The sequence below is a fragment of the Alosa pseudoharengus genome, unplaced genomic scaffold, assembly GCF_046254945.1.
Source record: "Alosa pseudoharengus isolate Yale_2024_CS ecotype anadromous, Long Island Sound unplaced genomic scaffold, YU_APseudo_1.1 YU_APseudo_1.1_scf_16, whole genome shotgun sequence".
Classification (NCBI taxonomy): Eukaryota; Metazoa; Chordata; class Actinopteri; order Clupeiformes; family Clupeidae; genus Alosa; species Alosa pseudoharengus.
In genome coordinates, this window is record NW_027468630.1 from 7,330,247 (window position 1) to 7,391,194 (window position 60,948).

The 60,948-nt window shown below is 46.2% G+C and overlaps 1 protein-coding gene across 1 annotated transcript; it reads left to right on the forward strand.

Annotated features, from left to right (window-relative positions):
- The first annotated feature begins 26,888 nt into the window (after positions 1 to 26,888).
- Positions 26,889 to 60,390, forward strand: nkd1 (NKD inhibitor of WNT signaling pathway 1). The gene is made up of 10 exons (XM_076286925.1): positions 26,889 to 27,026; positions 27,147 to 27,179; positions 27,395 to 27,531; positions 50,624 to 50,681; positions 55,735 to 55,835; positions 56,215 to 56,310; positions 57,558 to 57,705; positions 58,624 to 58,705; positions 58,948 to 59,075; positions 59,508 to 60,390. Exons 1-10 carry the CDS (start codon positions 27,002 to 27,004, stop codon positions 60,137 to 60,139), a joined length of 1,440 nt encoding a protein of 479 aa, XP_076143040.1. The 5' UTR covers positions 26,889 to 27,001; the 3' UTR covers positions 60,140 to 60,390.
- Positions 60,391 to 60,948: the final 558 nt, after the last annotated feature.

Consider the following 60,948-nt stretch of genomic DNA (forward strand, 5'->3'; position numbering starts at 1 on the left):
TTCCGCTAATGAGCAGTCTCTGTGGTGAGACATCACAAATTCTGCTTTTTGTTCAAATGAAGGTTATGCTATTAATGCAGAACATGTTGGCAGCCTCATTCGATTCTCCCCAGAAACGATGTAATTGCCATAGTGGGCTTGTGTTAGGAATCAATTAATTTCCATTAAGGGGCTGCACACCAAAGTACAGAGAATCACACTGCAAACGATTTCATTAGCCACAAATGTGCAAATGCGACCCAGAGGAGAAAGTTAAATTCTTCTCAGATTTCTTGCATATTTGCATGGAAGTTGAAAGCACAGTGAGTGTGCACACAGACACACACACACGCACACACACACACACACTTGCTCCTCTGGAGAGGCTGGGAACATTCCTCTGTCTTAGAAGAGAGAGAACAAGAGAGAGAGAGAGAGAGAGAGAGAGAGAAAGTGGCCTGGTGGCTTGCTAAGGCACTGTGGGAAACAGACCCGCCAACTTCCCAGGCCCTCATTTTTCAAAATCTGGCAAGGCGACAGGGGCCAGTGAGCTCCGCGAGTGCTTACCAGCAGCTGCTGAAGGAATCAATTAACAGTCATTATTCAAGGGTGTGGGTGTGTTGATTTCAATGATGATTAATGTGTTCATTTGGCTAGATTTGGGAGTTTGGGGATATAGCCATCATGTGCCTGGAGGGACTGAGGTGAAGTTTACTCACCTTTTTTTCTTAAACTGATGAAAAAAAGTTGTTCTCATTCTCCTCTGAATTTGTTTGCGTGTTTACTGCTCTTATACGCTGATTGAGTGATTGTTTTTACTGTGATAGTAGTTATGAAAAATTCTGGCATTTGTTAGTGTGAGAGGCATTTAAAAATCAGTGGTCATTTAAGCTAATTTAATTATCTTACATCTTTCACCACCACAAAACTTTTATGCACAGCAGAGTTTGTGATCTTGGCTGATTGGCTGGATTGTGTTTGAGAATGACATGATCACTAATAGCTAACATGACCTCCCATGAAACAAAAAAAGGAATTGTTTCTCAACAGCTAACCTTAATATAGATAAATGAAGCAGGTTACCAGAAAATGTTTCCTAAAATTGTGTATGTGTCGAAGCAAGATTGACATATGAACAACCAGTCACCGTTGTTGGCTGGTAGTGGAGGGTAATGAGCTCGCTAACTTGTTAATGTTAGATAGTTGGCTCCGGCATCATTTCAGACGTGTTTTGGGGTACCATAAGGGCTTTTTAAGGGTGTATGATGTCTATTTCTTGTAAACTTTTTAAAAATCCAAGCATAAAATAGCCAAACAAATGACATTTATCTGCAAAAGAAAGCCATCTCGGACCATCTACTGAACCCGGAGCGCCATCTTGGTTGATATAGAGAGCCGAAGTCACGCCCCTTCCGTTAGCCACCATGGGACCTTTCTTTGGAAAAATTATGAACAATTATGTCAATGGCGAAAGATAAATTATTTTCTGGTCCCGATTGACTTGTGCCTTGATTGAATGATGTTTGTCAATTAAAGACATTTGCAGTTTGTTTCGTATCTTTTGAATTACAATACTGTGAAAGATTGTAATTCCAACGACTACAAACCCATCAGTCGCGCTAGTGACGTTAGCCCATTCACCAGATAGAACATACCAGCAACAGGTCTTACTTGGGCTTCCCTTGCCGATGAAAATACCATGTCCAGCCTCGTTACTCCTAATTCATTTCGGCTTGTTTTCATTCCGGCTTGTCGTCGTTCAAAAAAAAAAAACCTATCCAGATAAATCGCCCCATCCAGATAGAGAGAATTTGATTGTGGTTGGACGGGAAGTATATACCATTCTGACACCCTATTAGTTTGTATGCGATCCATCACACCACCTGCACATGACACAAATCACATCGCACTCCAACAAAGACATTGCAAACGTATGTAGCGAAGTAGCCTACAAAGATGTCTATGGCAGAGAAGAGAACTTGAGCGAAATGTCCCAACCAAACACTAGCGAAGAGGTTGGTAGCCAGGAAGACCAGCCAATCCTTGTACATCCCTAGAAAAGAACTTTTCGAAATGGTTGGATACAAAAACAACTCCTTTCGGATGCACTGCTGCAAGCTCTGCGCACCCAAGTACCACGAGCTAATGGCTTTCAAAGACTCGCCGTGAAAAAGCATATTGAGGTAAGCTGAGAGTTATTATCAGCCAATTACTGACAAAATATTGTGGTAACCTAGTAACACCACATGCAGAAGTTTTCTGATGATACTGCAATTGTGGGGTGTATCAGGAACGGGCAGGAGGAGGAGTACAGGAGCCTGGTGGAGGACTTTGTGCAATGGTGCAAACTCAATCACCTTCAACTCAACACTTCAAAGACCATGGAGATGGTGGTGGATTTCCGCAGGTCTAAGCCCACTCTGCTACCAGTCCACATTAATGGGGTCAATGTGGAGGTGGTTAGCACCTACAAGTATCTGGGTCTCCACCTGGACAATAAACTGGACTGGTCAGCCAACACTGATGCACTCTACAAGAAAGGGCAGAGCAGGCTGTACTTCCTGAGGAGGCTGCGGTCCTTCAATGTGTGCAGTAAGCTCCTCAGGATGTTCTACCAGTCTGTTGTTGCCAGCGTCCTCTTCTATGCAGTAGTATGTTGGGGAGGAAGCACAAAGAAGAAGGATGCGGGGCGAATTGACAGGCTGGTAAGGAAAGCTGGCTCTGTAGTGGGAGCTGAACTGGAGTGCATCACTTCACTATCTGACAAAAGGACCCTGAACAAACTGATCAACATCTTGGACAATGAGTGTCACCCACTCCACAGCACTATTGTTAAGCAGAAGAGCCTGATCAGCTGGAGACTTCGCTCACTGCCTTGCACAACAGACAGACTGAGAAAGTCATTTGTCCCCAGGGCCATTGAACTGTTCAATGCTTCACTTAAGGGAAGAGGAGAGATAGACTTCTCTGCATAGTCTGTCTGCCTCTTCACCCCCTCCATGTTTGGACACTGTCTGTCCACTAGCCACTTTTACCACTGTCTTCTGCCTCACTGTTCGCGTGCTACATTAGCACATATGCATAACCCCTCCCTCCATGCCACAGCCGAACTGTGGACACACTTATACCTTTCTTAAAATAAATAGTTAAATATATAGATATATAGACTTTACTTTACTTTATTTCTGCATTGTTGCACTTACTCATTTGCACTATCACCATGACCACTATCACCATTGCACTATCACCATGACACTCATTCACACAGAGCACCTTACCCTACCTTACCTTACTATGCACGAATCACAGAGAATCACAGGCTCAGTCCCTGCCTCAGTCATTGCAAGCGCCTCTGATTGATTAATCACCACTATGTGGATACTGTTTTTAGAATTGATTTAGATTAAGTGTTAGTTAGTATAATTTGTATTTTAGTATATTTAGCATATTCTTTATCTTCTACTGTCCTTATTGCTTAGTTGTGTTTTTATATTATAAACTTTAATTACTCTTTCTGCTGTTAAAGAATGTGTTTGTGTTGTCTGTATGCTGCTGAGACCTTGAATTTCCCCTGGGGATCTATCTATCTATCTATCTAACATACTAATAGCAGAAGTGTCAAAAGTATTCACATTCATTACTCAAGTAGATGTATTGATACTAGGGTTTAAAAATACTTTTGTAGAAGTTGAAGTATCAACCCAAGCTTTTTACTTAAGTAAAAGTGTAAAAAGAATTGGGTTTAAAACTACTTAAAGTATAAAAGTAAAAGTAATGTAAGGGGAAAAAATGCCATTAAGGACAAAAGCTTAGGCCACGCCAGGGCCTATAGTGCACTACCCCACCTCGCCAAAAAACATTTTCCTAAAGGCCATAATGACTATAATGTTATATTAAAATTTGGGATGCAGTAAATACCTGTTTCAGCCGCATATATATGCCCATTGAAAATGACCGAATTTTAGTACAATGCAAATACATTACAGAACCATATATGTGTAGTATTGAGCATTAACATGTGTTTCATGGAGCCGGAGATATGATGACTAGTTGCCGATAAAGTATTAATGGTGCAAAAAGTCAAACTTCAGAGGCATGTTATCAATAACCTTTATTGGAATGTAATGTACATCCAAGCTTAGATGCAGGAATCTGTGAGGGCAACGGATGTAAGATAACAAAACTGGACAAGACAATTGGTGTACCCACTATTTGACTAATAGTACATTTGCAATGTATGCTATGGCTAGGTACATGCCAAGACATGCCATGGTTGCTTGCTAGTTATCTGAGCTTATATTATTGCTATATGCAATATTTGTAAGTTAATTGTGCAAAGTTATATTCTACAGCTAGTTGATAAAGCATGTACTAAGGGCAGGCATGATCTTGTCTGTGTATGAGAGTGCGTGCGCCTGAGTGGGGCAGGCCCTATAGGTCCAGGTAATAGGCCCAACTACCAACTATCAGCCAAATGTTGTTTAAAATTAATTTAGTTGGATGATCTCATCAATAATGCTACTTTTCAGTCATGCCAGCAGCTGCTTGTGATTGTGGTCCTAAAACAGGTTTAAGTGGCAATATTCTGGTCTGCTCAACAAAACTGTATAGACCAGTGAAGCTCCCTAACTTGTAGTTTGACCTTCATTCATACTTCAAGAATGCTATTTAATACAGCGGAAGTCCTAGATAGTCTGAGCTTGTAGTTTGAGAGAAATAATATGAATCTCAATCTGTGCCTGTGCATTCATTTTCTCCACAGAAGAAATATCTGTCAGGGAATGCCAGATTGGACCCAAGTGCAAGACTCCTCCAGGCAGAATTTAGAAAAACTAGGGATGTGACGCTCGAAGCTGACGTTTCGAAACAGTGTCGAGCTTCCGAAACGCAAGTGTTTCGAACAGTGTTTCGAAGTGTGGTTCAAAACGCCCATGTCACGTGACCATGGCTTCGTGGTGTTTCAATTTGGTTTGGACCTTACCGCGCGAGCCAATTACCCGAGTAAACACCTGTTTGATCTAAATTACAAAGTCCCAGAATGCTTAAAAGTCATTCAAACACATCCTATCTTTGTGGGTTTTTTGTGAGGAGAGAGATTTTGAGAGATATAGCGACATAGAGACATATAGAGATATAGCGATTTATAGTGCATTCTTGTGATTGATAGGTTAGTGATATAGATTAGTTGACAGGCTAGAGACAGACAGTGAGCGATAGTTTAGATAGATATAGTCTAGTGACGTTAATATTTAGATAGTAGCAGAAGTAAAAAAATATATGACTGATGCCTTTATTTCAAGAACAGCTGACCCTTTGAAATACTGGTAGGAGAGGAGAGTGGTTTATCCAAACCTAACTGTGATGGCCAAAAAATATTTGTGCATGCCAGCAACAAGTGTGCCTTGTGAAAGAATTTTTTCCAAGGCTGGGGAGGTTTATTCAAAAACAAGAAACAGATTAAATGCCAAGACGGCAGAACAACTGTTATTCCTAAATAAAAATGTATGTTGACATACAAAAAATGTGTTGTTTATTTTTCCCATGTTGTACCTGTTTAGTCTAACGCATGTATCCTTTATTTCCCTACAACATGTTCCCAAAAAAAACCCTGGGCCATAAGCATAGCCTACATTTTAAAACCATTGTAGCATTTTCCTCTCCAGCATATTCCAAAGGATAATGTACTATGAAACTGAAATAACAAAACATCTAACTGGCAGATATAAAAATATTCTTGTTATTGAAGGCATATAGTCTGACATTTCTAAGCACCAGCAGGGAATCGAACACCGGACGCTCCGGCCGAATGCAAGTGTGTTAACCACTCAACCACGTAGCTGTGGACGAAATCGTGCGTTCCATGTTGGCTATTTATATTCTTCGTCTGAAGCAGTTGTGCTTCACGGTCAAAATGTGATGGTGACATCTAGTGGCTAGTTTTGCTAACATGGAGTTACGGGTGTCGGATTGTTTCGAAATCTCGACACATTCCGGCGCAATTGCTTCGAACGTTTCGTTGTTTCACAAAGCCTCGTTCTGCCCATCCCTAAGAAAAACACACTTTAATGAATAACAAACTTACTCACAGACAGCACTTCGCCAGAGTGAACAAAAAGACAATCTGACAAAGGACAGAAAAACAGGAGGGTATAAATACACAGACCAGTTAACAGAAAGACAGAGGACTGGACCAGACTAACAAGACAATAACAGGGAACAGGTGTGAGCAGAAACGGAGGGAAACTGACGAGACAGGAAGTGCAGACCATATAAGGGAAAAGGGGTGGAGACAGTGACGCATACAATACACAGAATGGCCACCAGGGTGGCACAAAGTGACACACCCGACCCGTCTAAAGAGGTACACACAACTTACTTCAGCAGCCCTCAAAAGGAAGTCATCCTCTGAAGGTTCTTTGGCCACACCCTCCAAACAAACCAAGCATTTTTTAATCACCTGGATTAATCATTCATTTTGACAGCACTAATGTATACTGTATATAGACGACCATACAAGGGTTATTGTTAAAGATTGCATTTTTTTACAAAAGTTTCTGAAAAATCTAGCAAGAAAAAAAACTCTACTATGACATACTTTTTTCAAATTGATAGCATCTGGTTTGATTTATGTGGTTGTCATCCAACCTTATAAAATTAGCCTGTTAGCTAATGTAAGCTTTAACGGTAACATTCAGTAGCCTGGAGATTCCATACCAGACCCAAATCCGAATAATTAAGGGTCACGAATAATGTAATGGTCCAACTCGAGAGGCGGCACCAAGCATGCATTTAAAAATCTCACTGCACACAATTAGATAACACTATATAACCAATGTTTACTGACTGATTCCGGACTTTGACACAATTGGATAACACTACGACTGTCATCTGTTTAGCTCGCCTCTGGCCCGCCTATATCTATGCACAGATGTGATTGGCTCCCCCCAATGCAAGGGGCAAAAGTAACATGCATCATTACTCATTGACAGAGTCTCTCGCTGAGCAAATTGATATTGTGCTCCCGCGAGAACTCTGGATTCCCAGGGTAAACATTTTGGGGGCGGAAATGACATTTTGAAAATGTGCACATTTACTAGCCACTGGCAGATTTTTATTGCCTATTAGCAAGCTAATTTGTTAGCCTATATATAAGGTCTCTAGCCGTTAACATTGGCACAAATTAGCTTAGCACCAAGATCGCTAAATGAGCTTCAAAGCTACTTCAACTACTGGTTCTCTTTAAAGATAAATTATTTAAAAGGCATAGCCTATCTTCAATGAACTTCCTATTAGGAAACTAATTTGTTATCATAAATGTATGGTCCCGATCCTGACAGCTAACATTAGCAAAGATAAACATGGAACCAAGTCAGCTAAGTAAAAAATCTAAGGTGCATATTAGGAAACTAATTTGTTATCATAAATGTATGGTCCCTATCCTGACAGCTAACATTAGCAAAGATAAACATGGAACCAAGTCAGCTAAGTAAAAAATAGCTGATTGACAGAGTCTCTCGCTGAGCAAATTGATATTGTGCTCCCGCGAGAACTCTGGATTCCCAGGGTAAACATTTTGGGGGCGGAAATTACATTTTGAAAATGTGCACATTTACTAGCTCAGTGTTTAATTATTTTATTTTACTACTATTTTACACAAAATTATGCAAGTACTTAGCTGTATTGAGATAAAAGATGTGGTGACCCTTTGATTGTTTCTTGAGGGAAATTTCAAAATGGCAGTGGAGCAGAAGGTGGAGCAGAAGGCTCACATTGATGACATCACATGGTAGTGATTGGTGTAAGAGTTGTTGTTCCAGGAACAACATTAGAATGTTAATCCAGGAACAACTCTTACTTGAAGAAATCAAGGTCACCGGTCTCTCTCAGGCCTGGTCTGCATGTGCCCCTTTCCACGTCATCCACATGGGATCAACGGGCATGATAATGATACAAAACACACATTTTTCTCGTCAGTTTGCTGACACATCCTAGCCTGACAAGCCAGACCCACACCAAGATGTAGGGTCTGGGGACTCACCTTTTGCAGTGTTCAGTCCGAGGGGCGGGATAAACGGTTGTCTTTCAAATTCCCTCTGCACGCAATAGGATAGCCCTACAACTCGAGTCCCATGCGTTCTCCCACCAGCAGAGCTAGTTGGCTAGTTGTTCAAACTTTTGCCAATTTAAACTAAGCTTAACTTGTGTCACGCTGTTTGCCAGCAGCAGTATCCATCTTCTCTGTTTTTCAAGTAGCAGGGAATTCACGCCGAACCGTGGCAACTCTGCCATCATTATGTTAAGCCCGCCCACCGACTCTGTACATGATGTGATTGCCCTGATCGAAGTTTCATTTCTCCAGCTCGCAAGCCAACGGAGAGTTGCTAGACTAGACACATCCTTCTGAAAACTCACAATAGAAAACTCTCCAACTGTCCCATCATTCAAGTGTAAAGCAAGACAAGAACTAACAAGTAATTTACAAACTTCCAAACATTCATGTGAAGAATTTTTTTAATCTCTCTCTTCTGTTGTAGGCTAGACAGACAGTGAGTGGAAGAGGAGAGTGAAAGAGAGAGAGAGAGAGAGAGGGAGCGGGGAAAGAAAGCAAGGGAAAGTGGGAGTGCAAGCCATTAGCGGCTAGTCATCCACACTGATCGTCAGCATTAGAAAGCGCTTTCAACTCTGCTGGCTGTCAGCAGCTTCTGGCAGATTAGCTTCTACGCCCCAATCTTAGCGGAGGGGCTGTGGTCTGCAGTGACAAAATCAGTTTGAACTCTCACACGGAGGATCTGTAGGGAAAAAAAAAAAACGTTGTGGGATCAAAGCAGACTAAGTGGGTCAGAACTACCTTGACCATCTGAGAACAGTCACATTTCGGTGGACGTGGTGGAGGGAGCGACTAATCTACAATATGGCGGGTAGATTATCGCTTTTTTGCAGCGGCGTGGTGGATCCCTCCCCAAAAAGCCCACATCAAAGCAATTTAAAGCTCTTTTCTCTTTTCCCCCTCCACGTTCCACCGACTCAGTGTTAATTTGGTAATTTAGTTCAAGCGCTTGTACTTGTCTCTCTCTCAGGACGAAGAAAAAGAAGAAGAGGAAGAAGAAAGAGAGAGAGAGCAAAAAAAACACACATGCGCCCCCATAGCGGAGGAAGTTGTAAGAGCGGGGCTCTCTGGGCTTGCTTTGCATTTCGGCCTGGCCAGAAGTGGACGCAGAGAGGATCGTTTCATGCGCGGCCTGTTTCATATTCATAGCCTCACTTATCAGGTTGGGGCCAGGCGGTGGAGAGAGAGTGCGCTGGCCTTTGCCAGATAGGATGTGAGATTTGCTTGTTGCTGCTCCGTCCTGATGGATAGAGATGGATGTTATTCCAAGGGCTCTTCAGAGGGAGGGGGTGTTGTGAGGTCTCCTGGAAGGTGATTTTGTTGTCGTCAATTCTATCTGGAAAGATCCAGAAATCATTTAGCTTAATCATTAGATATCCTCGCTGAGTATATTAAACACGTCTCTGAAGTATGAATATAACTCCTATATGTACAGTTCACAGTGTGTTGCTCTTAATATGATGATCTCTCTCCAATGCAAAATATATACTGTACATTTCACATGTATAATGCACTATGCAGTCTGTAGATCATCTCTATGCATAAACAGAACCTGTAAATCATCTAAACTCAAACTCAATTCTCAGTTGGCCTGAGATCTTGTCTTGTTGGCTCACCCCAGCGTGACCTCAACTCTAGTCCTTACTTCACACAAAGTGCGAAGCCCTAACTGAACCCTGACTAGCTCCTTACCAAAAAGTAATTCTAAGCTTACAACTCAGTGTTATCATGTCATGTTGTAGATAGAGAATAGACCATTAATTATGAAAGTGGAATCAAGTATCATACAAAACAATTTGAATAATTTGAGTAAACATCCAATCGATTTTAAAGTATACGCTACCTGCTGTACAACACACTTATTATCTTATTACAGGTTATTCTTTACTCCGAAACCGTTATTGTTATTTTGAGCATTTCTAATACTCCCCAGCTAATTTGCTGAGCTCTAACCCAGCATGGCCTAAATACGCCGAGGCCTTTGGTATATGTGAAGCCCTTTAAAGACGCTCTGTGTTTGAAGCCCACTGCTCCGGGTGTTCAAAGCTGCAGCTGTTTTTGGTGGCGGATGACAGCTATAATTGATGTTTATTTTGGCATCGAGTTCCAGTCCTTTCATGCAAATGTCCTGCATGCGGTGAAATGGGTCAAGGCAGCTCCGGGTGGGCTCAGTTTGTTGTGTGTGTACCAGGATGAAGCAAAGAGCTTAACGAGGGGACATTTACATTGTAAATCACAGGACCAGAAAGAACAACACATACAGACAGAAAAAAAAAAACTCAGGAAAAGGCCTGTCTAATTAATACACACCATTTAGAGAGGGGTCCCAAAGGCCAGCTGTACTTAACTGTGTACAAAGAAGGAGACTTGTCACATTTAGGTACCTAACTTTGCGAGTGAAAGTGGATTTATTCATTTTTCCGACACAAATTTGTGCAGTGACAAGCATAATGTTGCCCAATTATTCCTGAGCAAGCCTGACTGTAGCAGCGCTGACCTTAACAGAAAGCTGCAATTACATTATTGCGTGGAACTGTAATTACGTTCATTAGAGACTGAACAGCAGTTGCTTTTTCCTGCTCGGTTTGAATAAAGAAGAAGAAAAAAAGCCAAAAGTTTCATTAAAAGCCCAACGCTGTAGGTTTTCTCCTCAGCATCTGCGAGGTAAGTGTTACCACCTTTCCCTTTGGGCTCGGATCGGACCTGCCGACGTTCCGCCCTACCACACATTTACCCGAGCACACACACACCCCCCTACCCCCACCCCCTCCACACCACTCACCCCACCGTCCTCATCCGCAACGTTCCAGTGCTGACATCACTGTGGAAACACGCAGAGGCTGTGGGGCCCTTTTGGGTCTGCTCTCAATTACAGCCACGACAAAAACGAGAAGAAAAACCTCCTGTGTGGAGGAAACGGCCTTCAGACGGTTATGAGACACAGAGGGAGGAGTGTATGGGCCGGGATCGCCAGCCTGCTGGATCAGACGTTTCTCCAGCGGTGGCAGACCGGCCATGTTTACTCAGGGCAATTACAGGTGCAATTACAAGCCATAGTGTGTTGGAATCGGAGGGCACCTCATGGTGAAGGACGGCCTGTAGTGGAAAAAGGACTAACAGGTTTCAATATGGACATTCAGTTCTTAAAGAGAGAAGTACCTGAGCTTCCACCATAGACTGTATATATATAGTTCATATAAAGTATATGGCCTCGACAGTCAGGCAATATCCTGGGATTAGAGGGACTACAAATCCTCATTTGAATCCTGTACTGGGAATATCATCTGTGAAACAAGGGAGATGTGGCATAGCAGATGATCACTGATAATCAAACTCTATATGGATGAGAACTGGCATATATTGAATAGATGATAGATAGATAGATAGATAGATAGATAAATACTTTATAAGTAAAGGAAAAACTGGGTGCGAACAGCACCTTTTTGTCAAACATATTAAACAACTTCTGTGCAGTTTTCTGGATCTGCTATGCATAATAGACTTGGATACTTGTGTGTATTTATTACCCAGCAGTGAAGTAATGGGGTTATAACTGTTATCATATGCCCCGCAGGCCACCTCTGTTCAAGGTCAAGGCCAAAGTCTGTGTTGAGTAATAATAATGACTACAATTAATAATCTATTGAAGTCAAATGACATATTCCAGACAAATTCTAATGACATTTCAACAAGAAATTGGGTCGCTGCAGACACCACGCATTTAACTAAAAAAGCTTTGTGAAAGTTTGTTCTATTTTCCCAAATGGCCTTTCATGTCGGTCCCATGTATTCCCTCTTTATGGAATTCTTTTTTTCTCCTTCACGGTCTGCTTCGCCCCATTTTCCGTTGGCAGACTGCAGTGTTTTAAAAAGCATTCCTCAGATTATAGATAAGGGAAATTTGTACACAGAGTTGAGAGCATTCTTAATCTTGGATTAAGCTGCTCTTGCATTTTGGGGTCATGGGCTTTTTAAATTGAATAGTTTCATCAAGGACCAATTGCTATCAGAACTCGTGACAAGCGATCTTTTCACTGGCAATGTGTTCTGACTTAAACAGATGATAAGAGAGCGATGTGTTGTCTTTACATGACAGAGAAAACTGCAGATCAAGTCCTGTTAGTGTCATTTAAAGTGAGAGAATCACCCTCAGGTATTTCAGTAATTACATCAGACTGATCAAGACAAGAAAATTGGAGGGGGGAAATAAAGTTGTGAAAGAGACTGAAAAAAGCTCACAGTCTTCTTGAATTAGACTCAGTCCAGATGTGAACATAGCACATGCTTGTGTGAATAAACCCACAGTTGATAAAGATGAGGAAAATGTATGTATTAAATGGGTTTTATGAAATTCATATGAAATGTGTTTATTAAATTACACAATAGACATAAGTCCATGTTTCTAAATGCTGTGCTTACAAGTGTAGCCCCGCATTTTGGTGTTGTTCTTTTCCAATTTCACACATCACTGTCACTGGTCACTGTCATTTTCCACCCAAATACTTATCTAACTGATTTTTTACACTTGATACTGGCAACTGAAAAATACATTGAAAAAAATAAACTGGTTTCCAATATATCCAGAGATGCTATAGCTCAAGGCCATCAATCTGAATGGTGGAACCATCTCCAATCTAAAAGATGTCCACCCACAACTCTGCAGTCATTCCCCAGAACTGATGAGGTTAGTGCAGTGTGAAATAGGTAGCGTGCACTGTGTTTTCACAGGTGACTGGAAGGGAGAAGGGGGGGCGAGAATACAAGCCTGTTTGTGTGTGGAAGAAACCCAGGCAGGCCCCATACGTTCTCCAGATGTCTCCCAAACATGTGAGCAAGCCAGCCAGCCAGCCAGCTTGGTGAAGGCCCCCTGCAAAGCCTCGACCCCCAACCCTCCCGCCATGCGTTTATCCTTCTACCTCCCTTGGAGATGAAGACGAGCTGACCAGAAATCTCTAATCTGACGAAATCCAGATTTGTACACAAACTTTGTCTGAGGGCACTCCCGGGTCTCTCTGAGAGCATAAAGCATGGATGGGTGAAACAGCACCATTCTGGTATATGGGAGAGACGTGTGCATCTTTGGTCTGGATATTGAATAGACCAGAGTAAACTGAGATGGTTGCCTGGTATGATTGTAAGTAGGCCATAAATAAAGAGGATGAAAGAATATGAGAGTGTGTTAAAGAGTGGCATTTAGAGATGTATTATGGATGAATGTAGAATTGGCTGGTCTGGAATAAAAGACTATTCATTCAGATTTGCCAGTATTCTAATGAATGTTTAAAGCAGATGACTGGTAGCTCTGTGAATTAGGTGTAGATCCAAAAGTATGTTGGGTGTTCTTGGAAGAGGAAGAAAACAAAGAATTACTCCATGATGAAGAGCAATCCAGGCACTCCAAGCTGGGTGAGGACGTGGAAGGAGGGGTGACAAATATATATTGTTTTTAATAATAAAGGCTTTTAATAATAATAAATGCTTTTTAAACGCATCCTTCCTTATCCTCATCCTACTTAGTGTGCCTGGATTGCTCTTTATCATAGAATAATTCTGATGAATTTATTTGAGTTTATTTGAGTTCAAGTAAACTTTTACTGCTCAGCTCCTCTGTGTGGCACTCTTCATTCAGATCATTTTAGATTTACAGGTAAATGTTTAGAGAGTTATCACGTTTGCTAGCCTACAGTGAAGAGGCCCTGCCTTGGCTTGGCTAACCCATCTCCGCCCAGTCCCCTCCCAAATCTCCCTTTTCATCTCTCCTCTCTCCCTCCTCCTCCTCCTCCTCCTCCTCTATCTCTCCTCCTCCCCTCCGTCTCTTTCCCCTCCTACTAAAACAGCAGAGATGCCACCTTACAAAGCCCCCTCATGTGGAATCGTTTCATTATTCTGCTGGCCCAACCGGCCGTCTGAAAAAAAAAAAAAAAACATTTTCCCAGGCATCAGTGGGCAAGAAAGAACTCGGAGCTGTGCTTGAGTGCATGACATCACCCTTCTCTCAAGAGTGCAACCCCCCACCACCCACTCCCCTGCCCCACCTCTTCCACTCCCACCCCCTCCCACACACACCCTTGGGCCCCAACAAAGGCCCCTGTGCTGTGTTGCTCCCCCAGTGAGGCAGGGATGCCAGCCATACACCCCCCCCCACCCCCCCCCCCCAGAGCACAGCTTCATTAGGGAGATGAATTGTCTTATTGTGGGGACCCAACGGCCCCTGCTCGCAGTGGAGAGGGGAGGGGCCATGGTGCTGGCTATCGAGGGCATCGCAATGCGCCAACCCTCTTCAGGGGTCACTTCACCCTGTGTTTGGAAGAAAAGATCTCACGGAAGATACTGCTGCTGCCGCACAAGGAGTAGAGAGACCTAGAGGTTTAAAGAAGTGAACTTCATCTAATTATAAAGAATTACAATGTACTCTATGAGCCTTATTCATTCACTGACAATATACATATCATAATAGATAAGTTGAAAGATATGTACAAATAACAATAAAATATGTTACATACAAATAAAATACAATACATACAAAACATGTTTTTTTAATGAAAACCAGACAAGACCACCCCCTGCGTATCACTGACTTGGATGAGATTCAGATAATACTTAACGCATTATAGTCACCATAAGTACTCATGATAAACAACTATAAACAACTTCAAGTGCATGATAATTGTAACCACCAGCTATCAATATAAAGATTTATGAATATACAGCGCTCCAACTCTCTGAAAATACTTTACTGTGGAGCAGATGTCTACCCACCCCATTTCACTTGTTAAGCCTTTTCAAAGTGCCTAGTTAAAAACAGAAATGTGACAATCTAAAACCCTTAAATGGCTTGACATTTAAGCAGGCATTTGAAAAGCCCTGTGGAATATCTTTACAATGACAGACAGTAATCGTGTGGAGTGAAAGTAATAAATAGACTGAGTGCCTGCTGGACTTTGATCTGTTTTTGCCCCCGAGCACATTGTCCTGCGGGCGGTTAGCCTGCCTGTCTGCTGGGCACCTCCGAGTCGGGTTTTATGATAGTAGTTAAGTATATCCCACTAGGCTTAGGTTCACAGTGTCGGCATTGACTGAGGAAGTGTGCTGGCCTTCTCATAACAAAGAAAGGAGGGATGTTCTGAGTATGCGGCTGACCTTTTAGCAGTTCGGACGACAGTAGAAAAACATGTTATTCTCTCTTCAAGGTCTAATGCACCCATCAGGTGGCTGCTTGCTGTCATAGATGTGGGGGGCGGGGGGTAGTGGTCGTGGGAGGTGGTGTGCTGCCTCTACAATGGCATTATGGGAATGGCAGGTTAGCACGCAAAGCTGAGGAAGACGGACATCTGCAGAACGTGTCAGGAGCCCGGGGGACGCTGGGAGGCGGATGGCAGAGCCTGCCAAGTGTTTGATCAGCGCCCGAAGGAAGCAGGGATTTCCTCCTGCTGAGGAGCTGCTCCCAACGCCGCTCTCTCTCTCTCCCTCTCTCTCTCTCTCCCCCTCTCTCTCTCTCTCCCTCTCTCTCTCTCTCTTGCTCTCTCTCTCTCTTGCTCTCTCTCTCTCTCTCCCTCTCTCTTTCTCTCTCTCTCTCCCTCTCTCTCTCTCTTGCTCTCTCTCTCTCCCTCTCTCTCTCTTTCTCTCTCTCTCTCTCTCTCCCCTCTCTCTCTCTCTTGCTCTCTCTCTCTCTCTCCCTCTCTCTCTCTCTCTCTCTCTCCCTCTCTCTCAGTGGCGTCGCTCAGACCCCATACACCTGCCTCTGTTCTCTTCATAACATGTCGCAATAGCAGACTCACCGTGAGGAGGTGTTCAAGGGAACTCCTTGGGCACCAAATGAGACGTTTTTTCCCCCCAGTGTTGTTTTTCTTTCCTCGCCATTGAGAGGGTGGATAGGCTGCATCAAGCAGTCCACTGTGAGGGCTCTCTGTTGGGGGAATACCTCCGAGTTCCTTTTTCTGGGCACAGAGCTAAGAAAAACCAATTTCTCTACCACAGCATAACTAACAACGGTAAATTCAAAACTCATTCGGAATTGATGAACAAAATAAGTGTTTTTTCTTCCATGGCATTTCCATCTGCGGTGTGCAGGGCTGACCAACTGAGATGGACAATTGGAGCCAGCAATCATGCAGGAAAATATTTAGACAGGGGCTATTGGACCAAAGGCTGGGTAAAATTATGTTTCTCTTTGACCAAAGTCCTGGCAAAAATATCTTATTTACTGCTGACCTGACCATGGGCAGGGAAAATACAGCTTTGGCCGTCTTTGAGTAAACTAGTGCAGTTCTTTAGAAGTGGACAGCAGTGGATAAGTAATAAATTATTATTTTATTTATTTATTATTTTTATTGTTAGCATAGACTATTTCATTGGCTGATTTGCTAATCACCTTCACTCTTCTGTGGCAGCATATGTCTTTGCATTCTTTTGAAAGTACTTATATAAAACAGAGGGGAGACACAATATCTCACAACCAGCAGCCCTTTTGGTTAGGGGCTGTAAAGCCTTGGATGTAGTTGGTGGTCTGGTAACTTATAAGGAAAATCTTCAATTTTCCAACCTATTTTAGATTAGGTACACATTTTCAGTGGGGACAAGAATGACGAGAATCAATGTAATAAGAAACGGTAGAACATGAGTGTTTCTACAGTTGGCGGGTGACCAACCTTCGTCTTCTTCCAGTTTGTGGCGTAGCTTCCAGGAGAGTAGCTACCTAAAAAACAACCATCATCCCTCCACCAGCATGACTACACAGTGCACATGTTAAGTGATTTTAGTGTGGAAGAACTTGACTGGCCCACAGAGACCAGGCTTCCCTATGAACACCTTTGGGATGAACTGGAAGAGAGATTGTGAGCCAGGCCTTATTTTCCATCACCAGTGCCTTACCTCACAAATACTCTTCTGAGCGAATGAGTATTTCCACAGACAAAAAGGTCAAAAATGTTGAAGGGTTACAACTCCATAGCAATACCTATGGATTTAGAATGAGATGCCAGTGAAGTTCCTGTCAGTGTGATGGCAGGAGTCCGAATACTTTTGCAAGACAAAGTGAAGATCCGTACACTGTAGAGCTGTCGTGCGGATCTTCACTTTGTCTTGTAACCGTATCTTCAATCCTGCACCTGGATGAATTTTGGATGTGCGTGATAAAAAAAACTGTGCTTTTTCAACTGTCCGAATACTATTGACCATACAGTGTATCTCTTCCTGGTTGAGATTAAGTCTAGATCAACATTATGAATCCAAATCAATGATATCCCCTGCTACTTGACAAGCCATGAATAACATTTTTTGTTATTTAACTTCAGTACAAAAACATACAATATCCCCCCTGTTATCTGGAGCTAGGAGGAAGCAGAGGACAGGAGTAGCTGTAGTATTAAATCAAAGACTGTTTTGAGATCAAAGGTCGAGCACCTAGATACACCCACCTAATATATCACACTGGTAGACAGTTTTAATAAGGGTCATATGCTGAACATATATGTCTTCACACTCCATCACATGTATGTCTACAGGCATGCCCATATTTACTCTTTGCATATCTGTGAGCAGTGAGTCTTTCTGAACATATGTGATGCTAATGGAATATGTAATTTTGGTCAAGTTACTTGATGTTGGAGTTACTTTGCAAATGTCCAGATTGGAGACCTTAACATACTGCTTATAAAGTCAGATCTGGAGTGTCAATATAGTGTCAATAATTAATACTTGCTTAAATTGGTATTAGCAAGCTATACATACAGTACAATGATTTTTTGAATACTCAACCGAACTTGTTGAATATGCATTTTTTTCTGACAACCTCACATTTTTATAATGTACTGTATCTCAGCGTAAGAAAGTATTTTGAACCGTTTTTTATGACAAGTCTCGGGGCCCATAATGAAAGGTCAGAGCTTGATGGGAATCATCTGAATGGGGAGGACAGAATATGAACTCTTTAAATATTTCAACACCAAAGTATCAGCTAAACATATCATTGGGGCCTGAAATTCTGGCAATAAAAAAATACAGTAGCATTACTTTTATAGCGTTCTCTCCAAGACGTCTTTTCTGTTCTCTTGCTCAGCAACCACAGTGAGAGTTTTTGAGGGGATGGCAACGGAATAAGAAAAAATATATATATATTGTTGTGGAAAAAGTATTTTAAGCGCTTGTTTTACAGAGCCGCTCGAGGCATGCCTGGGTCTGCTGACAATAGCGTGTGGGGAATTTTCAGGGCCAAATTTGGGATGATAAAGAATGAGTTTTTTAAAGAGCCCTTTAAGACAAACAAATAAAAAAGAATAATGTTACCGCACAGTCCTGTGGTGTGCTTTCCTGAAATGCACTCAAATGCCTGTCTGGAAGCATTGCGCTATACCATGCTAGGTGCAGATGTGCATGCATTACCATCAAGTTAGATACTTTTCCCCCACTAACATCTAATCGTTTCTGCCATTCTTTTCTAGATACTTTTCCCCCATTAACATCTAATCGTTTCTACCATTCTTTTCTAGGAGAACAGATGAACTGGTACAAAAATGAATACTCCTATAATTTACTCTAAATTAGTGACCATAGTGACCACATGACCATAGTTTTACCTTAATGATTTAAGAATGTGATAGTGCCACATTTCTCCATGATCTTTGTAAGATAGAGGTTTACTGATAAACTAAATATGACCTGGAACTGTGGATATTCAGTCTCAGGTGTGCTGACCATCTGCCATAATGGCAGTAAAGTCAAGCCAGTGCAGTGCCACCCTGACCACTATATCCATTCTACACCCCCCCCTACACACACACACACACACAGTCCCTTGAGCGTTCTCTCCCTTCTCTCCCCCTCCCTCTGGAACCCCCCCACCTGTGCACCAGTGCCTGGCTCCAGACCTGGGCCTCGTGGGGGTGATTTAGTGCTGCCAGTCTCTTCTGAGACCAGCTGCCCCTTCAGCTCTCCTCTCTCTTCCTCCTCTCTCTTTCTTCTCTTTCATGTCCTCTCTTCATCTTCTCATCATTCTGGCACTTTCCCCAGTTTACTAGGTCTCTTTCTTTTCATTTTTTCCTTTTTTCCACCCCACCCCCCCCACACAAACACACACACAGAAAAAAAAGTCTGCAGTTTCTTGTTTGCCAGTGGATGATGGTCAAAAGCACAAAGTTAGTTGAAGAGGAAACCTACTGCAACCAGAGCCAGTAGGTTCCCCTCAGTGATGTTTTTCTTAGTGGTCCCCTTTGCTGCTGTAAATATTTGGGTATTAGGCGGCCCATTGTTTTTTTTAGTGCAGAGCTATGTCGGGGCTGGGATTTTTTCCCAGCAAATACCTTAAACATGATTTAACACACACCACAATCTGATAGTGCCCTCCATGACCAAAAGGCCCTGGGCAGCAAACTCCGCGGGGGGAAAAAAGAAATAAAAAAAGACAATGAAAAAGTTTCAAATACAGACATCCAGCCTCCAGGCCAGGGATAATGAATTCCATGGGTGTCTCGGGCCCAGGGCTTGGTTAGACTGTTAGCGGAATGAACCTCAGGTTGTTGGTGTCTGCCCACAATGGGAGAAGAGGGCGGGAGGAGGGAGGAGACGAGGGCTGAGGAAACGAGTGAAGGAGAGGGGGATAGAAGAGAGCAAGGGAGAGGTGGCAGAGCTGGCTGTTCACAGGTCAGTGAACTAACCCTCCTGCAACACCATTGCAGTTCATTGGAAATGAAATAACTCTCCTGCAACACCATTGCAGTTCATTGGAAATGAACTAACTCTCCTGCAATACTATTGCAGTTCATTGGAAATGAATGGTTGTTTACAGTACAGGTCCTGTGTCTGGCTATCTGTAGGTTTTCAATATAAAAAGAAATTGGCACGGCAAGTTATAAGTATTGTAATTATGTTATTGGTAGTCGAAGGAGGAGTTAAACACACACACAACTCGGGATTTACTTTTCACAGTTTATTAACAAGAATTAATTAATACACCACTACCTCCCACACACAGCCACCCCGCATTCATACAACCCGCTTAAACTAGCCCTCTCTATGGCCGAGTTAAACTAGGGGAAGGGACTGGCCATTAACCCACACACAGTAGGTTACAATGGACTGCAATAACAAGGCGATCAGTAGAATGAGCTAGATCACAGGGTCCTATGACCGGCTTTGAGAAAGCACTGGTTTATTCCGTACAGCACCTCCAGCCTGGAGCGTTATGCGACTGACCGTAAGTTTCCAGAGATAATCCAGAGTCCGCAAGTAGCCTAATCCCCAGAGTTCGCAAGTATCCACAGTGTTCGCAAGTAATCCACAATGTTCGCAAGTAATCCACAATGTTCGCAAGTAATCCACAATGTCTGGTGTGCTGCGGAATGCCCCTGTCCGGCCGCACTAATCAACATAAAGTTGTGTAGTTACAACTACAACTCTCGACCTGTGGTAGAATGCTAGTAGAAGCATAGTTCCAGGGATCTTCATGTCAAAGACGTCACTGACGCCAGTTATTTGTTTGCAAATTAATAATTATAAATATATTTAGGTTTCTAATTAATATTTACACTTCTAACCACCATACATCCATATTTTAAAATGCCCAAGGCATAAAATACATAAATTAAAAGTAAAAGTCACACACCTGCAGATAATAATAAGGTGGTATTTTGATATGATCTGCACAAAAGATAAACTTAGGTAAACAACGATGTCAATATTAACCCAGATTCGAACTCTTGGACAGCTGTAACTGCTACTTGCGAACTCTGGGGATTAGGCTACTTGCGGACTCTGGATTATCTCTGGACACTTACGGTCAGTCGCATAACGCTCCAGGCTGGAGCTGCTGTCAGTGTTCGCAAGTAATCCACAATGTTCGCAAGTAATCCACAATGTTCGCAAGTAATCCACAATGTCTGGTGTGCTGCGGAATGCCCCCGTCCGGCCACACTAATCAACACGCCAAGAGTCTCTTCGTGTCCAAATTCAGCCTCTCTTTATCTCCCCCTTAACAGCAACAATCACACGCTCCCAACAAGCCACAGGTATCCCACCTCACCTGCAGCCTACTACAATTAATCCACATGGTGGGGGCGTAGCCGTCGTGGCCAGTAAACGCCATTCACTACAGTATATACTCTTTTGATCCCTTGAGGGAAATTTAGTCTCTGCATTTATCCCAATCCGTGAATTAGTGAAACACACTCAGCACACAGTGAACACACAGTGAGGTGAAGCACACACTAATCCCGGCGCAGTGAGCTGCCTGCTACAGCGGCGCTCGGGGAGCAGTAAGGGGTTAGGTGCCTTGCTCAAGGGCACTTCAGCCGTTCCTACTGGTTCGAACCAGCAACCCTCTGGTTACAAGTCCGAAGCACTAACAAATTGGCCACGGCTGCCCCACTACTGTATTTTGGATACTTGCGCTTACATTGGTTGTTTGGTTGTGCTTTACTAGAATCTCACTTTGGAGAAGAGCATCTGCTGAATGGATAATGTCAATGTAAAATGAATGAATACCTCTATTTGTGACGCACAGGATTTTTTTTCCAGTTCTGTTTTCTTCAAGAGGCGTTTTCACAGTAACATCAGAGGGTGTTCTATATTATTGCAGTCAATGAGTGACCTAGAAAAACCTCTCATGTACTCCCCATATGTTACAAACATCAGAGGGCACATTAAGAAAACATGTGTTTTTTTGTGTGATGAAGAGGAGAGAGGTGGTGCAAACTGATGAAATAGCCATTTACATGCCCATCTATAAAGTCCTTTTCCCTTTCTGTGTGTGTGTGTGTGTGTGTGTGTGTGTGTGTTGCTTTTTTTGGGGAGGGATTCTTCTCATTAGCCATTCACATTTGCACCTTATGTGCTGATCTCCATCATAGCGCAATGTGGGGCCCGGCGGTTCAAAAAGAAGTGTAGCTTGGAAGTGTGCGAGTCACCCCAGGAGGTGCACGGGGCCTGGGATGCCTGCGGAGAGCTCGGTGCTGAGAGCCAGACCCTGTTTGGATCAGGGACTGAAATTTCCCTCTGAAGATGTGGAAAAGGTTTACGGCACGCTCCCCTGAGATCGTCTCCCTCGCTTTGAAGCTCCTGTCTTGGTGGCTTCTCTTATCTCAGAAAAAGGATTATTTTATCTGCTCGCCTTCTTTTTTTTACTCCCCTTTTTTCCCCCGTCTGCTTCCTTTTCTATCATCCTTTCTTTTCTTTCTTTCTTTTCTTTCTTTCTTTCTTTCATCCTTTCTATCTTTCTTTTCTTTCTTTCTTTCATCCTTTCTATCTTTCTTTCTCTCTTTTTTCCACCCCTCTGAGTTTTTTCTTGCTTACTTTCTCTTATGAGTTTGTATTCTTACTCCCTCCCTTTCTCTCTCTCTCTCCCTTTCTCTTTCTGTCTCCTGTCTTCCGGCCTCCAGGTTTAGGGGCCTGTGCCCTTCCCCCTTGACTGCCCCAGTCCCTCACCACCCAACGGAGTGCTGATCACCCAGGCGATTCTCTCCTTCCCTTCCTTCTCCTCCCATCCTCCTGTCTCTTCTCCTCTCTCCACTACTTTCTTTTCACAACCCTTCCTCCCCCCTTCCCTCCTGCTTTCCGTGTTCTGCGTCCTGCACCCCAACCCCACCCCCTCCCGCCCCTCTTCTCTTTTCTTCACCTCCCATCTCTGCTCAGACACCCCCCCCCCACCACCACCAATGCATGACAGGCTGGGTAATTAATGAGCATCATAAACCTCTCTTTCTATTAGCTACCCATTAGTAAACCTGGCAAGCCTGTCATTTTGGACAAAAACACACAGCTCCTTCATTTGATCCCCACATCAAAGGGGGATCCCCACTGTTTTAGCTGAATGCACTAATTGTGTCCTCGTTCTGGATGGGGCTACACCCCCACTGCTTCAAAAGGGAGCCTGCGCCGGGTGCACACAGATAGTAAAGCGAGGTATGGAAGCATGAAGTATTGATTATGGAGCCAATTTCAGGTCGGCACACGCTCTCATGTTTCGACCGAAATATCAACTTCATAGTTAGAACTAGTGATGATGCCCTTTACTTTGCATAATGTTGCTTGCATATTCACATCAAAACCATATCACCGACGTGTTTCTTTATAGGGCATAGTTGGGGGAAAAAAGGAAAACAAAAGTTTATGTGGGTTTTAAGGCCCATTAGAAGTGTTTTCACTTGTCGGCCTTTGTCAGATAAAACAGAATACTTAACACATACATGTGAAAGTTTCCTGGCCATTTACACTACAAGAAAGTAATATACAAAACAGGATCAACGACTAATTAAGAAATGGCTTAAAATGGCCTATCTGGAACTCTCTTTCATTTTCATGCTTTTAAGTTCCATATTTAGCTTTTACATATTCAGAATGGAGCACAAATATTTTTGCCAGATTTTTTTTACTCTATTCTTTTCATTGAATGGTAAATCAGAAAGAAATGCTCTTTTCTCTGGCTTTACCATCAAAGGAAGATTATTTCCCCTGTGCATTTGAATAAAAAAGTTATCTTATACATTATTTCCTTCTTATTAACTGCCATTTAAGTGAATGCATACATTTATCTGTGCTTTTGCACTTTTGACTTGAAAACCATGCAAGTGCTTGCAAAAGGCAATATTAATGATTCCTTAAAGAGTATTCCATTGATTCCCTTTTAATTTATTTACATATCTAAGTTGAATGCACATCTATTGGAAGTCATGAAACGCAAGTCCTGCATTCGATCGTGTGGTGTGTGTGTGCTGCACATTGTGTGTCCGGAGACGCCATGCTGTACTTGTACATGTGGCAGACCACACTCGCACGCCGGTCCGGAATTCACCCCGTGAAGTTGTCTCTCTCTCGGACACGACCCACGCTGGGAGCCCACAATGGTCCCGGCCCCCGCCGTCACAGGAATCAACACTGTACTTCAATCATGATTGTCTTCTGCCCTTTACAACATCCACCCCCCCCCACACACTTCTGTCCCCATAGAAAAAAGGCAACAGTCACATGTTTGTGCTCTAAGCGCCCAGCAGCTGCTCTCCCTCTCTTCTCTTTCCCTCTCTTTCTATTCTATACAGCACCACCGCCCCCCTTCCTCCCACCCCCTGCACATTGCCCCTCCTCAGCCCCCCCCCCCCCCCCCCCCGCCTTCCCCACAGCCTCCAGTGTACTCCCCAGGCAGCCTCCCAGCATTGTTACAGGGACATAAACACTGACAAACCATTAGATCCCCCCCCTCCAGTTGCAGAGCACTGAATGTATTCCTTTTATGCCCGTTACCACGGAGAACAAGGAACCTTTACAGCGGAATGCATCTCCGGGGCAGGCCACCAAGGCAGGTGCTCCAGGAAGTCAGCCCCATGCACAGACAGGCAGGCAGGTGTCTGTTTTAGAAAGTTAGACAGAGCACCTCGCATATGGCCGTTCGGCTGTCTTGAAAACATTATAATTACACTCTCCTTTTTTTGGCTCATTTAAACCACACAAAGTTTGTCTTTGTGGGCAAATTCAGTGAGTTTGATCCATATAAGGGGATATAAAGGAGGTGGGAGGAGTATGTCCAAACATGTAGCTCTGCTTTCTTCTTCTTCTTGCCTTCATCTGCAGACAGATTTAGGGTGATGATGGTGGCGGACCATGTTTGTGGCAGAAGCCGAGGATGACTGGTGATGCATTTGATGGAATGCTGGTGCAACTTCCCTACTCCCCCCTCCACCACCACCATCATCCCCCCCCTCCCCTCTCCCACTTCCACCTCCTCCTTCCCAAGCATCAAAGGCGAAGCTGGGAAATAGGGCCCGCAAAGCCATCTCTCCATTGGCCTCTTCAAAGCACAGGAAGTGTGTCAAAGGGACAGGGGCTTCTTTTTCCCAGCAAACATGGCCGAGTGGCAATAATAACAAACTCATCTGCGTATCTGCGGCGGGGAAGTTCAAAGCGCCCTTCGTGATTCCTCTGGTGCGGCGCGCAGTGATGAGCTCAGGATGTGGAAGCAGGCTGCCGAGCAGAGGCACACTGGGAGGAGGGTGTATGTGCGCTGTACCACGCTGCCCAGCTCCTGCCTTGTGCCTGTGGACCCATATCTTAAGTTGGCAGCCACAATTGCCTTTAGACAGCATGACCCCCGACACTGTTTGTCTTTGATATGGCAGAATCCTGTGTTGATATCAACACAGCTCCATTGACCTCTGACTTGTTTCACCACCGCCAGCACTGGATGTTTGAGGTGTGAGTGGCTAGACTGCTGGCTCAGCAGACCCAGAATGCACCAAATAAAAAAAAAAACCAACCAGTTCACAGCAGTCACATCAACACTGCACACAGGGCAGGCTGCTGTCTTCTGATTTCTCTCCCTTCCTCTCCCTCTCCAACTCTGTCACCAGCCTCACCTAGGAAACTGGTCTAGCACTCAAAGCTAGCGCGCTCAAAGCTAGCGCAGGAGCAGCATGCCAGGCTGTGTGAGTGGACCTCCCATGTGGGACTACTCCCACAGGTCTGTTCAAGCTTGGCTGGAGCTGAATGCACAGGCAGCTACACAGGGTTCAGAGAAACCAGAGAGAGAGAAAGAGAGACAGAGAGAGAGAGACAGATAGAGAGAGAGAGAGAAGGCGGGAGACCTTGTACTATGTCCCTGTGCGCCACAGTGTCAACCGCCAACCCTATCTCCCTCCCCGATCTGTAGACTGATGTCCACAGGGACGAGTGAGCCTCTCTCTACAGCGAGATCGTGTCGGAGGAGCGGCTGCAGTTAACTGACTCAAGTGAGTTTTTGGCTGCCTGTAGATGTGCTTACGCAGGCCAGAGCCAGTGATATTATCTGCTGCTGCTGCTGCAGTGCTTTGTGGGTTTCTGCTAATAGGGGGCCTGGTTCAGGGCCTGGTTGCTGCGGAGAAAGGAGGGCATGGAAGACTAGCCTCAGAGCTGGAGGGTATGGTAGCCACAGGTGTCTACTTCTAGGACTGACCAGGAATGTAAATGTCAACATAGCCTTGACCATCAGGCCTGTTTATAATTTAAGGTCCATTAGAATGAAGCCTAGTGAGAAATGCCCAATGCAAATGGAATTTGCAGTTCCTTGCATAATTTCTGGGAAAACTATATCATATATAGCTTACACATTTACTTCACAGATTTGTACTATTTTGATTTTTAAGATCACTCACTGCATTGATTTACAAATAAATCACATTGTATAATCCTAAATAGTAGATTATGTTTCAAATTGAAGTCAGTTTTATAACACAAAGGAGACAAAATAAAAATGCTTCTGTTCTACACAACGAATAAGGATAGCCTTTTAAAGAACCATCTAAAAACACTCCAATCAAGCGGCCATTCGTTTCTGGACGTGTATCATAATTCAACATTTTATGCACACAAGAGACCAAAACTTTCCTTTAGTCTTTAGGCTGATTTATATACCGCCTTCGCCCTGTACAGTAAATCTTCATTAAAAGAGCGGTCAAGAAAGAAGACATGATTGAAACCTCGGTTGCATTTGAATGCAAATGACTACCACAGTAGTTTTGCATTTTGCTTTAAATTTACAGAGCTGGGGATCTTTAAAGGCAGTTGCTTTGCGCCCCGCTCCCTGCTTGCGCCCAGTTCTCTCCCTCTGAATATGGCGTGTGGGGGCTGCTCTCTTTATATTTGGAGACTCCAAAAGAATCTCGACTCGCTTTCATGTGCCGCCACGGACCAATAAAACACAGCGAGCCTGCCCGTGAGTTGTCTAATCTCGGGCGAGGTGTCAATCATGTTCCTTCAGTGGTTGAAGTGCGGGTTTTGGTAACCGCCTCCTCTCCACTTGGAAGGGAGACGGGAGGAAGAGCTTCGCTCGGATCAAAGACAGCATAGCCCTGTCGCCGTAGGATGTACTGAGCGCGTTGCCTGCCTTACTTACGGACGATTGTAAAATCTGGATTACTATAAATCGGATGGTTTTCCATTGTAACCCGATGCAGAGAAATGGGTAAACTTCATTCGAAACATGGTAAGGCCAATCGTTTTTAATTACATATGCACAAAGTAGTCTAAAATCTCGTTTCCCGAGTCATTTGGAGTAATAGCTCACCTCTACTCTTTCTGTCTTTCTCTCATTTGGCACGAAAAGCTGCAATTTGTAAACCAAGGGAGAGCCCGGAAGGTGAGTGTACTTTATTGAATGCATTGTTTGATTTGAGAGCATATGTAAAATCATTTATATACCTTAATCTACGCGAAATTCTTCTTGCGACTGCAAATCTTGCGGACCATTGATCATGCTGAGCGTGGTAACATTGTCAAAGCGGTGAATGAAACGCATTAGAAAGTAATTTCATAATTACAATGTTACAATGTCTTCATCTTTCTCGTACCTAGGTGACAGTTTCGTAGTTAATGCCTGTTTAGCAAGAAAAGGAATCGACGATTGGATCGTTAAACAGAAGTACTACTGCACGGGCTCAAGACTTGAACAAGACTGTCACCATAAAAGTACCTGCGGGCTCTCTGGTCGGGTAAGTGAATACGGTGTTTAGTTGAACAAATTGTTTGCCTTACATGTATCTCGTACGTTTTCGAAGTCGTTCACTTTGGAAGTGTAGGCTGCATGCGTATGACATTCGGTGAAGTTTTCAAAAACAAAGTTGAGTCATTCGGTCTGTTTAAATTTTTTTTGGTGAACCTTGTCGGTGCGGATTGTTATGGGCTAAAGGTTTTTTAGAGGTCTTTGATTGTATTTTAGAAATGAAACAGAATCAGCACAATGTTGTTTTCCATGCCTGAAGTTTTAAGGGTGTTGAGGCTGTGTGGCGCAATGGTCCTCAAAAAAGATGATCCCACTTTGAAGTTCTGAAGTTGTTCTAATTAGATGCATCAGATTAATTATTAATCTCTATATAGTCTATTTATTTCTGATTAACAGTGGTGCAAAAATAATTCCTCATTTAGTTGTCCCAATTAGTCCAAATGATGCTGGAAGTAGTTTTCCCGCTTTGTGTCTAAACAATTGCGCCTTGCCACGCAATGAGATGTAAAGGAATCAACATTATGCAAAATATTGGCGCTGAAAATGTAATATTATCCGTTAGGATTCCGTCTTTGTGTCGACAGATTATTTCAAGGAAGGAGTTATTCAATTCTCTGGGCCTCATTAGACTTTCAGAAGTCTGACTTTCCTGAAAGGGTTGGTTCAATGGTCATTAGCAATGAAATTTTGGAATACACATATGCTTTGCACATAATGATGGCTTTTTAATGGTTGCCAGGAAGATTTCCTTTGTAATTGCAAATGATCTCTTTGAAGCTGGAGGTGAGGGATTTTTGTTTATTCTCGCTGAATGGTAAAGTGTGGTTGCAAATTATAAACAAACTGCCAGAGTAAAAGTAGGACATATGCTTAAAATGTGTATTCTACTCAAGCGAATAGCCAGTATAGTTTACATGTTCTCACAACTCCTTTCCCACATATGATAGATGTTACAGCCTAAGAATTTGGAGAGAGAGAGAGAGAGAGAGAGAGAGTACCAGAGAGAGTTTAGTTTTTTTGTGCTGGGAACAAATGTGTCAAGACCAGGAACAGATGCTAGGTTTTTCTTTAGGTAATACATCACGCCTGACTTGAAAGCATTACAGCTTGACAATCTGGTGACAGGGCTGCATTGTGAGTCTGAGGTCTGGGCTAGCAAAGGTCATGTCTGTTTCGTATTTGGCATCGTAGTAAACACATAGAGAGTGTTGTTGTCGAGAGGCGAAATCCTCTGGAAACGCTTCAGAGAAACCTTAAGCCTCTTTTGGTTGGGGGTTCGTCTCAAAAGCATTTTTTGAGGATTGAGAGCTCATCAGAAATCCACTAGGATGCTCAGCTTCAGTCCACTCGACCAGCAGGATGCCAAAGTCATCTTCGCATCCTTTCAAGTGGTCACTGTTAAATGAGAGCATCAGTTACCTGTTCATGGGTAGAGGCATCTTGAGGCTGTGAAGGAGATTAAAAATAAACTGTGCGAGTCCAAATTTTGGATGGCATTACAAACAGAAAAACGTTTTTTCATACCTAACTGGCATATATATGCATTGGTCTCTAAACTTGGGTAAAGGACCTGAATACTGCATACTTACTTCTTCAAATCTGATGTTCATTCAAAGATAAATTCAGTGTGTCTCACTGGAGAAGTGGAGAATGCTATGAGGAAGTAAAAGTAAGCTGTCTGGAGGACGCCTTTGATATACTGAACAGGAAGTGAGAATTACTGGAAGGAATTTGGAGTGAATGCCTCTGGACCAAAGTACATGAAAATATGTTCTTTGGTCCATTTCCCCCTTCATGGCATCGTTTTATTATTGATGCCATTTGAACGCACTGTTCTCTTAGCTTGGACACAACTGGTTGTGTTAATTAAGATGGGTTCAACTGATGTAGAGTGTTTGGGGGATATGTAGCACACATAAACAATTTCTTTGTTCAGGTTATCAGATTATAGGCCTATTCTTTTAGGGCATAAACACAGAGCACTCAGCATCTTATCCACTTGAAACTGCGTTCTTAAAGATTTGAGCATGTATTTGTTCATGTCTTGGAGCACTCAGAGGACATCAGAACAATTTAGGATCTTATTTTTCTTATTTTCAGTGTAAGGTCCAATGGCGGCTGCCTGCATGCAGTTAGCACAGAGAGTGACCTCAGTGGTGAGTCCTCTGGACACAAGGGCGTGACGATGAGGACCTTCTCTGAAAGGGGTGGGAGTCTTTTGTGCGGCATTTGTTCGTTTCCCAGATGGTGTGAAGTGAGATTTTGGCGAGGGCGGAAAAGAAACCCTGTCGAAGGAGCTAGACCGTTTCAACAATTTGGACTCGGAGGAGCTCTGTTTTATAAATAATTTAATTCTATGTGCCTAATGGCTTTCCCAGCACTGCAGGGAAAATGAATAAAATAGGACAGAAGGTGTTCTGGACATAAATATTTATTTGGGTATTTTTCCCTCTTGTCTTGCTCGAACAAAGTGGCTGTATCCCTGAATATTTCATTGAATTATAGTACCTTGAAGCAGTTCTGGGGCAAAAGGTTTTCTTTATCCTACTTTTGTTTGGCACAGTTTTGAGAATTTTTCAGGACTTTCTAGATATTTGGAAGAGCATCTTGTGTGTTTATTATTAATTTCACTTTGTCTGAAGCAGCAGAAGAGCAAGACCTTCTGCTTTCTCAAATCCTTTATGTTTTTCCGCCCACATTTGATATGGATTGCTCTGGTTGAGAGGGCCTTTGAAACTAATAACACCAGCATGTGAATTTGAACCGTCATATTTTAAGAGCTGTCCATGTTATGGAGCATACCTGGTGAGATAGTTATTTATAACTGTTGTTCCATGGTACCCCCGAGCTGAATGGGGGTCCTTCAGAATGTGGGTTAGATGGTGGCGACAGTGGGGAGTCTGGGCCAGGAATCCTTTTGATCTGAGCCTCCCTTCTCTGTGGTACTGAAAGGGTACCATGATGGCTGTGGTGTGTGTGTGTGTGAGAGAGAGAGCGACAGAGAGAGAGACTGTGTGTGTGTGTGTGTCTGTGTGTGTGTGTGTGTGTGTGTGTGTGTGTGTGTGTGTGTGGGAGTGTGAGTGTGAGAGAGAGAGCAAGAGAGTGAGAGAGAAGAGAGGGAAAACAGTTTTATGGAAAGTGTGTTTGTTTTACATAACTGATTACATTAGCGAGCTTGTTTTCATTAGCACCCCTTGAATGGAATTGTGTGAGGCTGTAAGTGGTGGGTGAGCTGAGCTGAGCTCGTCTGAGGCGGCTGGGGATGAGTGGGGAACAGAGCTGGTGCAGGCCCCCTGAACGATCACTCTTGCTGGGATTAGCGCTCTTGAAGTTCCCCTCAGAGACCCTGTCGGGGTCTGGATGTTTGGAGGTTACACTCCAGCTAATCCACTACCGCTGAGGTGGTCACATTTGTCCAATCATGGTCCTTTTGACACTGCTTGTCTGTTCTCTCATGCCTCCCAAGGAGTTCTGTGTGTGCCCTGTGCGGTTTCTATTGAAAGCAAAACACTCAACATATGTTGAGAATCATTTTTATCTTCTTAGTTTTGGTGCAGCATTGTCTGGCTTGGCCATGTCGCCCCCATAGTACCCCCTTTTTATTTGCCCCTCCGTCCCTCCTCTCTGCCTCCCATCTGTTTCTTGCGTTTACCCTGCGGCTTCCCTGGTTGTTCCTGATGAAATGAGACTGCATTGGAAATGGGCTGGGGAGTAGGCGTAGGGCTGTTTGACAACCCTCCCCACCCCCACCCACCCCCACCCACCCCCATCATTCAAACACCCCCTTCAAGTGTGGTAAATAGTGGACCCCCACTCCAACTCACTCTACAGGAGTCCCCGGGTCTTGCCACCCCCCCGCCCCCCCTATTTATTTTTTTTTCAAGAAAAAGGAGCTCCCATCTTAACGGTGCACAAAACTGGCGCAGGCGAAAAAAGAAAGAAAGCCTGAAAGATGGCCGACGACAGGCATAGTGCTCGGATTGAATCGCAGCGGAACTGCCTGTGCCACTACCCGGGTGGCTCCCACCAGGTGGCTGTGCCCTCACACAGAAGCCTCAGAACTTTCAGGAAACTCTACAGTCGCAATCACAAGAAAGAAACTCAGCGAGTTCTGCAAAGTAGTTTTTTTTTTCTCTCTCTCTCCGTGCTCTACCTTCTTCTCAAAACACTAACCCCACTCCTCCCCTCATACACACACACAGTGACTTATTTCTTTGCCTTCAAAAAAGTAAGGGGTCTTGTTGTGAGAGTGAATGCTCCTTTAAATTCAAGCTTCATGCCTCCCGCTCTCTCTTATTCCCCTTTTCCTCTCTTTCTCTCTCCCTCTCTTTCTCTCTTTCTCTGTCCCCCTTACTATTTCCCACCAGCTGCCCTCCTGTGCTCGCTGTGTCATTTGCCCCTCTCCCACAATGCTCTGCTCCTCTCCGCTCCCCTGGGAGACGGCTGTTGTCGCTCGCTTTGAAGAGGCTGGGAGAAGTTTGTCGTTGTGTTTCTGCGAGAAGAAAGGCCTCGTCCCCGGAGACCCAAGGGCCACAGCACCTGGCCAGAGAGGGCCTCTGATAGTTTCCCATGAGAGCCAGGGGGGGTAAAGGAAGTCTTGAGTTTATGTAGCTGCAGGACTGGAGGAAGGGGGTAATGGGGGTGGGGGGGGTAAGTACAGGTGGCGCATATGTCACCTCTCATATCATATATCCCTTAATGGTAGGAGGGACGGTAATGACTTAAAGGGGGGGGGGGGGGGTCCAGATGCATGCACACGTCTCCCTTAAGGATTGTTAGGTGGGGGAACAGTGTGGGAAAGTTTGGCTGAGAGCGTGTGCCCTGAGGGGGGACGGAGTGTCAACTTGCCCCCATTGGTTGTGTGCGCCAGCGTGTCAACAGGAAGTACCACGATCGCTTGATGTAAGTGATCTGGCACCTTCAAGTCTAATGCATGCCCATAATCTGTGTGTCTTCTGTAATCAAGAGATGACGGACTTTTAAGGCATATGTGTGTGTGGTTGTGGTAGTGTGTGTGTGAGAGTCAAAGGGCAGTTATTCTAGTTATGGGTGCTTTTGTGTGTGTGTGTGTGTGTGTGTGTGTGTGCGTGTGTGTGTGTGTGTGGGGGGGGCAGTATTGCAGGGAACTGGTGTGGCGCCTGTGTGCGTGTGTGTGAGAGGGTGCCGTGTGTCTATGGCTTTAGCTGTCCGGATGCGCTCGGGAGATCAAAGCCGTCCCCTGGAATGCGCACTGAATCCCTGGGGATTAGCAGTTGAGATTTTGGCTTTGTTTTCCAAATATCTGCTCACTGTGGAGCAATGGATAGCTGAGGATCATTTCAAAGAGTTTCTCCCTCTTTCATGATGGTTTCACTGAAGTGTTTCTTGAAGGCAAAATTTTTTTTTTTTGTTGCTCTCATTGACTTTTAAATGCAAATTTAAGTTAAATCACGACATCAAGTGTAAATGAATTGCTGGGGCTTTTATTATTGCTAACATGGGTTAAAATATTCCTTCCCAGACATCTTTGGATTGATGGGTTTGTGCATATTAAGTATGTTCAAGTCCTAATTAGCACATTATCTATCTAAATATAGCGTTAATCAACCTAACATAATCATGCTGTTTCTTTATCCCTTTGATGTGGTGTGAATGTCTGTGTGTGTGTGCGTATGCAAGTGTGTGTGTGTGTGTGTGTGTGTGTGTGTGTGTGTGTGTGTGTGTGCGTATGCAAGTATGTGTGCGCAAGCCAGAGTATATTTGTGCAGGTCTTTCTTTTGTGCTGGTTCTATCTGCACTGCATGTTCTTTAGACTTTGAATGTGGTCTGAATATGTGGAAGAAAATGCAAGATCAGGAATATCACAATAAGCAGAAGGCTCATGACATATTGCATTGCTGATACATTGTGACTGTCTTCAGTGGCAGTGCAAGACACTGTTTATGAATGTGAGTGGCAGCTCTACAACTCTGTACTTGACCATAATCCTAGACTGCAAGTATATAATATCAACGTGTCATCTTTCATCCTTACTGAATAATATTACCATGAAGTCAGTAGCATAATTATGGTGTAATAAAGAATATGTAATAGAAAGAGTGACATAACTATTCCTTACTCATGCACACAATGTTTGGTCTATGCATATGGCAAATGGTTAAGGAGAGTAATATGAAGATTTATTTGCAATGATTTTTCATGTTCTGCTTCATCATATCTGTGTTCCTACCAAACTGGCGTTATTCAAACTTGTGAATGTGGTCGTCATCTCCTTAGTGGAGTAGTCCTCTAAATGAAGTGTAGATGAGGTCTGGGTGCTTCTGGTATGGTTTGCCTTTTCTGGGCTTTCTGCTGGTGCATTTCTAACCAGAGTTATAATTCTGGATTAGAGTACTGAAGTGTGACATTCTGTTTCCATCATTGCATTATCACTGGATCTAAACAAACTTTAGCAAGTGGCATCAACAGCATTGCATATAGACATGTGGCATTGTTTCTACCTCATAAATGTAGGCTATAGCTGTTTAAACATGCATTACCTGCTAGACAGCAGCTTAGCCACATATCATGGATTTCCTGTTAGGTGTAATAGTAATAGTAAAACAAAATCCCAGTGGATATTTCATGTCTTATCAAATGCTGACGGCTGTTAAGAGTGACATTTTTTTGCCTCAAAAATAAAGCCAAGGCATGTCTGTGAATTTAAGGATTTTAACTGCATGCTGTGAGTATATACATGTTCAATGTTGAAATTCCAGAGCCCTATAGATATGTAAGGGATAATCTATAGAACGCCGGTCATTATCAGGAAAATAAGTCCTGACAGGGTGACCCGGACACATGATGTCTCTTTACATTTCATCATGGCTTTTGTTGAGAAATTAAATAGTTTGCAACACACGCTGAACTTGAATCCAACATTGTTTAGAACACAGCTCAACCGTCTGCTTACACTTTTAAATGAAGTTCCATTGCAAGAAGTGACCAAGTTCCTTGACAGTGTTCTGTTATACAAAATTATCAGACCTCCAAACGTTGGGAAGGCCCATTCAAGTGTATGGAGCAGTCTACAGTATTATGAAGAACCGTACTATCTATCTAAGGCTCTGTGAAATTCTATCAACAGAATTCCATGTTGAATGCTGGAATTCTACCCAGAGAGTTCCATGGTGAATGTCAGCATCTCAGTCACTCGCCACTCCTCTCGTGCCTCTCTAGCATCTGAGGTAATGCAAGCAGAGCTAATTTTGCCCCACTTTGTCTGGGAAGGCAGGAGCTGTGTTCGACAGTGACCTGTAATAGCACCTCCTGAGTTTAAACATCGGGTGAAGTGGCCATGACCGTGGGTCTGTTTTAAGCCCTGTTTGTGGATGGAGGATGTGGTCTTGAATAAACAGTGCTCAGGGGATCATTGTGCCCCTCCTCGCCATGTCCGTCTGCATTTTCCTGCCGGCGCCGGGGGCTCCGAGGTGTGGTGGGCGGCTCATCCTCAAGGGGATGTTTTTGGTAGACGCGTCCTCAGAACAGTGGAGAGCCATGGCCAAAAGGATGACCCCTGTTGCTCAGGTCCCGTGTTTGGCTGTGTTTATTCCCCTGCACAGGTGCCATGTTCACTCCGTGACCTCTTGATGTGGTGGCAGCAGCAGACTGGAGGTGGGAAGTGTGGGGTGGGGTGGAGGTGTGCAGCACAGTCCCCCCCCCCCGTGCCCATCCTGCCTGTTGGCGTGCTGCTCTCTCTCTGTAGCACCAGTTGTGGGTTCAATGGAAGGCTAACCCCAAAGCCACAGGCATAGGCATCTCTCCCATTTCTAAGCTTTGACCGTAACGGCAGGCATGAACCTTGGCTTTGTGAACTTTGTCTTTCTTGTATAATGCTGGCTGCTTTATTTAGTCTTCGCGGCCACAAAACGTTTTGACTGCAGTAGTGACTTTAGGACAGAAATGGTCCAAAGGGTCACCGCTGCTGCTACTGCTTGCTGTTGCTGTCGCTTGACGTTGACTCTTGCGCTGCCACACCCCAGAGCTGGGGGCACAGGACTGTGTGTGTGTGTGTGTGTGTGTGTGTGTGTGTGTGTGTGTGTGTGTGTGTGTGTGTGGGGTTTCTAATTAGAGCGTGGGGAGATGTACAGGGAACAGAGACGCCATGGAGTTTATTCAGGTCACCTGAGGCCAAAAGTGCCAGCGCTCACGTGCATACCCCTATACAATTATATACTGTCTCTAGTCTTTTAGATGGTGACTTTAAGGCTTCAGATTAGTGATGTTTGGAAGGTGTTGCTTGTAATTGCCCACAATGAAAAGTGCATATTGATGTGAGATATTTTAAACAATGGCAAGTATAGTATTCAAATAATTATATGGTTTGGCGTTGTGGGGTCAGTCACTTGGGCATTCCAGGTCCGATGTCCTGGTCAGTCTGGTGGATTTCAAAGGGTTTCTTCTTGTATATGGATTGGTGCCTGCATTGGTTGAGAGAAACTATTAGAATGTCTTATTCAGAGCTTTTTGAAGTTTTGAAGTTCTTCCTCTCCTTTTGTGCCTTGGCAGTAGAACCTCAGCACTACCAGCGAACAGACTCGGATTGCCCGGAGGGGACAAGAGTGAAGCAAACTGTGCGTGCTGATTCATTTTTGATGCTTCAAAGCTGTTCCTTCTGCATGGCGCCTGTGCGATTGTACCAGTTTTTTTTTCTTCTCACATGTGCTTATACACTGCTTGTGGTTTATCTCATTAAAATAGGAACAGAGTAGTTTGGCAAAGTACTTCAGCACCCACCCACTTCTGTCATTTTAAGCCTAGATTGGTGCAGTTGCGATCCTGCATTGATTTCCTTGTGTTTCACTTGGTGTTTGATGGCAACTTGTGTTATTCATCTTATAGACAGATTAAAGGGGATCATAGGAAGGCCACAGTTTGGACTGTGAAATTAGTAAGTAAGGATAGTAAGGATAAAGTTCAGAACAGTGACTACAGTTGCCTGAGAGAGCCTATAGGAAAAGAGTCCAGCTAGCCAGGGGGGCAACAGAACATACAAACACACGGCTACAGTATGTTGGAGACTCATACTGCCCAGCAGCAATGAATTGGTTAGTTCAGAAATGCCCCAGAAATGCCATCCCACACATCAATCTGTCATGCTTTCACGCTGCATTCATTTTAAGTTGATGTCATTATGGCTTTGATCTATATTTATGCCCCCCTTTTAAAACTATTTTACACCTGATGTTTTTGATGGAGTCGCAATTATGCAATTACAGGAGGTGGAGTCGAAAAAGTATTCTAGGGTTTTCCAAGCTGGCGTGGACCCGTCGGCTCTCGGGCTCTCACAAGGCCTCTCTCTGTCCTCCGCCGAGCTCCACTGAGTCTCGGTTTGTCTCGCTGTTTGTGGGAACTGGGGTGTGTCAGGCTCGGCAAGTGCGTCTCGGCCGAGGGAGAGACCAGACGGCCCTCAAAGCCCTCAGTGTTTATGTCCGGCTAGCAGCGACTCCGGCTAGCAGCTCGCCCCGCCGTCTGTCCTTATAGTGGACGCCTGATAAACTGACAGCCCGGACGAGGCCCGCACCAGCCCTCTGGTTTTCGTACCCAGCTGTGGGGTTTCTGAGCCATGTCACATCAAACCCTCCGGTGCCCAGAATGGTGTGAAATGTTGGTGGAACGTTTTCATATTTTGGTTTCTCCTGTTGGCTGATGCAGCTGGTCTGGCACATTTGAAAAGGTCAAACATGTCTGAACACTGGACCTTGTACCTCTCTGTGTGTTTTGGAGATCTTACAGTCTCTTACTGTATGGTCATGATGATGTCCAGAAGTGTTGCTAATGACTACTGTAGTTGCTAGTTGTGTTAGCTAGTTGCTGTCGAATCAGTGTCTTTGTCTTGTGTTTAACTCAGTTCAGTTTAGTTTAGCTTCAACCAAATGTTGTTTTAAAGACCAAGGGTCTTGCCCAAAAAGGGTTAACTTGACTTTGTGTCTTTGTGTCATCCAGAGGACACCCTGTTTGGCAGACTATCTCTCCATGTTTTTACTGGTGAAAGACTTAAGTGGCTGTCACTTTCACACACCCTCTGGGTAAAGCTCTTGACTAAGTGTCCCGTGCAGGGCGTCCGCAGCTTGTGTCGGCCACTCTCGGTGATTGGCGTCTGATCCGCCACATGTCTCCCAAACGTCTCCCTTCCCAGGATTGTCAGACTAATTACCCCCTGAGTGTCTGGATTCATTCAGTCACCCCCCTCCAACCAACCAATCACCCACCCAGCCACCCAGCCTACGAACCAACCACCAAACCGCTATCTGGACTATGTCACACACACACACACACACACACAGTTCACTTCACTCATGTGTCTTACAAGGACTGCCTTCTCGGTGAACTCGTGAGATTGCTGTAAAGCTCTGTGATTTCCCGTGCGTAGGGAGAAGGATCTGATTGCAGCGGGTAACCCCACAGGCTGCTGAGGCATGAAGTGTTTGTGTGAAGTGTGTGTGTGTGTGTGTGTGTGTGTGTGTGTGTGTGTGTGTGTGTGTGTGTGTGTGTGAGAGAGAGGGGTGGGAGGTAGGGTTTGGAGATGGGGGTCACCCAGCCTACGGCTCCCTGCGCTCCTTGCGCTCCGTTCTTCTGAAGACAAACCTCCGCCGTGTTCAAAAAAGGCCTATAATGCAATGATTTGTTGCTCTTGGCCCGAGCAGGCGACCAGTAAATCAAGCCGGAGTTGACGGGCTGTCTCCATGCCTTTTCTCAACCCCTCCTTTGTGTCCTCTGGGATCCCGGACTTCCCATGCGGGTTCATCGGCTGGCTGTGAACGAGCCGGAGAAGTCCACCTGGAGTTCATATTCGCCTGTAAGTCTTTCCATCCAGGGGACTTCAAACTACCATCAATTCCCCGAAACGTCCCCCCCAGCCTCTTCCCCTTGCACCTTTTTCCATTCCGTTGACCATGTGAAGCCAATGCTGATCTTTCTGTGTTGACATCTCGTCAACAAAGGCAAACATCTGATAAACGTTAACGCCTGTAGACTCTGCACACCTTTGCAGACCAGGTCAGTAAATACCTGCGTGTTTACCAGTGCACTGTGTCCTCGATAAAGCGATTATCTTTGCAGGTGTAAAACTTTTGTAAATGGGTCATTAAAATCCGCGCCAACTCTCGGAGCGGGAGGTGCAGCAGGAGAGGTCTGGGGAGATAAGCCTGAATCAGCATGTTTTCTGAAGTGCGGAGATGAGGGCTGTAAATCTGCACTAATATTCTACTGAGGCTCCAAGGAGGCCGACGCCTTTGATGTGGATGAAGTAATGTGACAAGCAATGTTTGCAATGTTAATCTCATGTGAAAAATTACCGGAGGCAGGACACAATCAGGCCCATGAAAGCAAGCTATAACCGCCGCATAAAGGGTAACATCAGGACTGCATTCTCTCCATACCCACATTCGTATACACACACACACACACACACACACACACACACACACACACACACACACACACACACACACACACACACACACACACACACACACACACACACATACATACCCACCACCAAGATAGGCCCTTGTTAATGTGTGTTCCAGAAATAACCCACTCACGACTTAGGCAATACAAAAAGCCTGAGTTTGATGACAATACAGAAATTGGACTGCAGGTGTCGTCCATTGAAAGACTGCGGCCCATTGTCAGCCACCAGGAGTATCCCTGGCATTGTGAAAGGCACGTTTGTGTCTCTGGAGGCTCGGTGACCTGTCCGGTGAACTAGAGATAAGGATGTAAGCCCGCTGGTATGTGGAGGCCCCTCGCTCTCCCTCTCTCTTTTTTTCTCTTGTCCCGCCTTCTCTGTGCTCTCTCTCTCTCTCTCTCTCTCTCTCTCTCTGTCCCTCTTTCATTCTTTTTCGTTCTCTTCCACTATTGACGTTGGTGGCTGGGGTGCTGACCACACAGGCCCCCCTAATCATATGGGCGCTTCCTCCAAGTCGGCCCGACGACGGATCCCCGAAGGGCCTCGGCGGTCGTTTCCTTCCTGGGGTTCAGGAAGACGAGTGGGTGTGCTGTGAGTGATTGCTGTCAGGGCCGGGGCCATGCAGTCTGTCTCCGACCACAGAGAAGGTGTCCCGTCTCCCCCCCTGGAACCGCACCACACTGGAGCTACACATTAAGCCCTGCTACTGTGTTTAGCTGAATAGATAAGGCCCAACTGTGGGCACGCAGGGCTACAGAGTGCGACCAATTTGGTCGCATATGCAACCTAATTGCACCGGTGCGACCAGCTCGTGGTTTAAACAAATCACAGATAATGAAGGGCAGGACCTCCCCTCTGATTGGCCGTAGCCCAGTGCCTGTGTGTAAATTTGAAAATGCGTGTGCTGCAGAGAGAGAGAGAGAGGGAGAGAGAGAGAGAGAGAGAGAGAGAGGTCAGAGACCCGTCAGATAAACAGAGTGGATGTAGTTGCATTACAGTGTGGTCACATAGGCCTAGATAAATGTACCCTTTCCCCACAGCCTTTCGGCGGCTGGCAGCAGCAAACCGATCAGACGAGCCCGAGATGATGATCATCGTTGCCTACGATAGGCCTAGTGAAACTTCCCTTCACCAAGTTCAGTCCAAAATAATTATTCACCAGAAAAATAGTTTGAACGTAAACCCAACATACAGGAATGCCACTTGCGCCAAATTTATAGGAGTCATTGTAGATGAAAAGACGTCTTAAAATTGCGAACAATGCATACAGTACAAGGCCTTTGCGAACAACAGAGATACAGATATCGCCGAAAAGGAGTGCGTCATTGACCGCAGTTACATGCAGGGAGTAACCCTGTTTTCAACAGCAATATTCGTTTTGCGCGCGAGTTGTGTAAACTCATTCTGATGGCATCAATCAATTTAATCGAATATCGCTTCAACATTTAAAGCCCGAATATTCCCTGCATGTATAACTGTGGTCATTGTGTACGGTGAATTGAATGGACACATTTAGATCGAGCATGGCAAGTCATTGCAATAGCCTATAATAATAAGCCTACCATTTCGTTACTGCATTAACCATAGTGATGTTCTTATTGAAAATTTAAAAATACTAAAATTAAAAAGTAAATTGCATTGTGGAACTGTGAAATGATTATTGCAATCATCATTGTAAAATCACATACAAATCTCCCAAACTACTTGGAACATCTCTTTAAATTGTGCTCAAATACATTTATATGGAAGATGCTAGCATGGCGAGCTGGTTTAGCCAAGGCCTAAAGATCATGAAGGATAGTATGTAAGACATTGAGACATGAGGTGTGCAGTTTGAAGCCCTTAAAAGACGTGCACTGTTAATTTACTCACTGTTATTTTTATTTAATTCATCTTGATGTTTTAAGTTTAAATTTCAGCTCGGTGAAGCACTTAAAGCACCAACACTTCATTAAGTTACTTTTCTTGTAGAATTGTAAATCATAAGTCATAGGACAACCTATATAGGACAGTAATTAAGGAAAAAAAGTGAACCTGCTGCGGTGTTAAATGTGATGTGGTTAAAACATTTTGGGTGCACCTAACTTTTGTGCTGGTGCACCTAAGAAAAAAAAGTTAGGCGCACCAGCGCAACCAGTGTACCAGTGCAAGCGCACCAGTGCAAAAAGTTACTCTGGAGCTCTGGCATGTGTAGGCAATGTAGGTTTCTTTAAATTGAATGCACGTTGATTATCAGAAGGTCTTCCCTGGTATGTTCATTTGAGAGTCGCTATCAGACACATTTCTGATTGCTTGATTTATTGCCGTAAAGAGGGTGTATGTGTGAGGGTGTGTGTGTGTGTGTGTGTGTGTGTGCTTCAGCACTGCATAGGTATGTGTATTGGCACTCTCTGCATGTTATCGTCAGCTTAGAAGAAATCTAAAGCACTGTGTAGCTTTAGACAATTGTGTGAGACACACACACACACACACACACATGCACAGACGCACACATTCACACAACCTTGCAGTTGCTTAAACCAAAGCTTCACATATGGAAACATGTTACACAATAATTGGCTCAGTCTCCTCTCCTCCGCCCCTGAGGAAGAGCTGTCCCCTGCCAGGTTGGATATATGATTATCTGAGATCTTCATTTCATGGCTGCAAAACTCTCTGCCTTTGAAGCGACACTCTTCTCAATCTTCACCTACACCCACTGCCCCCAACCTCCCCACCCGCCCACCATTCCCCCTGCAGGTCCCATGGAGCCGTTATTTAAGCAACAGAGCCGTTCTCAGCTCTCACCTGCTGCATGGCTGGCTGGCTGGCTGGCGGCCTGTACGAGGCGCCAGTCACTTTGAAGAGGTTGACTTGAGTGGTGGAGGCAGAGGCCAGTTTTAATGGTGACTCCTGTTTTTCTCATTCCGTGCTCCCGGTGTGTGTGTGCGGTCAGGGGACTGCCCCCCACCCACCATTCTCCACCCCCCCCCCCACACACACACACACACACAGCCCCCCCCCCCCCTTAACACACACACACACACACACACACACACACACACACACATACATACAAACAGACACACGCACACACACACTCGCCAAGTTAAGACGACACCAGATGCCGAGCCCTCAGAGCGCTGTGCTGTTTCTCATCTTACCCTGTTTATTGTGCTGGGGGAGGATTGGGGCTTTGGGCTGGGGGAGGATTGGGGCTTTGGGCTGGGGGAGGATTGGGGCTTTGGGCTGGGGTGGGCTGGGGTGGGGGATGAGGGCTGGTGTTTCCTCTCTGGAGAGTCGACACTGGTAATGTTACCCCCTTAAGCAAGAACACAGACCCAAGTGAAAAAGAGAGAGGGATTTGGCCTTTTCGTCTGTGATTATGCTGATGTGTTGCTCCTCTGAGCTTGCGAGCCTTTGATTGCAGTGCAGCGCTGTGTGTGTGTGTGTGTGTGTGTGACTCCGAGCGAGCAGTGTTCTTTGTGAATTCTTCCTGTGGCCTTTGTTGTATTTCGAGATGACAATCTTGAGAAACTGTTCAGCAAACTCTTTTGGCCTCCCCTCATGTGTGTGTGTGTGTGTGTGTGTGTGTGTGTGTGTGTCTGGTATTTTTCTTTGCAGCTTTGGAAACTTCATTTGGCCCTTGATTAAGGTCCCAGACACAGCACAGAGAGAACCTGGTACTCCCAGGCCACCCCCCCCCTTCCTCCCTGTCTTCCTCCTCTTTCATTTTCATAAGCGCTACTCAATGGCCTGTCTCGCCAGCTTTTTGGCATGCTGCGCTGTGTGTTTCTGTATGTGTGCGAGTCTGTGTGTGTGATATGTGTGTGTGTGTGTGTGTGTGTGTGTGTGCCTGTTGAAGGTGTGTTCTCCAGAGTGGCGTGGCAACGGCGTAGCGTGGCGCGGTGCGGTGCGGGCCGAGCGAAGTCAGGCAGGGCCAGTGCGGCGCTCCTTAATGAGATTTCTCCCGAGGCTTTGACCGCGTGCCAGGTCCACTGTTGCCGTGGCTCCAGGGGCCGGCCTGCCTCCGCACAGCGCCTGGCGGCCGATCAGGTGGAGCTGTCGTCGGCTTCGTAAATTGTCAGCCTGTGCGGTGTGGTGTGTGTGTGTGTGTGTGAGCGAGAGAGAGAGAGCATTCAGATGCCGTAGATGACATGGAGTCTTGTGGGACTTTTCTCAGGCGAGTATGTGCACAAATGCACACATGGACGGGAACAAACATGCAAAAACGCACTTGAATACCTGCTCTTACCTCAAGGTGAGAACTCTCACTTTTGTCTGTTTTGCACATTTTGGGGGGAAGGGTTGGCATTATGCTTCTCTGACGTAAAAGTTCTCTGACCCGGCACCTGGCCACCCAGACCAACACACACACTTTCAAAGACACAAGCTTGGCACCGACTAGCTCAGAGAAGGAATGGGTTAAGCCGGACGGCCTGACAGCCTTTGGCAACAATAAGCTGCTGCTTGCCAGCCACCTGTCAGGCCTAGATGCACTGGCGGCTTAAATCAAATCAAATCAAATCATGCCTGTCGTGTACAAACTCACTCACACACACACACACCCTCCCCACCAGGCCCCGCACGTCAGGGCTTTAAATATTGTTCTTGGTAAATATCACAACATTTCTCTGTCAGTCTCTCAGAGTTATATTCATGTGGATGCCGTCGACTGGGGTCGAGTCGCGTTTTTTTCGCTGCCAAACCAAACAGGCTCAGGAGCTCGGTCCAGTACCGTTGCTGCGGACGTAATGTTGTAATGTGGCACGCTGTGTTCAGCAGGAATAAATCACTCTCTGTGAAGGAGCCTTAACAACTTAAAAACACACAGGGGCCTTGCAATCCCACTCCTTCAAGCCCTGAAGACACTCTGAAGGCCTTGGCTCCTGTTGAAAGTGAAATTTGAAATTTTTTCCTCTCTCTCTCTCTCTCTCTCTCTCTCTCTCTCTCTCTCTCTCGCGCTCGCTCTCGCTCGCTCTCTCTCGCTCTCTCTCTCCCAAACTTGGTTTCCACAGAACATTAAACATCATGTCTGGAAAATTGTTTTTGGTGTTCCCAAGTGTTGAAGGAAGGTGCTTGTTTATGTGCTAAAGGCCTTTAATGATGCTCTGAGACTTTCTAGCAGCAGCCAAACCTCCAGCCGCGCTCGGAAAGTGACACCACCACACCAGCTTCACCAAACAAAAAACAGCATTAAAACAATAACAGCAGAAATCAACAAATATCTCAAAGTCTTTTTTTATGTTATTTATGATATAATAAACTTTAAAACCCACCCTGTAGTAATCTTTAACCATCCTGTAATCTTGTTATGAACTAAAGTTGCGTAATGAGAGGAACACGAGTGGATCAGAATATCACAGCCCGGCGTTTCCATCGTCAGTGCTCTCCTGTGATGATCAAAGGCCTCCAGCACTTGGCCTTGTCTCTCACACTGTTTGCCTTGAGCTGCACTCCCTGTGCAACCTTTGACCCCTGGAGGTCACTGGGGTCCCGGGGGTGGCCAGGCGATTGGCCCGTTCCCCTGACACGAAGGGGCAGAGAAAAGAGGTTCTGTTAGGGTCAGCTGATGTGTGTGTGTGGGGGGGGGGCGGGGGGGTTGTCTCTGTCCTTTCACTCGCAGGCGAATGGGGAGTAACTTCATTCCAAGCCCCAGAGCGTCCAGCATTCTGTGGACACGCAGAGCCCTTCGCCATCTGTCTGCTGACCCTCCGAACTCGTTTCTGTGAGATTAAACAGAAAAGACACGCAGAGAACAGAAGAAAATAAACATGGGAACCTTATGGGCTATGATTTCTCAAAATGCCCTACCCAATCATTGGGAGGTCATATTCTGTTATTTTGTGTGCGTTCACAGTAGCATTTTTCAGGCCATCATTTCTCAATAACAGGGAAAGTAGGCCAATGTTTTATGATGCGAGAGCGAGTTTATTTCGTAATGTATGTTTAAAGCAATTGTATATACTCTCTCTGCCACTCTCCCTGGAAATAAGGGGTTAGGCGGCTCTTTAGAACTGGCCCATGGCTCTGTGTGTGTGCATATAATATTCACCCTCAGCCTTCCAGAAGATTTATATGCCAGTAGCATGGTAGGCTTTATGAACTGTCCCTACGCTCTTTAGAGGCCGAGAGGTGAACAAAAAGGAGCAGTCTTACTAGTATGTGTGTTTGTGTGTGTGTGTGAGTGTGTGTCTGTGTGTGTGTGTGTGTGTGTGTGTGTGTGCAGTGGCTGTAGAGTGGGAAATCCATGGTGACTCTCCGTCCATTGAGCTGTGTTGAGGGCAATTCGCGGCTCTTTGGGGGTGTTGTTTTGGGTTGAGTGGACGGTATTAAGAAGTGCGGAGGGGGGTGTCAGCCTCTGTGTTTGTCCCTCCCCAGCTTGAAGTGAAGTAGAGGGGATTATGACCCCCCCCCCCCCCAACACCACCACCACCACCACTTTCCAAGTGCTGAATGTGTCCAGAAGGACCTCTGCTCTGAGCGAGGATGGCGCTCCTCTCCTCTCCTCTCAGGCGCGAGCTCAGCCGTTAAAACTCACACATGGAAAACCTCAAGAGGCCCTTGGGCAGCACAAAGAGACAAGCTGGATTGTTCCCTCTCGGGGCACCACAAAGAGAAAAGCTTTCAGGGAGGAAGGAAATGTGATTTTTCTTTTTTCTCTCCTTCTCCCTGCTGCCACTGCTTCTGCCAGTCTCACAGAGAGAATGAAGGCGGATAGACAGGCGTTGGAGTTTGTTAGTTTCCTTGTTGTCTTTGTTTCCCCCTCTCTACTTTGGAGGAAACCCAGGAAGACTTTAATCTAATCTTTTATCTTTAAGTTAATTTTTTCACCCTCCTCCTAATTGAGCAAGTTGTCTCTCGTGTAAAAAAGGGTGGTGGAGGATTCCGAGAAGAGGAAAGTGGGGAACTGAGGAAGACTAACCGAAAGACCAAATCCTGTCGAAATCGTCCATTTCCCCTGTAAGACAGAGGCTCTCTCTGGAGTGTGTGTTTTTAATCTCCAAAGCATTTATGTTACGGGTGGACATTAAGCAGGGAGGGACGCCAAGAGACCGGCCCCTGTGAGGCCAGAAAGCATACTAATAATACGGCCGCCATCCATCACTGCAGACAACAACCAATTAGCACATTCCTCTTTCCTCCGCGCTCATGTTCTTGGCTAACCCGGCTGTAATTTTGGGGCGTTCATGAAAAAAATTGAAACGTGAACAAAGTCTCCAAGTGTTAGAATGATTGAAAAAAAGACTGTGTGTGTGTATATGTATGCGTGTCTGTCTCTGTGTGTGTTTGTGTATGTGGGTTTCTCTCTCTCTCTCTCTCTGTGTTTGTGTATGTGGGTTTCTCTCTCTTTGTCTGTGTGTGTGTGTGTGTGTGTCTGTGTGTGTGTGTGTGTGTGTGTGTGTGTGTGTGTGTGTGTGTGTGTGTGTGTGTGTGTGTGTGTGTGTGTGTGTGTGTGTGTGAGTGAGTTGGGGTACAGACTGGGGTTTTGCTGCTATTGGGGGATTGTTACTGTAACTGAAGCCCCTCTCATTGGTTGCTCTATTACAGGCCTGTTATCCTGGGAGTAATGCAGTAGGAATGTTGATTGAGGGGTGACTGATGTGTGTGTGTGTGTGTGTGTGTGTGTGTGTGTGTGTGTGTGTGTGTGTGTGTGTGTGTGTGTGTGTGTGTGTGTGCGTGCCTGTGTGTGTGTGTGTGTGTGTGTGTGTGCGACTGTGCGTGCCTGTGTGTGTGTGTGTGTGTGTGTGTGTGTGTGTGTGTGTGTGTGTGTGTGTGTGTGTGTGTGTGTGTGTGCGTGCCTGTGTGTGTGTGTGTGTGTGTGTGTGTGGTTAGTGGTCAGTCTGTGGAGAACATGTGTGAGGGGTGGGAGTGAGGACAGAGCCTGGGTAGTATCAGGGATTTTAGTCCTGGGTACAGTGAATAGTGGAAGCAGCTGCCATCTCTGACCTGGGAACAGACAGAGATGCAGGAGGTGGAGGAGAGAGAGAGAGAAAATCCTTACCTAGAGACAGGCAGACACACGCACACACACACACTCGCTCCCGCACAGACATAAATACACGTGCATAAATACCTGCATGCCAGCACACTCTTTCCTTGTGGATGTCAGCTCTCTCTCTCTCTGTTTGCTTTATAGACACACGCTCCCAGTCTGAAGTGTGAATTCAAAGCACAGACCCTTTGGCTGAGCCTCTGAAATGCCTCTTGGCGCTTCCCAGCAGAATGGCACGGTGCATATTGGCCCGTTAGCCGTGTTGTGTTGGAGGTTTATTTGAAGGCCGGGTTTTCTGGAAGTGCCAAGAATTTTGTGGCGTCACAAAAAGCCTAATAGCAGGGTAGCAGGGGGCTGTGAGCTTCACTTCACAGCAATACAAAACCACACCACCACACACTCTCATTCCCTCCACACACCCACCTTCCTCTTTCTCTCCCTCTCTCTCTTTCTCTCTCTCCCTCTCTAAATCTCCCCTCTCTCTCCCTCTTTAAATCTCCCCTCTCTCTCTCTTTCCCTCTCTAAATCCCCCTCTCTCTCCCTCTCTCTCTCTCTCTCTCTCTCTCTCTCTCTTCCTCTCCTCCCCTCCCACACAGTATCTGATTTTTATCTCGCGGCTGCTGCTTTTTCTGCTTGACCATATTAGTCGGGTTCAGGCCAAGTTTAAATAGCAGGCTGGTTGGGTTTCTCCAGCATGTAGGGGACCTGCCTGAAGTTGCAGAGAGAAGGAGAGGCAGTCTGCGGCGGTTGCTGTGCTGAGCACACACACACACACACACACACACACACCCACATGCACACACATGCACACACACATATACGCGCGCACACACACACACACACTAACACACCCTTCACCTCCAGGGCTGGCCACCCACTGAGCGAGAGATTCTCTGTGGCCCCGACACGGGCCGGGATCAGTGGACGCCCGCTGACCTCTTCTCCTCTGAGTTTAAGAGTGAAAATTCCCCCGGTGCACTATTCCCTCCTCAGTGCCTTTAAAAAAAAAAAAAAAAGTTCTCTCTCTCTCTCTCTCTCGATCTGTCTCTCTCTCTCTCTCTCTCTCCTAAAATAGAACCCCAGTGCTGCTATAGAAGCCATCACTGTTGTATTGTAAAAGGAGTAAAACAGCTTAGCGGCTATTTCAGCAAGAGGACGAGCATACAGGTTAAACCACAGGGGGCCATGGCTGCTGCTACTACTACTTTTATTACCAACGTATAAGCCTCTGAATGCGTGTGCGTGTGCGCGCGCGTGTGTGTGTGTGTGTGTGTGTGTGTGTGTGTGTATGTGTGTAGTGTGTGCGTGTGTGTGCATGTGTGTGTGTGTGCGTGTGTGTGTGTGAGCGTGTGTGTGTGTGTGTGTGTGTGCATGCATGCGTGTGTGTGTGTGTGTGTGTGTGTGTGTGTGTGTGTGTGTGTGTGTGTGTGTGTGTGTGTACGTGCCTCTGTGAGAGTGAGCCAGAGTGAGTGAGATGGTGAGATGGTGAGAGAGGGAGAGAGAGGGGTCTTGGGGTTGAGGTGTCACAGAGGACTAATGGTTATTGGGACGGATTACAGTAATGCCAGAGACCCCAGCACCGGCCCCATTGCCACTGCACCACCCTCCCCCCGCACGCACCACCCTCCCCCCACCCGCACCACCAACCCCCCGCCCGCACCACCCTCCCCCCCGCCCGCACCACCAACCCCCCACCCCCAACTTCCAGCTCACGTATCAGTCAGTCTCTGAGGCATGCACACCCTCCCGGCTGCCTGGGAGGATCACTGCCACAGATGACGAAAGACCCCTCACTGAAATAACCCCAACACACACCCCCGTCCTACACACACAAACACACACACACACACACATACACACACACACACTCTTACTTATATACGCATACAAATACATACATACATACACACACACACACACACACACACACACACACACACACACACACACACACACACACACACACACTCTTACCTACACACACACACACACACACTCTTACCTACACACACACACACACACACACACACACACACACACACACACTCTTACCTACACACACACACACACACACACACACACACACACACACTCTTACCTACACACACACACACACACACACACACACACACACACACACACACACACTCTTACCTACACACACACACACATGTACATACACACCCCCTCACTCCTCTTCTCAGTCCCCTTCTTCCTCCGTCTCCATCCCTGTCCCTGCACACTGACGTTGAGCTCTGTGTTTGTGAATCTGTCCCTGCACACTGACGTTGAGCTCTGTGTTTGTGAATCTGTCCCTATGATACCGTTGACTGGCTTCACTGCGCACTGAAAATGATAGACACAGAAATGCACTGAAATGACCCCTTGGGCAACATGTCCACCCCATTCCAAGCACTATCATGCCCTCTCTGGCCCTCTCCACCACATGCACTCGCCCCATCTGCCCTCTCTCTGTCAGAGTCATTCAGAAGCCATTAGTGGGTCTTACGCTGATTTGAGGCCTCAGTGCCTCCAGTGATGACTGTAAACTTGAGGCTTTGACCTCGACACTGAGACTCTTTTTTTTTTCATTTTCCAGGCTCAGCACACACCCACCCCCCCCCCCCCCCCCCCCACACACACACACACACACACACACACACACAGCCCTTGTACTGTCTGCTACACTTAAAGGTGCAGAAGCCGTTTAGTTGTCAGATCATAAAAAAGCAGGGAGACATACACCAATGGTTCTACTCTTCAGGGGTGTCAGAAAAAAACACTTTGTAATATTGTGTTGCCTGTGTCTGTCCTTTCTTTGCATTTGTTTATGTTTTTATGAGGTCTGTAAAGTGTAAATAACTGCAGAGCAGAAACTAGACACATTATTCTGCACAGATGCTTCTGGTTCGCTTCTAGTGTTGCTTCTTCCAGAGTGGCATCATCATTGTAAGTCTGAAGGAATAAAAAAAAAGAAAACAATCGCATATTGCACATGTAAATAAACCACGAACAAAACAAGACAACCATGGGCCTTTATTTGTCATCTACTTCCTCCATCACGCCTGCGTAGTCTGATGGGGCCCCGTGATCTGGGGCCCCTCTCTGAGGGCCTCTGGTCTGAGGTGTCAGGCGTGTGCTGTGCTCATATTGTCCAGAGTCTCGCGGCTCACCGGATTACTGTCAGCGATCACTTTGCGCTTCTTTTTTTTAACCCCCTCCCCTCCTCCTTCTCCTCCTTCTCCTCCCCTTTCCTCTTTTCCTCTCATCTCGCTTTCCCCTTCATCCAGCTAATGTCAACCTGTCTCTGGAGATGTGGCACAGATCTCTTGTGTCGGTGTGTCTGGTGTTGAAGACATGCGCACACACACACACACACACACACACACACACACACACACACACACACACATAAACACACACACACACACACACACACACACTCCTAAGCTGTGTGTATGGTGCTGCTGTCATCACATTGTGTTTAGGTGAAGGTGGGAGGGTGGTGTAATGTTTTGCGGATTTGAGTCATGTGCGGGGATGTTGCTATGTGAGGACTTGAAGTGAAACACTAACTGTCTCTCTCTCTTTTTCTCTCTGTCTGGGCGTGTGTGTGTGTGTGTGTGTGTGTGTGTGTGTGTGTGTGTGTGTGTGTGTGTGTGTGTGGCACCATAGAATCCCCTGGATGAAGCCTGTGCCGAAGGGATCAGCGATGAACACTACCGCTTAGAAGGTAGGCTGTCACATCTCTCCCTGCCACCTGATGCCTCCCATAATCCCCAAAGTGTGCTGATCAGATGGATTTTTTGCATCTCTGTACCATCCCCAACCTATGCAAACACATGCACGCGCACACACACACACACACACACACACACACACACACACACACACACACACACACACACACACACACACACACACACACACACACACACACACACACACACACACACATACACACACACACACACACACACACACAAACACAGAGAGAGAGTTCTCAGTTTCCCTCTCCCCTCTTCACTCTCCCTCTTTTAAAGAGAGATTCCCATTAATGCCTCTCTCCTCCATGGCCTGGTGCTGTGACCCTGGATTAAGAGATCAGTAAGGTGTGGGTCTCCTTGTCTCTCTCTACCCTCCCTGCAGCTAGAGGAGAGCACACACACACACACACACACACTCACACTGTTATGCCAAAGTGAGTGATGATGAGGGAACATCCATGATTGGCCCAGAAAAAATGCGAAAGTAAAAAAAAACCCCGCCCTGCTAAGCTCAAGATTAATAAACACAATGTGATTAGTGCAAAGCAAGAGTAGGGGCCGGCTTCCTGAGAGATCATTTGTGCTGAAATGTGTGTGGTCAGCTCTGGGAGTGGCCTAATTTCCACATGACATTGGGTCGGATACAGCTGTAATTGCCTGGCTGTAGTAGCTCATGCATTGGCGAGCTAATTATGTTGGGGCCATTTTCTGATAAACTGAATGAATGTGTGGGTCGACTGTGGTTCAAGAGAGTGAGCACGCAGCCTTGGAATTAGTGACTCGCTCATTGACTGTTTGGTACACTCACTCGCACACTCATTTCCTGGTTTACTCACTAACTCTTTCATTCCCTTCTCACACACACACTCACTCATTCACTTGTTTATACTCTTAACTCACTCACTAGCTTACACTATAACTCACTCACTAGCTTACACGATAACTAACTCACTAGCTTACACTATAACTCACTCACTAGCTTCCACTATAACTCACTCACTAGCTTACACTATAACTCACTCACTAGTTTACACTCTAACTCACTCTCTAGTTTACACTATAACCTACTCACTAGTATGCTCTGTAACTCACTTACTAGTTTACACTCTAACTCATTCTGACTCACTCACTAGTTTACACTATAACTCACTCTCTAGTTTACACTATAACTCACTCACTAGTTTACACTATAACTCACTCACTAGTTTACACTATAACTCACTCACTAGTTTACACTCTAACATACTCTGTAACTCACTCACTAGTTTACACTCTAACTCACTCTCTAGTTTAAACTCTGGCTCACTCACTAGTTTACACTCTAACTCACTCACTAGTTTGCTCTCTCATCCTCCCTCACTCCTTTATTCCCTCTCTTCCTCCTTCGCTCTCTCGCTCTGCTCCTGTTTAAAGTTTGCCGTGTCATGCTCTCTCTCTCTCTCTCACATAAAGCCTTTAGTGTGGTGCTCATCCGTTTCTCCTTCTGATTGATGATGCTGTTTATCTAAGCTGTGCTCCAGACTCTTCCCTCTGCCCTAGTTCTTCCAGAAGCGTGTTGCTGGCGGCTCCTTTGGAGTGTTAGCCTCGCTCATAGAGCAGGACAAGTGGCCTTTGTTTTGCATCTCAGCCTCTCTAATGAGAGCAGGCTTCGTATGAAAGTGATGCTTTATATCCCCGCCGGTGTCGGCGGTTTCGCCGCGGCTCGGCAATAAATCGCTGATCAAGTTGCACGTTTAGCGCGTTTAGCGCTCGGAGCGAAGGAGGGGGAGGAAGGGGAAAACGGCGGAGAAGGAGAAGAAAATGGTAATGATGTGGCGGGCTATTGATAAAGCGCCTGGGCTCGGTCTGACCCCGAGGTGAACCCGCTCCCGTGTAATCAGATCTCCCCACATCTGACGGCTCGGGCCTGTTTGAGCAGATCAGGAACATGACGAGGAGAAGAAAAAAATCACAGAACCACTCAAGTCCTTTACCCCAAATCCTTTCACTTCCAAAAAAATGTGTTAGAGATGAAGAAGGGGGCGAGAATGAGGAGGGAGAAGAGAGAGATGGAGAAGGGGGGGAGAATGAGGAGGGAGAAGAGAGAGATGGAGAAGGGGGGGAGAATGAGGAGGGAGAAGAGAGAGATGGAGAAGGGGGGGAGAATGAGGAGGGAGAAGAGAGAGATGGAGAAGGGGGGGAGAATGAGGAGGGAGAAGAGAGAGATGGAGAAGGGGGGGAGAATAAGGAGGGAGAAGAGAGAGATGGAGAGGAAAGCTACAGACGACAGAGCGGCCAGCACAGCGTATAGAAAACAGGCCTCTCCTCGGGGCTTGAGCGTGCACTTCCAAAGAAAGTTTTAGGGGGATTAAAAAAAACAGCTTGCTGGCAAAATCACAAAGAGGAGAGAGAGCAAAGAAGAAAGAGAAAAAAAGAGGAAGATGAAGAAGGAGAAGAAGAAGAAGGGGGCGGGGGGAGATAAAAGAGTTCCAGAGATGCTGTTCCCCCCTCCCCCTCTCTGGGTTCTGGGACGCGTGTGATCCCTCTTTTCATTGGCCGATCGCACCTCAGGCGTAGCCTGTCCTCGTTGGGCTCGAGGAGGCAGACGGCACACTCTTTACACACTGCCGTCATCTTGGGAGTGAAAACCAGGTGTGTGTCGAGCAGAAATCACAAGGCCAAGTGGAAAATCTGATGAGCTGATTGCGATGTCCTTGCTATTAGGAGTCCCATATTTCTCTCGGAGTGACAGCAGAAATGCATCAGAGGCTAGTTTTAGCAGCTGTGGCTGTATGGGCAAGTAATCTGTAGATTGTTGTTGCAAGAGAGAGTGGGAGGTAGAGATGGAGATAGAGGAGGAGAGAAAGTGAGGGGGAGAGAGAGAACGAGAGAGGGAGGGGAGAGAGAGTGGGAAGAGATGAGTGTAGCCTGGTTAAGAATGCAGCGGCTTACTCGTCAGGATCAGACATGGTAATGCCGAGGCGGGGGCGAGGAGCAGACGGCGCTTGGCGGGGCTAGTCGGGAGGCTGGGGAACGCTGTGGCCGACATCAGCCTCTAGCCTGAGCCTCATCTCGTCTCGTCTCGTCTCGTCTCGTCTTGCGTCGCCTCGTCTCGAGGCGTCTTTAGGATCTGTGACCAGCAGAGTTGTGGAGGGGCTCAAGAGGAGGGGGTATGGAGGATGGGTGGAGGTTGGGGAGTTAGGGGGGTGGGGGTTATGTGTAACGGAGAGATGGCAGATTACTGTGTTCCTGTGGGATCCCCATTAGCCCTCAGGGATCAGCATCAGCTGAATGAGCTGCCCTGGCTGCAGGAGCAGGAGCAGCCTCTGCCCAACCCTGCCAGCTCACCCAGCCTGCCCGCCGCACAATGTTTCCTTTGAGCATCCTGCATGATCAAAAGACGCGGACCCGGCGTTATTTCGCCCCTCTCTCTCTCTCTCTCTCTCTCTCTCTCTCTCTCTCTCTCTCTCTCTCTCTCTCTCTCTCTCTCTCTCTCTCTCTCTCTCTCTCTCTCTCTCTCTCTCTCTCTCCCTCTCTCCCTCTCTCTCTCTCTCTCTCTCTCTCAAAACAAAAAAGAAGAAGAAGAAGAAAAGTCGGTAAAAAGCTCGGCGGGACGACGGCTTTCATTCTCTCCGCTTCTTTTCTCTCGCTGCCGAGGGACAGGACAGGTCCTCTTTGATGTGCGCGGATCAGGGGAGAGCGGGGGAGGATGGGGTGGTTGGGGGGGTGGGGTGGGGTGGGGTGGGGGGGGGGGGACGGGGGCTGTTGTGTCTGCTCCTTTGGCTCGCACAACAAACACTGTTTCAGATTTTGACTTTGCTTAATTAATTAGTGATTCTGTTTTACAGCCGGTCTGATCCTCGTCCAAAAGGTTGGAGAATGGAACTTCAAAGTGGGGAAGAGAGAGGAGTGGGGGAGGGGGTGAACGTGAAACGGAGGGGGAGGGGGGTACTGGGGTACATCAGGCTCAAACATCTCCATCTTGCACCGAGTGGATGGGCATCAACCCAAGCGGGGCAGAATGGCGTTTGGCAAAGCTGTGGCTTCGGAATAGGGTTATTGGACATGTTCAGTGTCTGCAAGCCTTTTCTTTTCTCATTGGACTGATTTAGCTCAGATTCTTTGTGCACAACGGTGACGGTGGGAAAGATGGCAGCGCCTGCGTTTACGTAATGATTCAGTTGGCCTCATAATATCTGCTGAATATTGCAGATTTGTGCCATGGGTGAAATTCTGCTGGCACGGGTACTGCTGTATTCTTCAACTTCCCCTAGAGCTGACATTACTGTTGCATCACAGTCTGTTACCCATCTGTTTTACTTTGTTTTCCTCAAACCTACCTGCCTACAAACACCACCTCTGTCAAGCAACAACTGGGGTTGCACCCTGATGCCTCATATCATTGCACTGTATTATATGATGCCACTGCTACTCTTTGTCACAGTGTATTTTACTCTGTCATGCAACGTGGTGCCTTCTTTTACTACTATTGCTGCTACTATTAATACTACTACTATTACTACTACCGCTATTAGTAGCCACAGTAGTTACTGTATATTTACATCTGTGGGTAGATGTGTGATGTTAGGAATAGTGTTCCTTTGTAAGTACTAGTGTACTAGTGTTCTGTAGGGGCAACCGTGGCCTACTGGTTAGCGCTTCGGACTTGTAACCGGAGGGTTGCCGGTTCGAACCCCGACCAGTAGGCACGGCTGAAGTGCCCTTGAGCAAGGCACCTAACCCCTCACTGCTCCCCGAGCGCCGCTGTTGTTGCAGGCAGCTCACTGCGCCGGGATTAGTGTGTGCTTCACCTCACTGTGTGTTCACCGTGTGCTGAATGTGTTTCACTAATTCACGGATTGGGATAAATGCAGAGACCAAATTTCCCTCACGTGATCAAAAGAGTATACTTACTTACTTACTGTAGTGTCCTGTAGTAGAGTTGTAGATAAGTGATCTGTTTTGGCCTTTTATATATTTTTAATTTTTTTAAAGAAATGTGCTGTTGTTAAAAGTGTTTGTGTGTGTGTGTTTGTGTAGTGGCCTTGCCTCCCGAGAAGCGGGACAGCTCCTGTGTGGAGGAGAAGATGCAGGAGCGAGAGCTGCAGCCCGCTGGCACCCAGAAGCAGCTCCAGTTTGAAGTGAGTTCAGATCTCCACTGGCCCCATTCATCAATGGCTCCAGAGAGAGGAGGCCATGGTGACAGAAAATACAGTCTCTCTCTCTGTCTCTCTGTCTTTTGCTCTCTCACACGCAGAGACAAACACACACACACACACACACACACACACACACACACTCATGCACACACATGTCTGCACATACACATAAAAGCACTCATTCACCCTCACACACAAACATAGCACACACACATGCACTGACTTTCAGACTCTCTCTCTTTCTCACTCTCTCTCTCTCCCTGGAGAACATTGAAAGCCGTCTAAATTGTAATACTGTATGTAATGTAGTTGTTATGTGTGCTGTGAGAAGGCATTACTGACCCCTGGGTGTCCTGTTCAGGAGCTGGAGTGTGCTGTGTCGGTGGAGGAGGACAACAGACAGGAGTGGACCTTCACCCTCTATGACTTTGACAACAACGGCAAGGTCACCAGAGAGGTAAGATGGGCCACATTCTTCTGCTATCCACAATCAAGAATTTAACAGCACTAACTGGAGAAATACAGAGATAGGAGATATTTCAGTCATCTAACAGAATAAAATGGCTGGAGTCTTTTTTCTCTTTTATTTCGGCACCCTCCCCCAACCTTTCCAAAGTACTTTGGTGGCTGGATTGTATCTTGTAGAGATCTGAGAGAGCTGTGAAGGAGGGCTGTGCGGTTTTGAGAGAGAGTTGAAATGGCGTGGGGAGAGAGAGAAGGAAGAGAGAGAGAGAGAGAGAGAGAGAGAGAGAAAGAGACTGACGGCGGCTCCTTTGCAGTTCAAGAGACGTTGGCACCGACTCATGTCCCGACGGCACATGAGACAGTGGGCGATGCCACGCTGTAAAAAAAAAGGATAATAAAAGAAAAGGAAAGAATGGAAAATTAGGATGGATACAAATCTGTAATCTCTTTTCCTGGTGCACCTCTTAAAAGCACTCACACATGCAAAGCAACAGAACTTCTTTTTTTTCCGGCCTTCTTTGAACATCTGTACGTGAAGCCCAACGTGGAGTCCGTCCCTATAGAGATCATAATAGACCTTTATGCTAATAGTCAGGGAGGAAGGCGAGAGAGGGGAGGTGCCAGAAATTTCGGGCGTGCGGCTGGGGAGCTCACAGGCAACAAGAAGCAAACGACCTCATTTCAGAGTCATTTTGTCACTGTGGCAGCTTAGGGGGGAAACACCAGTAGCACAGGAGCAATTACCTTCAGAAGGAAACTGCTAACAGGACTTGAACCAACTATGATGAATGCTAATATGGGGGTTTTATTATTTAAGGAATGGTGTAATGCTCTTTAAAATAGGCCGCTGAGGAAAGAATTTCCACAACTCCTCTATTTGAGGCTAATCTGTGGCCCTTAACCCCCTTGGGTATACCCCCTCTACCTGCATCAGTCAGATTGTGCAACTGCCTTTGAACATCATGGAGGCAGGAAGGGAAAAAATACAGAGAGAAAAAAATGCCTCTGAATGTCTCTTTCATGCTCTGTTCTCTCTCTCTCTCTCTCATTCTCTCTCTCTCTCTCTGTCTCTTTCTCGCTCTCTCTGTCTTTCTCTCTCTCTCTCTCTCTCATTCTCTCTCTCTCTCTCTCTGTCTCTTTCTCGCTCTCTCTGTCTTTCTCTCTCTCTCTCTGTCTCTCTCTCTCTCTCTCTGTCTCTTTCTCGCTCTCTCGCTCTCTCTTTCTGTCTGTTTCCCTCAGGACATCACCAGCCTCCTGCATACCATCTATGAGGTGGTGGACGCCTCGGTCAACCATTCCCCCAACAGCAGCAAGACGCTCCGGGTCAAGCTCTCAGTTGCACCCGACTCTACCCAGAAGTGGAGGAGCTGCACGCAAGGCACCACAGGTACAGAAAGAGAGAGAGAGAGAGAGAGAGAGAGAGACAGAGAGAGAGAGCGAGAGAAAGCGCTGTGGGGATAGACGGGTGTCAGTGCATTCAGCGACATGTTTGTTCTTATGAAGACAGTCACATGCTTTAGGCTTGTCAGCTTTCTGTCTGTAGCCCCCATCCCCCCCCCCCCACACACACACACCACCCCCCTCCAGTACCCCACTGCATGCACGATGGGGTTCATTTTTAATGATGGGAGTGGTGACAGAGCAGAGAGAGAACCCCCATTGTTTTCAAATGTGCCAAAAAAAACCTTAAGAGGGCCACATCTTCTGTTTGATTTCCTCAGCCTCCTCCCATCTTCCACAGAGCTTCCTCTCACTCAGAGCGCTCAAAACAGCACATCTACATTTCACTTCACTTTCCCAACTCGTGACTCGGTAAACAAAGTTTGGGGGCAAAAAAAGAAAGGGAGAAAGGAAGGGGAGAAGGGAAGGAGGGGGGGCTTATCCCTGTTTGTTTACGTCCCCTTATTGTAGCTATTTATAAACAGTCACGCAATTCAAAGCGATGGCCCCTTTTGAAAATGTCGTCTGTCTTCATGCTAATTTCAAACGGCATCAGATCTCTCCATTAAGAAACTCTTGGAGTGTGTGTATGTGTGTGTGTGTGTGTGTGTCAGTGTGTATTTTATGCTTTATGAGGCCATGTAGTTGAAAATAGGTTGAAAATAGAATAAATGAAGCATTGTTGTTTTTTTTCTCCTGTATAAATCTTCAAAGTGAAAGCTTGGGAACAAAGGTTTCTTTCTTTGGCAGGGCCTGTGTGTGTGTGTGTGTGTGTGTGTGTGTGTGTGCACGCGTGCATGTGTTTGAAGCCTGCTCTGCTCTGCCTCCTTTGATAATCGCCTATGGTCTCCTTTCACATTCGCAGACGCTCCCCACCCGAGACACAAGACAGACAAGTGCATTGAAGAACCCAAAAGTGCAGACAAGAAGTCCCGTGCCCTTCTCAGGTACGGAACATCTGACATCTGAATTCTGTGGTGTGTGAGACTCAGATTTGGACTTTGAAACTGACATTTGTCAAAAAGGAGATTAAATTCCACATCAGCAAAGCCTTGTGTCTGAACGCTAAATACGTCAGTGTTGTTTCTCCCCCCTGCTACAGTAATGATTTCCTGTGACTGTGCGTTTGGGGCAACGGTCCAGATCGGATATTTTTTCTAACTTTACTTTTCTTTCCCCGTCTTTCCAGGCGTCACCATAGCGACCATCACAACCAACAGGGCTGTCAGCGCCACTGTGTCGACGAGAACCTGGAACGGCGAAACCACTACCTGGACCTGGCCGGGATCGAGAACTACACGTCCCGCTTCGGAACAGGTCAGTGACACAGGCATGGGTGATGACAGAACGGGCTCGGTGGACTACTGTAAAACTGACCCAAGCCAATCGTCCAGCATGCGAAAACAGAGCGAGAAGCCAGGTTTTCCTATTATGCTTTTTTAGTGGCCAGCTGTTCTCCAGCGTCAAGTTGCTCTGTTTATTGATTGCATTTTACTGCTTACCGGGTCAGGATGACAGGACTTAGCCATGGGTAATGAATAAGAGTATTCAGCCCGTGCCAAAAGGGCGTAATGTCTAAAGCAGATACAGACCATTTCGCAGATCAAGGGCCTGTGGCGCTTGTTTAGTGGTCAGTAATAAAAAAGATGGGTTGGTGGCTGCGGTCAAAATGAGACATTCATGTCAAGCTCGGCTTGCTTTTTAAATCAAAATTGCGGTGTCGTTCCTTCTCCCTTGTCCGGGAAACAGGTCCGGCGACGACGGAGCCAGCCAAGGCCGAGGCAGCGGTGGCGGCGGCGGCGGCAGCAGCGGCGGTGTCAGCATCGCGGACCACAAACCAGACGCGGTCGCGCTCCCACGAGCCGGAGAACGGCCACGCCCACCCGCATCACCGGCGCTCCCAGGCGGCGCCAGCGGAGGCCACGCTGGCCGCCGACGCCCTCTGCTCGCGGCCGCCTCGGGCCCACGACTCGTCCAGCAAGCACGCGTTGCGCTCGCCCAAGACCCACAGCCGGACGCCCCCCGCCCAGGTCTCCTCCTCGGGGAGGGTGATGCGGAGCCGAGGGGCCCCACCACCGGCGGCAGCGCTGCCCAGCCAGACCCCGCCGCACCAGTCCTCAGGCCCCTACCGCAGGCACAAGCAGCGGGTCAAGGACGGCCAGTCACAGCAGCCGCAGCATCAGCAGCAGCAGCATCAGCAGCAGCAGTACCGGCCGCTGGGCTCCCTGGGGGCCCCTGGGCCCGTGGTGGAGCGGGAGCAGGTGCGGGACCTGCCCAGCGTGGTGCTCTACGAGGGTGGCCTGGCGCAGGTGGTGCAGCGGCACGAGCACCACCACCACCACGAACACCACCACCACTACCACCACTTCTACCAGTCCTGAGTCTCCACCTAGAGCCTCCTTAGGAGGAGGTATCCCTCCAAACATCCCCCACACCAGCTCCCACGCCGCCAAATTCAGGACTGAGAACGTGGACCTTGGAGAGCCCTGCCTCTGTGTGTGTTATGGAGATGGAGAACTGAAGGAAAGAGAAGCTGGGGCCGATACAGGCCCAGAGGTTGCGTGAAGGATGAGGGCTACTTGGGGGTTTATTTTCAGTGGGGTGGGGTGGGGTGGGGGGGGGTGGTGAGATTGGCAAGGCCCAGAGACTCGGGGGTGCTGCAGGTTAAGAGTGTTGGTCTTCAGTCGTGTCAGGAGCAAGTCCAGCAGAGACTCCGGAGACGAGCAAGACGATGCTGAGGAGTGACGGGAAGAGTGCTGCTCCCTCCCCACCGGCCCTGAGAACACTGCCTTTGTTTCCCAATCCTGTGTGAAGCCATGTCCCTAGCAGAGGCGCCATGGAGATGGACCTTCTGCTAAAGAACTCAACAAATTATTATGAAGGAAAAAAACGTATGAAGATGAATGAAATTGAACGTGTATGCGCGCATGTATGAATGTATGAATGTGTGTGTGTGTGTGTGTGTGTGTCTGAGTGTGTGTTTGTCTGTGTGTGTGTATAAGGAGTGAATCCTGTGTGTTTATAAACCCACTAAGCTATATGCTGTGGCGCCCCTGTCACCACTGAAGACCACTTGAAAAGCACTTCCATGGTGCAATTGCATTGGAGACACTTTAGTTGTCAAGAGCTAGTTGATGGACAGGACATCATTCACTCGCACATGCAATACAGGACATGTCTTTTGAGGGAA

What these genes read in the sequence shown, in the direction of transcription:
- nkd1 (XM_076286925.1), top strand. Translation starts at nt 27,002, where the DNA reads ATGGGTAAACTTCATTCGAAACATG. An exon ending in ACCAAGGGAGAGCCCGGAAG is followed by an intron (nt 27,180 to 27,394) that starts GTGAGTGTACTT and finishes TCTCGTACCTAG; the next exon opens with GTGACAGTTTCGTAGTTAAT. An exon ending in TGAACACTACCGCTTAGAAG is followed by an intron (nt 50,682 to 55,734) that starts GTAGGCTGTCAC and finishes GTGTTTGTGTAG; the next exon opens with TGGCCTTGCCTCCCGAGAAG.